The 60,948-nt window shown below is 30.2% G+C and overlaps 1 protein-coding gene across 2 annotated transcripts; it reads left to right on the top strand.

The window, feature by feature from the left end:
* Positions 1-5,192: 5,192 nt before the first annotated feature.
* LOC122848734 lies at positions 5,193-38,514 on the top strand. Of its 2 annotated transcripts, none has more exons than XM_044147018.1 (6): positions 5,193-7,002; positions 22,384-23,109; positions 23,239-27,383; positions 37,221-37,413; positions 37,496-37,685; positions 37,839-37,963. In XM_044147018.1, exons 2-6 carry the CDS (start codon positions 22,396-22,398, stop codon positions 37,850-37,852), a joined length of 5,256 nt encoding a protein of 1,751 aa, XP_044002953.1. In that variant the 5' UTR covers positions 5,193-7,002; positions 22,384-22,395; the 3' UTR covers positions 37,853-37,963. The 2 variants fall into 2 exon arrangements, with proteins under 2 accessions (XP_044002953.1, XP_044002946.1); XM_044147011.1 differs by having other exon boundaries at positions 5,194-7,002; positions 37,496-37,744; positions 37,839-38,514.
* The last annotated feature ends 22,434 nt before the right edge of the window (positions 38,515-60,948 follow it).

The raw sequence follows: 60,948 nt of genomic DNA, 5'->3' as shown, positions 1-60,948 counted from the left end.
GAACAGCGGCCATGTTTACAAGCGAAATGTTGCTTGTCGTGAGTTTGAGCCCTAAAAAATAAGCTATTAAGCTCTCTTGTCATAGAATAAATCAGCAGTCCAATTCACAGGGCAATACAATTTAGGGCTTTTTTTCACCACTTACGGCGCTTGTGAAGCTTTTGTATGTAAATCCTATATAAAAAAAATTTTTTTAAGCGACATCAGCGGCAAAAAAAAGCTCTAAATTGTAAAAAATTTGCCCTGTGAATTAGACTGCAGGGGTATAGCACTACGTGTATTTTTATGTGGGCTTATTTGCCACAAGGGACCCTAGACTGAGTCTAGTGAGTATATGTATGGTCCGCCATATTGTATTTAGATGGTAAATCGGTATATTTCTACGTTATCTGTCGCGTTTGTTTCTTACCCGCTAAATTGAATTTTCGTTTGATAATTGTAATCAATATATTCAGGTAATTGATTGATTTAAATGGATCATAAGCTATAGAAAAAAGGTCTAAGAAAAGAATGTGGCCACAAACAACTTCCTTTCCTCAGCTACCATTTTTCCCATAACTTTTTATTTATTTAAATGAACGAAAAGCTATAGAAAAAATAGTAGCTAAGGAAAAGAAGTTGCCAAATTTCAATTTATACGAAATTAATTTTGCAAAAAAAATAAACAAGCAGACAACATCCTTTCCTTAGCTATAATTTTTCCCATACCTATTTATTTATTTAAATAAATAAATGGTCATAGGAAAAATGGCAGCTAAGGAAAGGAAGTTGTCACATGTTAATTTATACGAAATTAATTTTGCCAAAGAAATAAACATGCAGGCAACATCCTTTCCTTAGCTAATATTTTTTCCATAGCTATCTATTTATTTAAATAAATAAATGGTAATCGAAAAAACGGTACCTAAGGGAAGGAAGTTGTCACATGTTAATTTATACGAAATTAATTTTGCCAAAGAAATAAACATGCAGGCAACATCCTTTCCTTAGCTAATATTTTTCCCATAGCTTTTTATTTATTTCAATTAACAAAAAGCTATGGGAAAAATATTAGCTAAGGAAAGGATGTTGCCTGTATGTTAATTTCTTTGGCAAAATTAATTTCGTATAAATTAACATGTGACAACTTCCTTTCCTTAGCTACCATTTTCCCTATAGCTTTTTGTTAATTTAAATAAATAAAAAACTATGGGAAGAATATTTGCTAAGGAAAGGATGTTGCCTGCATGTTTATTCCTTTGTCAAAATTAATTTCGTATAAATTAACATGTGACAACTTTCTTTTCTTAGCTACCATTTTTCCTATAGCTTTTTGTTAATTTAAATAAATAAAAAGCTATGGGAAAAATATTAGCTAAGAAAAGGATGTTGCCTGTATGTTTATTTCTTTGTCAAAATTAATTTCGTTTAAATTAACATGTGACAACTTCCTTTCTTTAGCTACCATTTTTTTTATAGCTTTTCATTTTTTAAATTTAATATACTTTTATATGTTTTGAAATAATCAAAAAGCTCTGGGAAAAGTGTCTAAGGGAAGGATGTTGCCACTTGTTAATCTATAAAGAATCAATTAAGCTAAAGAAATTAACAGGTTGGCAACAGTTTTTTTTTCAGCAATTTGTCAATATTTTTTTATTTATTTAATTTTAAAATTTTAAATTTTAAAATTTTATGACAAGTGTGTGATTGAAATAAAAATATAAATTATGCTTTTTTTAATATTATTTCAATTTATCTGACGAAATCTGCTTTTGAGCTGGTAATGTAGAATTGAGACCGATATTGTAGAAAATAAATGGGATTATCATTTGTTATCAAAAAAACTAGACCTTGTCTGGTGAATCGGGAGGAACTAGACTGCCAAATAAGCCCCTACCGAAATACACGTAGTGCTATACCCTTGATGGTAGCTAAGGAAAGGAAGTTGTCACATGTTAATTTATACGAAATTAATTTTGCCAAAGAAATAAACATGCAGGCAACATCCTTTCCTTAGCTAATATCTTTCCCATAGCTTTTTATTGATTCAAATAAATAAATGGTCATAGAAAAAATGGTAGCTACGGGAAGGAAGTTGTCACATGTTAATTTATACGAAATTAATTTTGCCAAAGAAATAAACATGCAGGCAACATCCTTTCCATAGCTAATATTTTTCCCATAGCTTTTTATTTATTTCAAATAATAAATGGTCATAGAAAAAATGATAGCTAAGGAAAGGAAGTTGTGACATGTTAATTTATACGAAATTAATTTTGCCAAAGTAATAAACATGCAGGCAACAACTTTTCCTTAGCTAACATTTTTTCCATAGCTTTTTATTTATTTCAATTAATAAATGGTCAGAGGAAAAATGGTAGCTAAGGAAAGGAAGTTGTCACATGTTAATTTATACGAAATTAATTTTGCCAAAGAAATAAATATGCAGGCAACATCCTTTCCTTAGCTAATATTTTTCCCATAGCTTTTTATTTATTTAAATAAATAAATGGTCATAGGAAAAATTCTGGTCTTCATGGCTATACCCCTGGAATAAATTTCCATAACAACATTTTCGAATGCCCTCACCGGCCGCAAAATGTAAACATTAAAGTTGCCCTCAGAATGTGCAGCAGTCAGGGGGTTAGCACTACATGTATTTTTATGAGCTGTAGTTTGTCACCCTAGATGTGTCGATTTCCCAGGAAAAGTCTAGTGATGGAACGCCATTTTCTATTCATATGCTAAATCTGTTTAATTCCTACGTTATCGGGTGTGGTTGGAATAAAAGATTAATTTAAATACAAAAGACGCACGTGATTAATTAATTTTATTTAGATAAATAAAAAAGTATGAAAACAATAGTGACGCAAAATTAATTTTGTAAAAATTAACATATGGCAAAAAATATAAGCCGAGAAAAAAATACATGTAGTGCTACCCCCCTGGCAGCAGTCCAATTCACAGAGCAAATTCTTTACAATTTAGGGCTTTTTTTGCCGGTGATGGCGCTTGTCAAATTTTTTGTATATAGATTTCACCAAGAAGACTAGAAAGACTTTCTAGTCTTCTTGGATTTCACATACAAGAGCTTTACAAGCGCCGCCGTGGAAGAAAAAAGCCCTAAATTGTCATGCCCTGTGAATTGGACTGCAGGGAAGGATACGTTAACAGCATGGAGTTTAACAAGGAGGGTAATCTGTGACGTCACACTGTGTATTGGCATAGGGAGCTGTTGAAGCTCACGGAATGGAGCAAGTCAGTACATTTTTTTGCCAGTGATGACGCTAGTGGGACGAGTGCCCAAAGTCACATGTTGTTTTTGTTTATATTTTTTTTTTTTTTTTTGTGTAGCTCAGTTAGAGTATTCCTTCATTATGTAAAAAAATAATACAACTACATAATACATTATTTATTTAACAAATAAAATTAAAGCAATTTATTTTAATAAAATAAACACCAAGGACAAGCAGTGTCTAAGAAAAAGATAAAGCTAAGGAATTAATGTTGCTTACCATATAATTTCTTTATAATCACATCAATTCTTTAGCTTCATCTTTTTTTTAGCTACTGTTTTCATTTGGTATTTTTTTTATGATAATGAATTACTTCAATGTTAAATAAATAATTTTTTATTAAAAAGATCATTCCAAATAAATTTTATTTCAATTAGGTACATGTGATGCAAATGTTGACATAAAAAATAATAATATAGTCCAATTGAAGTACTGAAAAAAAATATAAAAAATAGACAACTTATTGAGGATGAATATCAAAGGTGTGTTGTACAAAATTTACAAAATGTTTATGATGACATTAATGCATAAAAACCAGGAAAACCAAGTTTTTTAGATAAATTAGTTATATGCTAAATAAATAAATAAATGAATAAAGAAAAAAAGTAAAAAAAAAACACCAAAGGATTTGTATTTGTATGGTGCTGTTGGTGATGGAAAAACCATGTTGATGGATCTCTTTTAGGATTGTTGTGAGATAACTTATATCATAATTGTTTTAATAATAATATAAATAAATAATTAATAAATATCATTGTTTACAGATTGAGAAAAAAGAACATGTACTTTTTTTTATTTATGCTAGATGTACATAGTAAAATTCATCAAGTTAAAAAAACAATAAAACGTGTTAATAGTAAGTTAATAAGAAAGTTACGCAATAATTTATTAAGGTATTATGAGAGAAATAATTTTTCCGGACAAATGGTTCAACTACAAATTCCAATTTCTTCACTACAAATTAGCTAGGATGTTTTTCTATCTATCCAATATTTTAGTTTGTTTTTTGGTCAATAAATAAAAAAGTTATTTAGTATTCAATATTTTGGAGTAAAAAAAAAATTTTTTTTTCCACTTTTTTGACTTTTTTTTTTTTGGGAAACTGGTTTAGTAAAAATATATTTATATTTTTCACGATTTTTTCTCTATTTATTTTACTCGTAATTTTTTTCTGGTTGTCAACAAAAAAGTTATGCAATTTTATCATGATTATTGCTCCAAATAAAAAAATTTTTTTTTTGTGTCATTATTTTTCAACTCAAAATTAAAATTTGTTCACTACAAATTACTACAAATTCTAAGAAAGCTATTTGACCTCTTCATTACTATTTTTCTTCAATTTTCTGCGAAAGTACATTTTAACCCTTTTTTCACACCTAATTTTTGAACTACAAATTAAACTCTTTTTACTACAAATTACTACAAATTCCAACGAACGTTTTGGCCCTACTCTCATCGCTCTAAGTCAATTTTTGAAGAAAGTACCTTTTAACCCTTTTTTCACCCTTAATTTTTGAACTACAAATTAAACCCTTTTCACTACAAATTACTACAAATTAAGACCTTCAAAATGAGCCATACTACAAGTCTCTACGATAAAGTGGAGTGCCAGGTTCACGCAGCTTCTTTAGTCTATAAAAAATAGTAGGGATAAGATAGGTTCCATAACTCTGAGCTGCCAACTGCCAAGGAGTCTTTCAGTACTTGGTAGTCCCATATTGCTACCCGTGATAAATAAGATGTAACCGCAGTCCAATTCACAGGGCATTACAATTTAGGGCTTTTTTTCACCACTCACAGCGCTGTGAAGCTTTTGTATATAAAATCTATATAAAAAAAATGTTACAAGCGCCATCAGCGGCAAAAAATAGCCCTAAATTGTAAAAAATTTGCCCTGTGAATTGGACTGCTGGCCACAAAGTGCAGCAACAGTTTTAAGGTACGGTCTCCAAAGAGCGTTTGAGCGACACGTTCGATCGGTTTTTCTTTGTCTTACACGACGTTAACCTATGTACATACTCTCTTTACTTCCCTCGGCGGTTGCGGCTCTAAAGTCTAAACTGCTCTAAAAAGCGCATTGGTATAGTCTAACGTTTCTCTTCCCTATCTATACTATACCATGTTGACTTAATCATGGACTACAAAACCGGCCCTTAGCTGGTTTAAGTTTAATTCTATCTCTGTTCAATGTTCATGGTTTACATCGCTGGCACTCTTTGAGTCTTTGGCCGGTTTCTCTTTACACGAAATCACCTCGTCATTCTTGGAATTGCTTGGAAGTTGGAACGCGGCAGACTGTCGCCAGTCACGCCAGACGAAAACAACTTTGTCACTGGTCACTACAATTGCTTTTTCTTTCACCTCTTTGTTTTTCACTCAATATTATTCCATGCTTATTGCTTATGCAAAATTTACCTGTCTTGAAATATTTAAATACTCGTCTTTTTTAATAATTATTAAATTTTTATTTTCTATATAAATTATTTTTATAAATCTATATAAATTTACTAACAACATAAATATTTTTATTTTTTCCTCTTAAACGCAAAGAACATTTCTCTATTTACCATGCACAGTCATACGTAGCAAATAGCAATCGTCATTTAGTGCATGTAAATTTAACGATTATGACTGCGGCGTCTCGGGGCAAAAAAGTGCAATGACGAGTAAGCAACAAGAAAAAATGTATACATATACATGTATATGTACATACAAGTGTGGTTGATCTCGGTAATCTATTCGGTTGAAACTTGGCGGAATTCCTTGAGTGTCGGTGCATTTACACGAGGGGAGAGGAAAAGAAAAGATGTGTGACGCGCTACTCACTCAGGATTTGCGAAAGCGAACACCCTGTGTGCGGTGGTGCTTGTGTCTGATGCCACAGTCAGGCTGCCAGCAGTAGCACCAGAAACATATCAGAGTTTCACGTTTTTATATTTTTTATTACGCAACAGCAACAGCTTAATAATGATAATATTCAGAGTAAAAAAATCAAGGATTTATTATTCATATATATTTTGTAAAATTTACAAACAAAACTTTTATACATTTTGAGGTGTTTGAAAACTTTTATTTCTTGCTATTTTGAAATTTTATGAGCAATTTTATTTCAGGAAAGTTTTACAGAAGTAAAAGAGTTTGCGTTTATGTCAATTAAGTGATTTGTTTTTATTACTTATGTTTTAGTTAATTTATTTATGTGCTCGTTATAATGTGCTTTTTATAATTTGAGTTTTTTTAACAATGACGTGTGTGTGCGTGTGTGTAAATAAGTTATGAGTGGCGCGGTTCTTTACTTTTGACGTCACGTGCTCTTCTACTCTTTATTATTTATTTTTTACAATTTTTTTTTGTAATTACACAAGTATGTTCGAGAGAAAGAATAGGTAATAAATAGAGAAAAGTGAGCTTCAATGTAACAGTAAAGTAAAGCGAATGAAAGAGTAGACAAAAAAAAAATTAAGTTTATTTACTTATGACAATAGCGTGCTGTGATCAGTAATTGTATTCTATAAGAAAAAAAAAGAAAAAAATGATATTGAGGAAATTGTCAAAAGTCATCAATTCAGTTAATATTCAAATTTAAGGTGATATCTGTTATAATGTCGAAGTAAAAATTCGTGGCAAAACGGCAGGTCTACATCAGCACCAGAAGTAAACGGAAGGATATTATTTGACAATAAAACCGTGTAACATTATAGCAGAAAAAAAACATTCTGTACTTGAGGTTCGTATTTGAATTTTCATTTGTTGTTATATTACATATCAACAAAATATACACATCTAAACAGAACTGATAATACCGAGAAAAAAAAAAAAAAAAATATGAGGCGCCAGTGACATTGAACTAAGTTCAACTCGATGAAATAAGTTATTTTTTATTTTTCTTCACCCTTCGAGCATAAAAATTGTGGTTTTGCTTACTAAGTTTGCTACTCATTATTAAATTAATACTGTTTCTCATGTTTACATTTATCTACAGAACGTATACATCGCAGATAAAAAAATTAAAGAAATACGGAAAGAACCAAGATAGATACTTGGCATGCTTGCTTAGAGTAGTGGGAGAAAACGAGATTAAGTTTTTAATTCAGCTCAAAACCTAGGAGTTAAGCATCCATTAATATCCTCTTGTATCCTTTATGCTTAAAAAAAAATATTTTTGAACTTTTTTGTCCTTGTATTTTATGAAATAATTTGTTTTAGAATAGTAATGCGTATCACGAAACTCACGGGAGTAATGTTATTATATTTGATGTAAACTATTTATAAATATTTAGATTTGATCAAATGCTCGTACATGCAAACTATCTATGTCATTTGAATAGTATATTATTAACTCAGATATTTATCTCTGTAATTGTTGCATCATCCGTGTTAATGTACTCTACATCGATACAATCAGCGTCAAATTCGCATACAATTGAAAAAAAGAATTAAATCAAGTTTGACATCTGAATACAGAAAACATACCGACTTACATTCATTAAAGAGCAAGTCGTCAACAGTATGAATGAAAAAACGAGTTTGTATATATACTATAGTAAGAAGCCGCTGTCCCTCTTTTAATAATCTCTTTCCTTTATTTTAAAACTATTCCGTACTCATTGGTGCAGGCGCAGTGTTTCAATGTCAATGAGAAAAACATCAAGATTGAAGAATTTCGGTGTTTTCCTATTAATGTTCTTATACTCCATTATTAGTCGACTGAATAAACCCTCGAAAGTATCTATCTATCTCATTTTAACTTAGGCAGTCACACTGTATTAAAAAACTAAACAGAAGACTCGTTTTGCGCTGATGAAGTAACAAGTGAACGGCGTAGGATACGCCGTGTTGCCATGACGACAGGTGAAACATGGATCTCGTACCTAATTTAGCATTCTCTCTAAAACTACAGCTTTTTCGTCATCTACGTATTATCATATGTTATACCTATACCCTGTAATGATAAACAAAATATAAACCTTTACCTAAAAACGCCTTAATTTTTTTTCCTATTTATTCATACCTTTAGTTATCAAGATTTAAAATATATAGAAAGATGTCAAATCTAGGAGTGTACAGCGGCTGCTCAGTTCGCTGTATACAAGAAAGAAAACATGAAGAAACATTTTTTTATTAATTAACAATTAAGATAAGCTGAAACTCCGATTGTTAATTAATAGAAAAACTATAGATAAAGACTTAATAAAGATGAAATTTAATGATAATAAAAATAATAATTATTATAATAAATACTTCAATAGGAAAAAGGTAATGTACGGAGAGAAATCTGCAGCAAAAAATGCTGTAGAGACTCAAGTATTTACAGTAAAATTTGGTAGTTGTGTGGGAAGCCCAACAGGATTGACTAAAATTTCCTACTACAGTACAGTAATAATTAATTGAAACGAAAAAAAAAAAAAAATGAAATAAGAGCTCAAAATAAAAATGTCACGTGTTTATTAATTTTTAAAAAATAATAAGCATTATATAATTATCATGTGTTTCACCGCATATTTATTTAAATTCATCAATGAAATAAAAGTAATAAACTTTTTTAGAAGAGGTTAAGAACATTCTTGATTTACACTAAATATTCGTGTTATCTGGTGGGAAAAATTACTATAAACTACAGTGATATGAATTATACCCAAGAAGACTAGAAATACAGGAGGACTTACTCCCTATCTCGCCTGTATATAAAAACCGTATCGCTATATGGTCGCCGCAAAATTGAGGGGCGCTAGTAGTAACACGGTAACGTGCGCGACTTGTATCGCTTTTTTTTTACAATGCGCACAATACAAACATACTCTGACAAACACTAATAGAGCATTATACACATGATGTTTGTTAGAGTATGTTTGTATTGTGCGCATTGGAAAAAAAGCGATACAAGTCGCGCACATCGGACCCATCTTAACGGCGACTGATTTAATTTAATTCGTCCTCCTGTATTTCTAGTCTTCTTGATTATACCATTAACTCAAGACTTCAAATATTGCTGTGAAATACAGTAAAAATTTAGATGACATATAATAATTAAAGTAAGTGGGAATTAGTTGCTGAAATGACGTGGGCTTTGATGTGGATTTCTCTCCGTGTGATAAGAAATACTTTTGTATTTAACTTTTCATTCATACTGAAAAACATGGCGCGCTTATGACCCATTTTTTCGAAAAAAAAAACAGCAGTTCAATTCACAGGGCATTACAATTTAAGGCTTTTTTCCTTTACTGGCTGCACTTTTTGTATGTTTTTTGCGAAGTTTTTGTGTGTGAAATTATTTCACTGAAATCTATATAAAAAAAAATTTACAAGTGCCATCAGCTGAAAAGAAAGCCCTAAATTGTAAAAAATTTGGTTGCCTTCCTTTCATGAAATTTTTTGATGTGTAAACATCTTTAGGCGCGGGTGCCAGTAAGAGTGAAATGAAAAAACCAAAAAAAGAGCGTCATATCCTGTGACGGATGTTAGCCTGACTCCATTACTATAATAAGCGCAATGGTAGATTATGTATAGTATAATAGGTTATCCAGCGGTCGGTAACTGTTACCATGAGGCAATTTTGAATATTAATGAATTAGGAGATATCTGACATATGTCATTTATAAGTGAAAAAAATATATATTCAATGAAAATACAAAATCAATTTATTTTATATTTGGAAAAAATCTCAAGTAAATTTAAATATATATCTATTTGGACAGACATAATCAAAATTGTTTTAAAATTTACTTTTCGTTTTTTTTTTGTAAATTTTTAAACATATAACATTTTGTTTTTTGTTTCAAATCAACTATAAAACACATACTTTTTACCTTAAAAAATCTAAAAATGACATTGTATACAAAGTCTAACAGGTATAACTGAAATTTATTTACAATTTACTTTTTTTTGTAAATAGACAATGAAATTTTTTTTTTTTTTTCATAAACATTTAGTCGTTTAACCGTTCCGCTGCATATATTACTTTTTATCGATATTTTATCGATATTTTTTTAAAAATGTATACAATTTTTTTTTTTCAAAAAAAAGTCGAAATTTTTGTTTTTTTTTAAAGAAAAACTGCTAATTATTGATTGTCGCGTATTGTTAAGCACGAATATATATTTTTTTTTCGAAAATAATGAATATATCCAAGTTTATTTTACTTGGTCGCTAGGTTTTTTACTTAGCTATATTTTTAACTTAGCTATATTTTTTACTTAGCTATATTTTTTACTTAGCTATATTCTTAACTTAGCTATAAGGTTGACTTAGTTATATTCATAGCCAAACACACAATATCTACATAATTTTACCAGCTATATTTTTTACTTAGCTATATTTTTTATCATCTATATTTTTTACTTAGCTATATATTTATAGCCAAACACACAATATCTACATAATTTTACCAGCTATATTTTTGACTTAGCTATATTTTTTACTTAGCTATATATTTTTTACTTAGCTATATTTTTAACTTAGCAATATTTTTTACTTAGCTATATTTATAGCCAAACACACAATACCTACATAATTTTACCAGCTATATCTTTTACTTAGCTATATTTTTTACTTAGCTATTTTTTTTACTTAGCTATATATTTATAGCCAAACACACAATATCTACATAATTTTACCAGCTATATTTTTAACTTAGCTATATTTTTTACTTAGCTATTTTTTTTACTTAGCTTTATTTTTTAATCAGCTATATTTTTTACTTAGCTATATTTTTTACTTAGCTATATTTTTTTACTTAGCTCCATTATATTATCAATTATGAAACAATTATTATTAACATTAGAAAGATATCGATAAATCGAAATTTTAAAAAATATTATAACTCGAAAACTATTCGAGATATCGAAATTTTTTTAAAAACATTTTCTTCTCCCTGACGATCTCTATTGATTGCCATTATTAAATTTGAGAATTAATCGTTATTTCAATAACTATACGACATACAACCGATAAATAGCCGTTTTTTTCATATTTCAACTCCATTTTTAACCACTTTGCGCATTCGTAGGAATTTTTCGTAGAAACACGCCGAAGATGTTTACACATAATAAACCCGCGAGTCTAGATGGCTCACAAAATTTTTTTTTTTCACTCTGCAATTTCGCCCTGTAATACCGACTAATAGCTAAAAACAGAAACAACAACGACAAAAGTGATAAAATCCTCTATGTAATATCCCAGACTTTACAGTTTACGATAATATCTGGTACGACCAGTGTTGGGTAGGTATGAGACTCATTGTAATTTACAATGTAACTTACATGTAATTTACACCTTGTCTTGTACATGGTAAATTACACGACTTGAGCGCCTCGCCGTGGAGAGTCTGGAACTATGTATTTCGTAGCCATTTTGCAAACATATGTTTTATGTTTTCATTACTCTCGATATTTATTGTTATTTGTTGTTATTCTTATTATTATTATATTCTCTAATTAGCATAAATTTGTTCTTTGGTTATTTTAAAAAAAATTGTAAACAATGTCAGGTGTTAAAATTGTAAACAATTTTAATATAAAAATTATAAATTATTAATTTTATTCGATCTGATTATTATTTTATTTAATTCAATGTTACATGTGACTTTTAAAAATCGAAAGACTGTACTTGAGATGTATTTTATAGTTTTTTAAATAAAAATAATACTAAATGTCGTTAAATATAAATATATAAATATTTTAAATAGCTGAATAAAAATTTGGCTTAAATATAAAACCCCAAAAAAAACTCTGTGCTTAACAGATAATTAATATTTCAATAATTAACTCGAAAAATCGCCCATTTACCCAACACTGGGTACGACCTATGTGACGATAACAAACAATAACGAGCAATTACAACAGGTCAATATTTTATTTATTCCAGTATGATATAAACAGTGAACAGTTATTCAGGTTATTCTTCTGATAATTGGAAGCCAAACAAAAAAAAAATGTCATGTGCCAGTACTGCCACTACAAGAATCAGTTTTTTCCTATAAAATTATGGTCGGTATTACAGGGCGAAATTGCTTTGATTATATTTCTACAATCATAATATATATTTTGTAAACATAATATATGTTTAGTATATATTTATACGATATATACATTATATTGAATTACATTAGATTTTCATGACCATAATTTTAAGTATGATTATGGAACTGAAGTTAGCAGTAATGTTAGCAGGAAAATTCAAGAGTGCCAGGGACGAATACGGGTCAGAGGCCCCGAGCACTAAAAATTTGATAAATTGAATTAAAAACAAAATTAAACGACGTGAAAGGGGCGTAAAGTTTGTAATTAAGTCTCGATAATTCTTTAAAGTATTTAAAATAATTGGAGAAGGTAAAGTAAGGGGTTAAAAAGTAATTTTTTTTTCTTTATGATAAAGAATAGAGACTATAAAATTTTGAGTTCATATAAAGGTATAGGAGGTTGAAAACAAGTGTTAGGAATTTTTTGGGAATATTTGAAATAATCGAAAGGGGTAAGATAAAGGAGTGGAAAGTAATTTTTTTTTTCATAAATAATAGAGACTATTGTGAGGTGTGGATTCCTCACTTTACTTATTTTACATTTAATTTAATTTCAAACAATAATTTAAAAGAGAGACACGAAATTTATATTTAATATTAATAATAATGAAACAATTTATTTAACAATTAGACTATAATAATTTAACGAGACACAATAGGTGTGTTCGTTCACTTTTCACACCGAGCGTACGCACGGAGCGTTATGCAAGGAACGCTAGAGTCGTGCGATCATTTAATGAATCTTTTGTTTTTTGCAACTAAAATTTACCGACGCATTCGTTATTTTCAGTCATTGTGTTTATTTTGTTAATTTAATAATTTTTTCTAAGACGCAAGAACAAATTACCAATTATTGATGAATAAAGAGAACGAAAGAGCTAGAAAAAACAAATAACAATAAATAAATAGTAAATTTTAGTTACTAAAGTTTCTTCAAATGACCGCACGACTCTAGCGCTTCCTTGCATACGCTCCGTGCGTACGCTCGATGTGAATAGTGAACGAACACACCTAATATGTATATATTACTAGTTGTGAGGTGGCATAGCCACATCACCAATACAAATTTATAAGTATAGTTCCGACACACCGTTTGGCTTGGTGGCCGGACTAGAAGCGAAGAGAGCGGAGTCTCAAGCAACAAGACGGAGTGAGGGTTCTCGTACCCACACATAGATACATGGCTAAAACACCTCACTGACTATGTCACATGACATGTCAGTGTGGTGGGAGACATCAAATATTCTATCTCGCTACAGTACCCCCTTATTATGTTTATTTTTTGACATACAACAGGATATAATGCATATTTTATAATTCTTTTATAAAATTTTGATGAATTTGCGCCACCCCGTGAATATTTCCAGCATATTGCAGAGGTAGCATCCACCGTAATATAATTTGGTCCTCACATGGCATATATTGAATGCGCCATTGAAGTTCACATACAAGTACAGTGGTTATCATGTCACCTGGTCCTTGGCAAGAGGCAAATGACAATAGCCAACTTGATTTTCCATCTCCATTACTTAATTGACAATCCAAGACATATATATCACACATGTCCCAGTGACCATAATATTTTTTCCTGCCTCCAAATTTACCATCATGCTTGGATTTATTGAAGTGCCTATCATTATCATTTATTACATGCAAACAATTTAATTTTATTTTGCATTTAATTTTATCATCATTTATCATTTTTGTATTTACCAATTTTGATTTTATTTTATTTTTATGTTTATTTTTTGCACAATCTATTTTGTATTGTTGACCAGTATTTCTTTTTTCAATATTATTATTCATGACCTTGAAATGAATTTTCTTTTCACTGACATTTAAATTATTATTATTAATATTATTTTTACACATATTATTATCACAAATTACTTGGTGATAATTATTTATTTTATCAACACAATTGTTGTGATTTTCATGCACAATATTTAATTCATTTCCATGGTAATTATTTGTTTTTTCAGTGTATTCATTGTGATTATTATTCACAACATTTATTAATTTATTTTTATTATCAACAATCTGTGCTGGATTTTGTTGATCACAAATTATTATTTCACCATGACTGTTGTGATTTTCATGCATAACCATGATTTTATCTTTATTTTTACATACATTATCAACACTTTTATTTTCACATATGTTATCAACAAAATTCAATTTATTTTGTTGATTACAATTTATTTTATCATTTTGATTGTTGTGGTTATTCATCACAACATTGAATTTATTCTTATCTTGATTATCAACAACCATTGCTTGATTTTGTTGATCACAACTTATTTTATCACCATGATCAGCATTTTTTGAGGAATCACCCCCCTGCTGATCATTTATTTTATTCATGACTGCCGCACATACACTCTCAATACATATATTATTTATTATTTCATCAATATTTATTTGATGATAATCATTTATTTCTCCATTTTCTTGCATGTTTTTTATTATTGCATGCAACATACATTCGAGCTCCTTGTCACCATGAATTTTATGGTAATCTTCATCATATGAGCCTCTGTTCATGTTGCATCGCATGAATATTGATACATCAACATTTGATACATGCAACCACACGGTAGCACCTGAACATGCTCCTTGAATCACTGCCAGTTCTCTTATAAATGCTGTGATACATTTTACCTGTTTTATAAATTCAATTATTGTTGGATTGAATCTCTCAACATTAACCGTTCTATCTATTATTTCCATTAATTCTTCAATAATATCTATTTGATTCAATACTGCATCTCGATTTTGAACATCAGCCCTTCCAATAATTATTGGCTTACATGTTGGCCACATGTTCAATACAAATGATATTAATTTTTCCATTTTATTTTTTATATTTTACTCGAACAATTATTTCAATATTTCAATTATTATATTATCAATTATTTTAAATCACATATTATTTGAATGAAAATATTTTGTTTAATTTTCATGTATTATTTTATCATACAGTATATTTATTATTATTATTTTCTGATGAAATCAGGCGTGCCCAACGCTTGGTTGCCACGTGTATCCAGATTTTATTATTATTTTTATTTTTCTGATGAAATTTTCACAAATATGGCGTGTTCAACACTTCGTTGCCACGTATATACAAATTATTATTATTATTGATTACTCACAAGATTTGTTGAATTTTCTCCAATTTATATGCAAAAATTTTTCTCAACAATTTTTTATTTTTAATTTAATGTAATGTATTTTATGCTTTTTATCACTTTGCACATCAATACTTCTCTTCTCACTCTCGTGATTGAGATTTTAATTTTGAGCCAATTATATGTACTCACGACTGAATTTTCACAATTTTATCAATTTCTTTCTTTTATCAAATATTTATCTTTCTTTTTCTTTCTTTTTCTCACCTCGTGGTTTGAGCTGTTAGTTGGAAACCAATTATGAAATTTGGTCACAACTAAAATTTATAGTTATTAATTTATATAAATTATTACTCTTTTTTTCACCGCGTGGTTTGTGCCGCTAGTTGGGAGCCAATTGTGAAATTTGGTCACAACTAGAATTTATAGTTATTAATTTATATAAATTATTACTCTTTTTTTCACCGCGTGGTTTGTGCCGCTAGTTGGGAGCCAATTGTGAGGTGTGGATTCCTCACTTTACTTATTTTACATTTAATTTAATTTCAAACAATAATTTAAAAGAGAGACACGAAATTTATATTTAATATTAATAATAATGAAACAATTTATTTAACAATTAGACTATAATAATTTAACGAGACACAATATGTATATATTACTAGTTGTGAGGTGGCATAGCCACATCACCAATACAAATTTATAAGTATAGTTTCGATACACCGTTTGGCTTGGTGGCCGGACTAGAAGCGAAGAGAGCGGAGTCTCAAGCAGCAAGACGGAGTGAGGGTTCTCGTACCCACACATAGATACATGGCTAAAACACCTCACTGACTATGTCACATGACATGTCAGTGTGGTGGGAGACATCAAATATTCTATCTCGCTACACTATAAAATTTAGAGTTTACGAGACCTATGGCCGTGCTGCCGCACGGCTGCTTCTAATGATATGAAAACAGCCTTTAAAAAATCTCTGAACTATATGCTCAAGGCTGTTTTCTAAAAAGTATCGCTGAGGTAGTTTGCTGGTTTTATTTTATACATGTATATAAAAATCTTACTTTATTTTTTAACTTTTACGCAAAAAATTTTTCCTCAGAAAATTATATTTGGGCTGGCTTTATTAATCATACGATAGAGTTGTCAGCGGCCGCAAGTGGCTGTTCTCGTCAACCCACTGTCTATGACAAAAAAAAAATTAATGAAATTTTTTCACACAAAAAAAAAGAATTCAAAATAATTTGTGTTACCGGTATAAGACTTAGTAACCCAAGAAAAATGAAAAAAAAAAAACACTTAAATCAGAATTTGATTCTAAATAACAATACACGGAGAGAAATCCGCAGCAAATATTACTGTAGTGGTATCGTAAAAATCATAGCTGACGTCATTAAAGCGACTAATTCCCACTTATTATAATGATTATTATTATATTTCATCTAAATTTTTTACTGTAGTCTACCGGAATTTTTGGAAGTCTCGAGTTAATGGTATACTTTATGCCAGAAATTACTGTAGTGTACAGCAGGTTTTCCCACCAGATGACACGAATATTTATTGGAAATCAAGTGTGTTCCTAACCTCTTCTAAAAAAGTTTATTGTTTTTATTTTATTCATGAATTTCAATAAAAATACGGTGAAACACATGAAAATTATAAAATGGTTTATTTTTTTAAAATTAATAAACACGTTACATTTTTATTCTGATGTTTAAATAATAAGGTTTTATTTAATTTTTTGTGACGTTTTTTTGTTTTGTTTTGATTAAAATTACTGTAGTGTAGTCGGAACTTCTAGTCGATCCTGGTGGCCTCCCCACGCAACTTCTCAATTTCCAGTAGATTACAGTAAAATTTGTTTGATACTCTACAGCATTATTTGCTGCGGATTTCTCTCCGTGTAACAAATTGTAAATTTAAATTCTGGAGTAAACTATTTTTTTTTTTTACTAATCTTACGAACGAATCCTGCTTTCATTGATTCAAATGAGCTCACGACTTTCTTTTCGAGATTAAATAGAAAAACTATCCACCATTATTTATTATCCAAGGAGCCATGCAGTTGTTAATAAACAATTTTTTTTATTATTTTCCATTGAAGGACACAATTTGTTATTATGAATACAAATTAACCCATGACTTTTCTTTTAAGAATAAAAAAAAATCATTTAATAATATTTATTTTTAAAGGTGCCATCTAATTGTAAATAAACAATTGCATGACACCTCAAAAAAATTATCCTTTACAAATAATTATATTTTTATCTTTGAAGAAAAAAACGTAGGCTACAGCCTATTATCATGATTCGTACTTCAGTGAGAAAAAAATATAAGAAGTTGTTAATTAATGATTGCATGTCACCTCGAACAATTGTTATAAATTATTGATAGATATTGTTGAATAATTGAATCTTTTATTTTTGAAGAAATAACTGCAGAATTTGTACATCAATAATGATTTGAAAAAAAAAATTTGTTAGTTCAAAATTTTATTTAGCAAATTAACAATACTTTGTTATAGCTCATTTGATTTTTTTTTAAACTGAGTAAACATTTTTTCCAAACCATTTTGTTTAATACTTTTATTTATAAAAATTTTTCCATGGCATTTTTTGTTCCCATCTAATCAGCCTAAGGTCGATGGAATTAGAATGAGCTGTTATACTTATTCAATTGGAGTTTTTTTGGCGAATATTGGAGTGAAGTTGAAATTCTTTGGGAGTTCTTAGTTTAATTGTTATTAATTAAATAAAATTTAAGGGTGCAGGCAGCCTGAATGTCTTTATTTTTCAACTTATTTAAGTTTTTTTTTTTGCCATCGATAGATGATTCTTTGAAGAATTATAATATGCAAAAAAATCCCATTGGGAGTTCTTCATTTTATTATTTAATGTTTTATAAATAATCTTCAAAAACCAGAAATATGATATAATGCGATAGAGTGCATGGGGAAAAATTTAGAGTAGGAGTGCGCAATGCATCGAAATGATTAATCAGCGCATGGCAACAATTGAAAAGTTTTAATATTTTTTAATAATAAAAAGAATTCTTAAGGAATTTTTTCTGCATGCATATTATTATAATTCTCCAAAGAATTATCTATCGATTGAAGAAAAAAAAACTCAAATAAGTTGAAAAATAAAAAAGTTCAGGCTGCCTGCACCACTAAGTCTTAATCAATTGATATTAATTGAACTATTAATTCCCAAAAAAAGATAACTTTACTCCAATATTCTCCAAAAAAACTCCAAAAGAATCCATATAACAGTTTATTCTATTTCCATCAAACTTAGGCTAATTCGATATGAACCATTTTTTTTCTTTCCAATAACGTGATAATTTAGATGACTATTATATCGATCAAGCAAACTTTCACCACAGCAAAGAAAGTTTTATGCATGCACGCATCCTTTTTTTTAAAAAAATTAAATTGTTAGTTGCTTATATTTTCAATAACTTTTGAACAAATGAACATAAAAAAATATTGTAAAGCCCAAAAAATTTCCGATTAATTTCTGAAAACCACACTTCACTGAAAAAAATTTAAGGTTGTACCCATCAAAACGTTACTTGAATAAAGAAGCTTGCTTCATGCAAGAAAAATTTCTTCATGGAAGAAAGTAACTTTTTGGTGGGTAAAACCTTGAATTTTTTTCAGTGTATTTTCTAACAAATCGTTAAAAGCAATCCTTCATGGCTATTCTTTTATTAGAACATGCCTGAGACTATACTTAATATTATAAACTATTGTTGATAACTAATTAACGCGAACTTAAAGCGTTTTTTATCGAGACAATGTGGCTCTCGGTTTTTAAAAAACCAATAATTTGAGACTAAATAGAAGTCTATAATATAATTAACAAATTTTTACTAATGGAAGTAAACATTTGCTCCTCAATTATATAGTCTTTGGAATTACAAATATATCCTGCCAAAAAATAGCATCCGAGATTTGTTTTCAGTTTCCTTAATATTTCCTGCTTAAAATTTTTGTAAATTATTTTTTTGTTGATAACTAATGAATAAATAATTATAATAATTTATCTCATATATCCGATTTCGGCATTTTTTATAACGTTTAATTTGGTTCTAATACGAACTTTTTATTTATATTATTTTAGGAGATATGACCATTTTATCAAATTTATACAGTGATTTCAATACCTATACGTAATATTTGAAAATGATTTTATTTCTTTTTTCATTTAAAATAGATTAATTATTTTTGATCACACACAAAAAAAAATATAATAAAAGATTTAGTGACGTCAGGCGGGCATGCATAGTGAACGCATTAGTGAGCGCGGTAAGCGCTGTTGTTGATTTTTTAAGAAAGAGAAAAGAGAAAGAGTGAGTGAGAAACGGTGAGTTGTGTGAGTGTGTGAGTATGTAAATGGCGACCAATGAAATGCCTCGAAGCGAGGCTACTCATGTACTTTTTATTAGGGGATAGAAAGGTAAAAGTTGAAAACAAGGGGTTAGGTAAAGGGTTAAAGTAATGTTTGAATACCCCTTTTGATTATTTCAAATATTCCCAAAAAATTCCTAACACTTGTTTTTTAACTTTTTTACCTTTATATAAACTCAAAATTTTATAGTCTCTATTATTTATAACTATTTTTTCCGCCGTGTTGCGCTCGTGCCAGTATAACGCCTTAAGGAACTTATTCGACATCAGTTTATTATAAAATTCAATTATTAATCAAATAATAACTGTTAAATTTTGTTCAATAGTTCAAATCAAACTAGTTATAAGCCTTCATAAATAATCAATTAAATTTACTGTGATAATATCATTGCTTGACAGTTAAATTAAATCTTTTATTTTCTACTTGGCAACCTAGCTTCCTAATCAACACCCATATTTATCTGAATAGTGTATTGACTTGGAAATTAATTAGATTTATCTAATGTTGAGTGATTTTTCTCATAGACATATATTTATATAATTATCTAGTTTGAATAAGTGAATTGATTGTTAATTAGTGTTCAACATAACACGAGCTACTTGTTACTCTAAAGTGTGGTATTCAAATTTCAAATTCAAATAATCTCCTTGATAAATAAAACAGTGATGCGTTAGTCATAATTTATACACACATACAGTGATGTACTTTACCGACACTCATCTTATATTTCTTTGACGCATCTCTCATACATTCTACATCATAATGGATCCAGGCTCCAATAACACCAGTATTACATGTGGACGATGTAAATCTTAAAATTCTAGAGACAATATCAAATGCAGGAATACTATTTGCAACACTTACTTCCATCCTGGATGTGAAATACGTGCAATGCATGATAACTACACTATAAAATTTAATCAAATTATTAATCTATACTACATAACATTGCTATTTATCCTATACTCTTTATAAACTTTTATTTAATTGTTTTCTCGAAAACCATTATTGATAAAAGAAAACCCCCAACCGATGTCACTAGATTTTTTTGAGACGCATAATTTGAGCCTAATATGAACTCTCTATCTTAATTATAACAAAAGTTATGGCTCGCCGAAAAAAAATCAAAAAAACGGACCGAAGAATGTCATCATAGAGTTGAAATAAATTGTTTATAAAGCTTCAAAAAAGCCTTGAATTGAATTATGTTATTGTTAATGAACCATTAAATTATATTTGAGCAATAATTTAAAATAACTATGGCCCTAGCCGGAGTATTGAAAATTTTTAATTTTCAACGGGTCACGCGGGCCACACGCCCCAACGAACGTTACCATGTCTTTTTTAATTCTTGACTTTTTTGGTACTATGTCTTTTTGTATTTAAAGAATAAAATTGTTAAAAAATTAGTCTACACAAAATTGTTGACGCTTCTTTTTGTAAAAAAAAACTGTGTTCCAAAAAAAATATAGAAAGTGCCGAAAATGGGTAGGGAATCGAAGGGTGGGCATTATAAGGGTGCGAGAAAATTTTACAAGTAGAAACGAAATCAAAATAGGTTGTTTTCGGGAATATTGCGGCAGTTATTGATGAAAAAATTGTAGTAAATAATTTGGAATTTGTAGTTTAATAATTTTTCCGGAAAATTAATTTGTTCATTTAGGTATTTATAAACAAGTTTATTTTTCTTGAAAACTATTAAACTACAAATTTTAATTTTTTTACTACAAATTACAGCAGGTCTCCTTGCATTGAATAGACATTTTTATTTTGATTCTGAACAATAAATAAAAAAGTTAATTAATCTTTATTATTTTATATAATAATAAAAAAATGCATAACTTTTTTGTTTATTGTCAAAAATACAAATTTTTATATTTTTTTAATGCAGAAAGACTTACTGCAATTTGTAGTAAAAAAGTTATAATTTGTAGTTTGATAATTTTCACGAAAAATAAACTTGTTTTATAAATACCTTAATAAATTAATTAATTTTTCAAGAAAACTATTGAACTACAAATTCCAATTTTTTCACTACAAATTACTACAATTTCTGACAAAAATTTTTGACCCATATACAACGTTTTTAGTCGATTTTTGAAGGAAGTTGCTTGTAACCCTTTTTTAAAATATGATAAGACTTAGAAACTTCTGATCAAGATTTGACGAGATCTACTTGTTCAAGATGTGATCAAAATACTTGATGCCATCTTGAACAGGGAAGATTCTTTGAAAAAAATATATATTTTAGAATATTTGACTTGATGAGTTTTTGATCAAGATTTAACCCGGCTCACTTGATCAGGATGTTATCAAGATACTTGATGCTATCTTGAACAGGGAAAATTGTTTAAAAAAAAATATTTATTTTAGAATATTTGACTTAATAATTTTTTGATCAAAATTTGATCAGGATTCAATCAAGCTTTTTGAAATGAGGTAACTTGATCAATTTTTGATCAGGATCGGATATCAAATCCGTTCAGCTTGACCAGATTTTCACTTGGATCACTTTCAACCTTAGGTTCAAACGAATTTTTTTTTTTCAGAGTATTGTGGCAATGACAGACCCGCAATTGATGAACAACAATAACACCACCAACAACAACAATAACAATAACAACAACAACAACAACAACAACAACAACAACAACAACAACAACAACAACAACAACAACAACAACAACAACAACAACAACAACAACAACAACAACAACAACAACAACAACAACAACAACAACAACAACAACAACAACAACAACAACAACAACAACAACAACAACAACAACAACAACAACAACAACGATAATTTTAATAATAATTATTATAATGCAATTAAAACTTATAATAACGATGTCGAGCCCAAGTATTTGCACAAGAAGTTTAAGAAGGTGGCAACGAGTGAGGTTGTACCGATGGAAATCTCGAAGGAAAAATCACCAGTTCTTGAACAAACAACAGGTTTATCAAAAAGTGTAATTATACAACAAGATAAGCTTAGCAAAGATAATAAAAAGTCTTCCAAATGTGACGACATAACAACAGGTCTTGATTGTGAGTCGAGTGAATCAAGAAAAAGTCGTTATATTTGTCCATATTGCAAACAAGTCTGTACCAAGCCGAGTGTTCTTAAGAAGCATATTAGATCTCACACAAATGAACGTCCTTATCCATGTACATCCTGCAATGTTTCTTTTAAAACACGATCGAATCTTTACAAACATCGTAGGTCTAGGGCACATGCTTTGAAAACGACAAGCAGAGAGGTTGGAAAGGTAAATTTGATATTTTATGTATTCCACTTTCAGAAATAACCTAATCTGTTTATTAAAAAATTGTTATTCATTTCAAAGTAACTTATTTTACAACACTTATCAAAATAATATTAAAATTCTTAATTCAAGGTCTCTGAAGACTCCGATGTAAGTTTGTCCGATAGTGCAAGCAATGGAACACGCCCATTGTCTCAACCGCCTGAACTACCAGATCTAGAGATGTTGCAAATAAAAACGATAAAGACTGGAAAGATATATAAGCCAAAATTTCACACGGCGATGCAATCTATAAATAGTGAACTTGAAATCTCGGTGCCATTGAACCATTCTGCAAACAGTTTGTCTATTACAACGAATAATAAGCCAAATGCAGAACAAGTCCAAGAACATATTGATAAAATTATAACAGATAATCAAACTATTGTAGATGCTGTCGATCCTCGATTACAAAAATTGATGCAACGGCAACAGAGTTTTTTTGATACGCAAAATGCAACTGAACAACCCGTTGATCTGTCACCTAGTGACGAATCGACATCAAAGAAACGTTCTTACAATCAACATTCTGTTCAAAACCGATCTTTGGTAATACAAGATCCAGATAAATCACCAATTATTATGGATTTACTTTTGAACTGTCAAAGCCCTGAAAAAATTAATGACACTTTGATCAATGGGTTTGAAAATCTCTCTCATTCAAGTGTTGATAATTTTGATGTTCGACGTGTTTATTGCAATGAAGCTTTCTCAACATCATCTTCATTATCATCAGTACCTTCACCACCTTTGAAGTATGATTCTCAATTAGAGTTAGAAATAAATCAAAAAGATGACTCGGGATTACAAAAATTAAGTGAATATCATCACACAACTCAGCCACTTCCATCACCAGGTCCTTTACTTGGCAATACAAGATTAGTCGACGCTTACGGTCCTTCGTGTGCAAAAAAACTACGTTCAGAATCTATTTCTACCCTTCCAAGACCAAATTCTGTACAAATGTTCGGGGGTGAAGTTCGCATATTAGATAATAGTGGAGAAACTAAAACCATGAGGATCGAACCGCGACAAACAAATTCACCATCTAACGAGCACAATTCGAATAGTCAATGTGCAACTACTGAGACATCATCTATAGTCGTGAGATCAGGACTTCATTCAGGTGGTACAATAGTTCATAAACCACCAGGTACACCAGCCAGTGCTTGTATAAATTCTTCATTAACAATTTTAAACACACCAGCCATTTCAACACCAATCATACCAAATATATCAACTCTAAATATTGCACCGACAATGACCTGTTACAATTACTTACAGCCTCTTACAACTATCAATGGTTATAATCCTCTCACATTACCACAGTCTGGCTTAGCAACTATTTTTCATGGTGGTAAAATTATTCCCTATGTTCCTGGAATGCCTGGACCACATAGTCTCACAAACACAAGTACAGCTCATATATCTCCAATGCAACATAATCGAATATCTATGTGCAAAGTTATTCCTGGCATTCCAGGACTTCATATGGGATCACAACCATTGGAATTAGAAAGCTCAGTTAACGTCCAAACACAAAGTGAACTTGATATCCTAAAAATACCTACCAGTACCTTGCCATCGAGTTTGGGGAATCCTTCAAGTCCCGTAAATAAAGAATCCACGGTTGGATCTAAAACACCAAATAGTGGGTTTTTAAATCCTGAGACTTTAACCAAACCCGAAGATAAGTTTTATTCTCGAAGTTCTTCAAAACCGATTTCTCCGTCTTCCAATGTTATAGTAAACCGATATATTACAAATCAAACTAAGCTTACAATCGAAAGAGGATCAAAAATTGATGAAGGACCTAAGAATACTTCAAATGAACTTGATTTTTGTACGTCTGTGAATTCTTCTGTCAAAAGAGCTTCCCCGAGATCTATTGAGAGCAAAAAGCGAACAAATCAATCTGGCGAAATTTGTCTTCCCTCAAGTGATAATATAATAAAAATATGTGCATTAAATTCAAGGAAAAATGATGAATCTTTATATATTGATGTGATTTCTAAATCAGAAAGTGTTTCAATGGATAACCTCGTAGTTTATAATGAAACCAAAATTCACGATAGAAACAGCCATGAAAATCCGATTAATGATAATCGAGAAAATAATTCAAATTTTTTAAGACCAACATCATTACCTTTAAAACCTGGCACATTTGTACCAAAAAGACATCATGGAATAACACCAACAGCCAATACAGAAAATTTAATAACTCCAGATACACCAAGGCCAATCAAGTCTTATGGTCAACTTTTTCTGAATGGTCACGCATATACATATCTTGGGTTAAAATGCTCAACTAAAGTATTTTATTGTACTCTTAATCGTCCTCAACCTATGTATGTTCCACAACAACATGGTTTATCAATGTATTCAAATTGGAAAATCTGTCAAGAAGTATCACTAGATCTTGAGTTATCACATTATGATTCTCGACATCGCCCATCAAATTATGCAATAGCTCATAAAGCCGCCGAAAATATTTTTACTCACTCATCATATCATCCGTTCACACCATCAAGTCCTGATTCTGGTTTGGAAAGTGATCCACAAGAAAAATTACATAAAGCTACGATTTTCAATACTGGATTTGAGAGCCATGACGATTATATTTATGTTAGAGGACGAGGTAGAGGTAAATATATATGTAAAGAATGTGGGATAAGATGTAAAAAGCCTTCAATGTTAAACAAGCATAGCAGGACGCATACCGATGTAAGGCCATATACTTGTAAATATTGTATATTTAGTTTTAAAACAAAAGGAAATTTGACAAAACACATGAAGTCTAAATCTCACTACAAAAAATGTATTGAACTTGGAACTACTCCAGTACCAACATCAGTCTGTGATGAAAATATTGACAAAGATGCTATTGCCAAATTGGTTGCTGTTGGAGGAAATACTGAAGAATCGTCGGAGGAAGATGACGAAAGTGACAATGAAGAAAGTGAAGATTCTGGTACTGAAGAACAAGAAGCTGCACAAAGTCTTTTGAGACTCTCACAACCAAATACAAATCAATTGCCAGGTTTACTTCCTTCTGGTCGACCATTAACTTATCCATATGCTCGCGCTAATTCTATCATAGTTACCACTGGCAAAATACCAACAATAACGAGCCCTAGTGTTTCAACAACTTCTGCGACGTCTACAGTTATACAATCTGTTTCTCACAGATATTATTTTCCTTCAAATAAATCAATATCTAAAGAAACTCGCGATAGCGTAATTCGTTCTTCAAAACTAGAAAATTCTGATTTAGACACTAAAGTATTGGACGAAATTCTAAAGCAGCGGCAACAGCAGCTTTCCCAACCAATCGATTTGACATTAAAAATACCCGATGTTATTTCGACACCTGTAGTTTCAAGATCAAATGAATTGAAAATTGCCCCTGTTTCTAAGCCTTTTATAATTCATGCAATTACGAGAACGCAACATTATGAACGGAAGCCAAGAACTGATGGTCATATGCTCCAAGCTTATTTAACAGAAAAGCACATGATGGCGAGTAAAACAAAGCAACAATATTTTGTTGCTCCCAGTAGATGTGATGAACATTCTGTAATTTGTTCAGACAATGATTTTACCAAATCCAAAAAGTATTTTTCCGGTAGCACCTCTTCTATAACTTATACTGATTCAATTCAAATGCAAAAAATATTTCTTCAAGAGAAAGAATGTAAAAAGGCATGTGAAAAAAACATATTTGAAATGAAAACTTTGCAATCTGAACAAAATTTCATAAAAAATGAATCTCGTATCAAAAAAAAAAAACTTCATAATAGACAAGAAGTATTAGGTACAGAAAACAAAATCAAGTCGGGTTATAAACAAAGTCCTATCATTTATGAGAAACAACGAGATTGCAAGCTGTATTATGAGTCAAGCGTGAATAATTTAGAGTTCAATGATGAAAATCGAGATCAGCTTACAAAAGATATTACAAACATTGATGACAAACCATCAAACAGAAAACTCGTTGGTCATAAATCGCATGATCAGCTACAACCACTTGACATCCATTCTGAAGAATTCCGAAATACATCTGAAGATTTAAGAAGTTTTGAAAAACCAGATATTAAGCATCCTATTCAGTTGTCTAATGGTCTGAAGCACCCAGTTGCAAGAAAAATGGTCGTTGCTTCAACACCTTCAGGAGGATCTTCCAAATCACAATCTGAGTTTTTGCAACCTTCTTGCAGACCAACAACTAGTTATCCCAGGTAAATAAATTTTGAAAGTTATTTTTTCCATATATTCTTCAGTAGGACTCTTACGGGAAATTCCAGTGCACTACACTGAAAAAAAAAGTTCTACCAGATTATTTATTCAACATTACTTTTGTTAATTACCAGAAGTACAATGCAACTTCACATTGTAAACCATATCTTTTTTTCCTAAACTAATTACCTATGAGGGGAACTGAACCCTTGACCGACGAAAACCACGATATCTTAAACCTAACGACTTTCCCACCGAGCCACGGGCGCATGTACATGACGGGACGAAAATGTCTGTTCTCATAAAGCACGACATTTAAGAAGAAAAAATAAATCATATTCCAATTTAAAAAAATCAATCTTCATTCAAGATAATAAATACTTACGAAAAATATAAAACTAAATGATATAAAAAAATCTAATATAAAAAAAATTTAATAGAAAACTTATCCTTAGTCGGTATTTATTTTTTATATTATTATCATATTATTATTAATTATATTATTATTATTAATAATCTATTATTAAAGTAATACAAACATCGAAAAAGAATATTTTATTATGTCTGTCTTTTATGATATATGGAAAAAAAAAATATGAGCAAAATATTTTCCTTTTGACTTGTTAACAAAATAAACTTTAATTTGAATATGACGTAATCTTTCTTTTTAAATGTCGTGCTTTATGAGAACAGAAATTTTCGTCCCGTCATGTACATGCGCTCGTGACTCGGTGGGAAAGTCGTTAGGTTTAAGATATCGTGGTTTTCGTCGGTCAAGGGTTCGGTTCCCCTCATGGGTAATTAGTTTAGGAAAAAAAAATATGGTTTACAATGTGAAGTTGCACTGTACTTCTGGTAATTAACAAAAGTAATGTTGAATAAATAATTTTTTTATTTATTTAAATCTGTAGTAATTTACTTCTTGAATTGAATCTAATTTTGACTTGATAGAAATCTTTTTGTTCTCAATTCAAGACACAACTTGATTATTTCCAAGAAGCCTTGTTCTAAAATTTAGAACTGTTGTTTATGAAGTGATAACAAAAAGATTTTTTTTAAGAAGTATGCGTCTCAATTCAAGACCGCTTTAGCATTTATTTCAAGAAGTTTTATTATCATTACAAGGATAATTTTTCTTTTTTTAAATCTATTTTAGGTTTATTTCAAATCTAAATCTGTCATTTTTCAAGAATTTTTTTGTCTTTTAACAAGAAGTTTTCTATTCATAACAAGAACTTTTTTTCTTTTTTTAAATCTAAAAATTTCCTAGAACGAAAATTCTATTTTCAAGAAGTTTTGTTATCAAATATAGAATTTTTTTTTTACAGTGTATCATGTCAACTATCGAGATATTGATAAAACTGATAGTTAAAATTTTTTATATGTAAATAAATCCTATTGAGACTCAACACTCAGTCCTGCAAAAGCCTGACACGATAGCCAAAGCTTGATAATTTCTATTTCAAATTTATATATCTATATTTAATATTCCCAGTTAGCAGCTAGGTCTAGAATGATTCGTAGCCATAGTATGATATGATATTAGTGTATTTCATACAAGCGCCTAACTTTGGAGTAATCAATTATTTTTGAAAAAAACCAGAAACTTAGAAAAAATAACGAAGTTCCCCCGCCGGGAATCGAACCCGGGTCTCTTGCTTTCCGGGCAAACGCCTTGACCACTAGACCACAGGGCTTCTTATTTTTTCTAAGTTTCATCAAGTTAACTCCGACGTCCTTCTATGCGTCAATTCATTTTTAGTTAGCGAAAAACTCAGCAGAAAACATTTTATAACCAGGGACGAAATCGGGTCCGGGGCTCCGAGTTGAAAATTTCCTTAGATGATATTTCCCTGTTCCCGGGGGTATAAACGTAATTTTTGGAATTTTTTGAGAATATTTGAAAGTTATCAAAAAATTTCTTCATTACGTACTCTCGAAAACATAAAAATAACATTTGAAACCGGTAGCGACGAATCTTTATCTTTGAGTCAAAAAAAAAATCGAGATCGAAACAATCATGAATTTCGCGGTTTTCATCTTTTTTCTGCCTATTTTGACCGTCTTAAATATCTTCAAAATATTTATAACTTACGTTCAATTCCCGAGAACATAAAAATAATATTTGGAAATGGTAGCCACGAATTTTGCCATCAAAAAAAAAAAAAATTCATTTGCATGAAACATCCGCCGTTTTCCCTCCCTCACGCACTCCAGATCTTCGAATAATTAGTAAATACTCCCAAATAAACCCCATTGTACATGTTACAGAATAATATACAGGTTTCTGCAATATCATGAATGAAAAACCTTGGGCTTCAAAGACCCCTTATTCGTCCCGGGCTATTAAGCATATTTCTACTGAGTTTTTTGCTAACTTCGACTCCATTTAGCGCCCCACCATAATATTGATTTCACTATCTCACACGGAAAAAAAATATATAATTTATATATAAAATTATATATCACAATTATATATAAGATTGAAGCGAAAACGTGTATATAATTTATATAAAATTTATATATAACGATTATATATAATTTATATATAACAGTTTATATAAAATTATATATATATTTTATATAAATTTTATCACATTCCCCCCCCCCCCTCTCATGAATTGTTTTCATTCAAAAATTTTCTTAAATTTTAATTTAAAAAAATCAAAAACAAATCTTCCACCAGTATTCGAACCCGGGACCTTCTGGTTGGGAGGCAAGTTTTCTCAATTTTTTTACTTTGTAGTTTTAATACCGATTTTATCTTTTTTTCATAAAAATATGAACGAAGAGATGTTAAAACTAAAATTTTATATATTTGAATAAAATTCAGTAATAGAATTGTGATTAAAACAGCAAAGTAAAAAAATTTAGAATTGTCATATTCTTATGTATATTGTTATATTAATCTATCATAAGATTTGTGGCTTCGAGGTAAAGTACTCACCTCCCAACCAGAAGGGTTCGGGTTCGAATCCTGATGGAAGATTTGTTTTTGATTTTTGTATATTAAAACTTAAGAAATATTTTAAATAAAAACAATTCATGGGAAGAGGAGGAGGGAGGGGGAATGTGATAAAATTTATATAAAAAATATATATAATTTTATATAAAAAATATATATGGTTTTATATAAACTATTATATATAATCGTTATATAGAAATTTTATATAAATTATATACACGTTTTCGCTCAATCTTATAGATAATTGTTATATGTATATAATTAACGGGGCTGAAGTTAGCCGGACAGATAGCCGGGAAACGATCTGAGAGCAGGGACGAATAAGAGTCGGGGCCCCAGAGTTATTTCATTGGAAGAATTTTTTTATTTTATGTTCTGATAGTAGAGGGAGGTTATAAGATAATATAGAATTGATTTTAAGTTTTTTAACCGTGGTGATAAGGGTAGCCGAGGGGTTGGAACCAGGATTTTTCAATGTTTTTAGCTATATTTATTTATAAATTTAAAAAAAAAAAAAAACGACGTTTTTTTACATTGATAAAATTGTAAAGGAAGGTGTGTAGATTATGTGGGATTAATTTCAGATTTTTTAAGGGTGTCGAAAGGGGTGGTCGGGAGATTAGAACCGCGAATTTTCCATTTTTCAGCTTTAAAATTGTTTAAATTAAAAAAAAAAAAAAACGACATGTTTATATATTGATAGAATTGTAGAATGACGTGTGTAGATTATGTGGGGAAAATTTTAAATTTTTTGAGGGTGTCGAAAGGGGTGGTCGGGAGGTTAGAACCGCGAACTTTCTATTTTTTCACCTTCGAAATTGTTTAAATTAAAAAAAAAAAAAAACGACATGTTTATATATTGATAGAATTGAAGGATAAGGTGTGTAGATTATGTGGGAAAATTTTTGGATTTTTTGAGGGTGTCGAAAGGGGTGGTCGGGAAAGCTGGAACCGCGAATTTTCTATTTTTTTATCTTTAAAATCGTCTAAATTAAAAAAAAAAAGAAAACGACATATTTTTATATTGATAGAATCGTAAGGGAAGGTGTATAGATTATGTAGGATTAATTTCAGATTTTTTAAGGGTGTCGAAAGGGGTGGTCGAGAGGTTAGAACCGGGAATTTTCCATTTTTCAGCTTCAAAATTGTTTAAATTAAAAAAAAAAAAAAACGACATGTTCATGTATTGATAGAATTGTTAGGGAAGGTGTGTAGATTATGTGGGGAAAATTTTGGATTTTTGGAGGGTGTCGAAAGGGGTGGTCGGGAGGTTAGAACCGCGAATTTTCTATTTTTTCAACTTTAAAATTGTTTAAATTAAAAAAAAAAAAAAACGACATGTTTATATATTAATAGAATTGTAGGATAAGGTGTGTAGATTATGTGGGGAAAATTTTAGATTCTTTGAGGGTGTCGAAAAGGGTGGTCGGGAGGTTAAACCGCGAGTTTTCCATTTTTTTAACTTTAAAATTGTCTAAATTAAAAAAAAAAGAAAACGACATGTTTATATATTGATAGAATTGTGAGGGAAGGTGTATAGGTTATGTGGGATTAATTTCAGATTTTTTAAGGGTGTCGAAAGGGGTGGTCGGGAGGTTAAACCGCGAATTTTCCATTTTTTTAACTTTATAATTGTCTTAAAGAAAAAAAAAAAAAAACGACATGTTTATATATTGATAGAATTGTTAGGGAAGGTGTGTAGATTATGTGGGAAAAATTTTGGATTTTCGCGGTTTTAACCTCCCGGCCACCCCTTTCGACACCCTCAAAAAATCCAAAATTTTTCCCACATAATCTACACACCTTCCCTAACAATTCTATCAATATATAAACATGTCGTTTTTTTTTTTTTTACTTTTAGACAATTTTAAAGTTAAAGTTAAAAATAAAAAAATTAATTAAAAAAGGGTTAATAAAAAAAAAAAAAATTATTTATATACGTAGACTAAAAACACATGAAAAGCACATAATTTTGAGCTATATTACGTATCGATCGGTTAATTATTAAAAAAGTTGTGCTGACTTAAATTTAAGCTGGCACAACACTGCATAAAAAATAAAAAAATTAATTAAAAAAGGGTTAATAAAAAAATATTTATATATTTATATACATAGAATAAAAACACATAAAAAGCACATAATTTTGAGCCATATTACGTGTCAATCGGTTGATTATTAAAAAAGTTGTGCTGACTTGAGTTAAAGCTGGCACAACATTGCATCAAAAATAAAAAAATTAATTAAAAAAGGGTTAATAAAAAAAAATATATATATTTATATACATAGAATAAAAACACATAAAAAGCACATAATTTTGAGCCATATTACGTGTCGATCGGTTAATTATTGAAAAAGTTGTGCTGACTTAAGTTTAAGCTGGCACAACATTGCATAAAAAAAAATATATAAGAGCACAAAAATCGCGAGTTGCACTCAAAAATAACACAAAAAGAGCATAAAATTCCAGTGCTATTTATAATCGTTTGTGCTCATATTGGTTTGCTAACTTTTGGGACGTAAACTCAGACAACTTTCGACTGGACTAAATGGAAAATTCGCGGTTTAACCTCCCGACCACCCCTTTCGACACCCTTAAAAAATCTGAAATTAATCCCACATAATCTACACACCTTCCCTAACAATTCTATCAATATATAAACATGTCGTTTTCTTTTTTTTTTAATTTAGACAATTTTAAAGATAAAAAAATAGAAAATTCGCGGTTCCAGCCGTTCCGACCACCCTTTTCGACACCCTCAAAAAATCTGAAATTAATCCCACATAATCTACACACCTTCCTTTACAATTTTATCAATGTAAAAACACGTCGTTTTTTTTTTTTTTAAATTTATAAATAAATATAGCTAAAAACATTGAAAAATCCTGGTTCCAACCCCTCGGCCACCCTTATCACCACGGTTAAAAAACTTAAAATCAATTCTATATTATCTTATAACCTCACTCTACTATCAGAACATAAAATAAAAAAATTCTTCCAATGAAATAACTAAGGGGCCCCGACTCCTATTCGTCCCTGCTCTCAGATCGTTTCCCGGCTATCTGTCCGGCTAACTTCAGCCCCGTTATAATTATTATATGTAATTATATATATAAATTATATATTTTTTTTCCGTGCGGGTATGTTTTATGAATACCACACGAAGCTATGAAGCTTCTATAATAATTAAGCTAGATTATTCGAGTTAGGCTCAAATTGAAGATCTCGACGAGCGCTAGAGCCTCTGATAAAATTAAACTTTCTTTAAAATTAACTAAGAGATTTTTTTTTTAAGTCTTAATGGATTCCCCGTCAAAAAATCTACAACTAGAGTCATAGTTGAAATTTTTTCAATAATAAGTTTTTTTATAATAACGGAGTGAGTAGTTTATAAAATAAAAAGAACCACAAAGAAATCATTCAATGAGTTTCTTTGGCTATACAACCTGTAGGAAATTTTCTAACAAATTTTTTGATTATAATATGGGATTTTTTAGTTAGTTATTTAAACAATAATTTTTTTTTTTCCATCATTTTTTTTTTCTGCCCTGTGCATGTGCACTCGTGACTGTAGAGCATAATACCCTCTCATTTTTACCATTGAATTTTTTTTTTTAGGATGGTAGACGGTAACACTCAACAATTCTAGGAACCAACTTGGTTTATTTATTTTTTATTTATCCTGTTTTTTTAAAGTTTGAGGTTCAAGTTCATAAATAAATTCAATATAATGAATAATTGTAGTATGATGAATAAAAATTATAATTTCGGTGTTGACGCGTCTTCCCAGAGAATGTAACCGTTACTTAATTTTACGGAGGCTAGGAGCCGAAAAGCTCAGCCGCAGTATTGGATTTATCCCCAAAAAAAAAAAACGTTCATAACTTTTGAACTAATTGTCGTAAAGACTTCGGATTTGGCTTAAAAGACGCGGATTTAGAAATTCTATCGCCCCTAATAAAAAAAAACATTATCTATTCGGCCATTTTTTTTTTTTTTTTTTTCACGAAAAATACTACACGGAGAAAAATAATTTGTAAACTTAACAAAAAAAAATGTAAAAATTACATTTTTTTTTTTGTGATTGGGGAATCCGTAACATAAAATGTGTAAAAACTACAAAAAAAATATGTAATCAGATCGAAGCCGGAATTCACATTATTAAAATGTAAAATTTACATTTTTTTTCACTAAACATCAGGCTTATTGAAAAAAAATGTAAAAGTTACATTTTTTTTGGTAAATAAGGGATTCTGCAAAAAAAAATGTAAAAATTACAATTAAAAATTGTTTTCATCGCAGAGATACAGTTTGCATAAAAAAAATGTAAAATTAACATTTTTTTTTATTAAATGACATGCTTAGTAAAAAAAAAATGCAAAATGTAAATTTTTTATTTGTAAATGGAGAGACTGTAATTGTTTTTTTTTTTTTTTTTTTTGTTTGATACGTGTCCTGACCGGGATTTGAACCTACGACTCAAGGAAAAGCAGTAGCTAAGGAAAAGATGTAGCTAAGGAATTAATGTGACTAAGGAATTATTTCCATGAAACATAATTCTTTGGCAACCTCAATTCCTCAGCTACATCTTTTCCTTAGCTACTGCTTTTTCTTGGACATTTTTTATTTATTTTATAAATAAAATACATGTAAATTTATTTGAGATACAAATATCCCAGGAAAAAACTGATAGCCCCTAAGAAAGATGTAGCAAAAATTAATGTGACTGAATTATTTCCATGAAACATAATTCTTTGGCAACCAATTCCTTAGCTACACATAACTACTACTTTTCTGAACATTTTATTTATTTTATAAATAAAATACATGTAAATTTATTTTTTGAAAATATAAATGTCCAAGGAAAAGCAGTAGCTACCCTAGCGAAAATGGCGACACTGATCCGACAGTCAGTTTGTGCACTGATCTCATACAAAACCGACACAAAACCGACACACGACTATAAGAATTTCTGAGTCATAAAAATAAATAATAAGAAGCATTTAAAAAATAAAATATTATGTCTAAAAATTTCTAAATAATATTCTTATAATTAAAGACACATTAAAATTTTTTTTAAATAATTTTTTATTGAAAAAACTCAATTCATGTTTATGTATTAAAAGTGAGGTTAGCTGTCAGAATCATCTATACACGACTGTGAGATTTTACAATTCTCACACAATTCCGACACACGACTGTGAGAATTGTAAATCCGACACAAATCCGACAGACGTACGATCGTACGACAGTATAATTTTATTTTGTTGTTTTTCAATAGATAAAATCATTTTATTGATAAAAATTTTTGTTCAATAATGAAGTTATAATATTTCAATAATTATAGGCATATTAGATATTTTTTTTTTTTAATAAGATTTGACAAAAAAAATAATTGGAATCGTCTGTGAGATTTTACAATTCTCACACAATTCCGACACAATTCCGACACAAATCCGACAGACGTATGACAGTATATTTTTATTTTGTATTTTTCAATATAAAAAACCATTTTATTGATAAAAATTTATGTTCAATAATAAAGTTATAATATTTTAATAACTTTAGTCATATTAGATAAAAAATTCGAGTGGGAAACACATGGGAACCTGATTAAATGTATTATTTTCAAAAAAAAAGTATTTGATAAAAACCTTCCTCAACCTCATAAAAAAACCAAAAAATAATAATTTTCTAATAAAATAATCAATTTTAAAAAAATCTAATATGTCTATAATTATTAAAATATTATAACTTCATTATTGAACAAAAATTTTTATCAATAAAATGATTTTATCTATTGAAAAATAACAAAAAATAAAGTATATAATCATTTGTAATCGAAAAGATGAAGTCATTACATATATGATGATTCTGACAGTTAACCTCATTTTTAATACATAAACAGAATTGAGTTTTTTCAATAAAAAAATTATTTAAAAAAAATTCTAATGTGTCTTAAATTATAAGAATATTATTTAGAAATTTTTGGACATAATATTTTATTTTTTAAATGCTTCTTATTATTTATTTTTGTGACTCAGAAATTCTTATAGTCGTGTGTCGGTTTTGTATGAGATCAGTGCACAAACCGACTGTCGGCATTTTCGCTAGGGTAAGGAAAAGCTGTAGCTCAGGAATTGAGGTTGCCAAAGAATTATGTTTCATGGAAATAATTCCTTAGTCACATTAATTCCTTAGCTACTGCTTTTCCTTGGACATTTTTCATTTATTTTATAAATAAAATACATGTAAATTTATTTTTTAAAAATACAACCCTCCAAGGAAAAGCAGTAGCTAAGGAATTAATGTGACTAAGGAATTATTTCAATGAAACAGTAGCTAAGGAAAAGATTGAGCTAAGGCATTAAGGTTGCCAAAGAATTATGTTTCAAGGAAATAATGTTGCTTAAAATATAATCCTTTGGCAACCTCAATTCCTTAGCTACATCTTTTCCTCAGCTACATCTTTTCCTCAGCTACTGCTTTTCCTTGGACATTTTTATTTATTAATAATAAGATAATATGTATTTTGTTTATTAAATAAATAAAATATCCAAGGAAAATCAGTAGTTAAAGAAAAGATGAATGACTTTCTCACGCACAAACTAATATTTCACGGTAACGTCCCAACTTTAAGGTCCCTCCCTTTCGCCGAAGTTAATTTCTTAATTTGCAATAGGAAACACGTTTGTTACCAACATTTCAAATATATACTTTTGAAGCTTGAAATTGGAATATTTTTTCACTCGAGGTTTAGTAGGGTTTTAATGTTTAGTTTTTCGATTTTACTTTAATTTTTTCATTGTATTCTCTAATTCGTTTCCTTTTTGTCACCTTACTATTTAATCAGAAGAGTTCAATTATTTTTAATAGTTGCAGTGAAAATGAGGATGGAAAATGTATCTGCAATGTCTGCAACAAAGAATTCAGCAAGATCAGTCAACTGAAACTCCACATGAACATTCATTACTTTGAGCGTCCATACAAATGTGAAAATTGTTCGGTTTCATTCCGAGCAAAAGGACATCTTGCAAAGCATGAACGCTCATCCTCACATATGAACAAAGTAAATAAATTCGACAAATATCATAAACATCTATGAAAAACATAAAGCACTATACTTTACAACATTTTTAATGCTTCATCAGGTAACCATGACGTCAACATTTGGTACCGCAACTTCGAGCAATCCAAGACCTTTTCAATGCACCGACTGTAATGTTGCATTCAGGATACATGGGCACCTTGCCAAACATCTAAGAAGTAAAATGCATATCATGAAACTTGAATGCTTGTGTAAATTACCATTTGGGACATATGCAGAGATGGAAAGATCGGGTATGAATATGAACGAAATTGACACCACAGATTGTATTCAAAGTACTGCTAGTCTACAGGTCGTTATTCTTTCGTTTTTGAGAAATATTACAGATAAGTTATATTAAAGCTTTAAGATTTATAAAAAGTAATAATCGATGGTTTTTATTATAGATAATGGCGCATAAACTTTATGAACATGATCCAAGTAATATGGGTCAATGGGATCCTGACATGATGCCACAAGGAACGAGTGGTGGTGACACTTCTTCAGATGAAAGCGAATCAATCCTTTCTCATCAATATCAAAAATTAGCTGACTCAGAGACAGCACATGCATATCACGACACAGTAACCTTAACTCATACGAATGAGTCGAAAGAAGAAGAAATTGAAGAAATCAAGTCCAATTCGAATATTAATTCTACATTGTCTAATAAGTGCCAAATATGTCTAAGATTATTGAAAACTTTCGATGAGTGTCAAGCACACTGTCTGCTTGAACACAACGGTGAAGGATATATAGAAAAAGAAGCTGAATCAATCAATTATGGTAATGGTCATGACGAAAACATGCAGAAACGTATTTTTTATGCTAGACAAACTTGAGAGGACCAAAGTCGATGAAGGAAACACGATGTATAGTGCCAAAGTTTTCCCTACATTTTTTAAACTACTTTACAATAATTTTTTTTTGAATTATTATTTTAGTGCACAGAATAAAGTTTGAAAAATCTATTTTTATGAAATTTGTTATCTGTACAAAGAATGAATAAACTAATTAAATCTTAAATAATCCATGCAATTAAAGTATAATGAAATAAATGGTCACACATTTAATATTAAAAATGGAAACTTGTTAAAATGTATAACATTAATGGTAGTTTTTATTGTAATATCGAGTCAACATAATGGTTTTTTTCGAGTACCATTCTGTTCTTTAGGTTAATTCTAAATTTTTGTTTAATTTACTGCTTGGTCCATCCAGGCCATGATGCTTGGGTTGACTCCCAGTTTCTACCGCAGATCCTTCTGAGCGTATATACCGCATCATAACGGCCCTGTTCCGAACTCTTTCAGTTATTTTCGGACAGTTATTTTCATACGCCTCGACCATTGCGTTCCGCAAAAATGTCGCCGTGCTTTCGATTTTACTCGGAGTGTTAAACCTCGCCGGGAAAAACTCAATTCTTTTCTCCAGCTCAACTTCAAACTATTCAAACTGAATGTATCGGTGGTCCGAAACGTCAGGTCTGCCCCGATTGTTGATGTCGTCGTTGCCTCATGCGACATGGTGCGCATTGACATCCCCAGCCAGTACCAGATTCCACTGTCTATTTTTGCAGTCCTCTACGAGGGCTACAACTTCGTTAGAGGGTCAGATGAATCGTGAGGCATGTAGACAAACGCTACCTCAACGTTTTACCTTCTCCTGATCCAGTCGCAATTTCCACTGCTACTAGATCCCTCCCATAATGCTCTCTTAAGGAGGTTATGCACAAATTCATTGCGGCTGTTGCGGGGCGCTTCTGACGTCACAAACAAAACTGAAATCGGGCTACACTGTAAAAAAATAAAGTAAAAGCGCCTGCGCCCCGTATACAATATATGGGATTGCGGGTATGTGTGTGTGTTTGAACATGCCATACGTTGCCACATCTAATTTTTGTAAAGTTTATAATTAATTTCTCATTAATTGACCGATCAACATATGAAAATTTTTCGCGCAATTAATAAAACTCGGTTTCTAGTATATGTGTGATTTTTTTCAAGACTTTTTCATCATTTTTTCTATCCGAAAAAAATTGTTGAAATCTCCGTAAGAGCCAATGTTAAATATTATTTTCAATAATTAATTACAAAAAATTTAACCGATCAACATAAGAAAATAATTATACCGTTGTATTCAGAAGGAAAAGATCTACTTGTGTACAAAATTTCAGAACATTCTCATTATATTTTTAAAAAAAAGAGTAATTTCTGCATAACCTCCTTAAGAGAAAGGCATTCACGACCCTAACTAGAACGCATGCCCTAGGCCTAAAAACAGTAATATCATAAAATAGTTGTCCCCTAGCTTAACCAAGTCCCCTGACGCTACCCTTGAATGCCCAAGGTTCTTGAATCAGTGGGACTTTGGTATGTTTGGTAACTATCTCATGCTTAAGCAACGCCGTAGCCTGTGAGCTACGGTGCAGGTTAATTTGAAGGAAAGGGATACTTACTACCATTAGGTCGCCTTCTCCCCTTTTGTCGTCGCAGTCAGGCCCTCCGCGGTCTTTTTGCCCAGCACCATGGAAGATGTCCATAGAAAGGCCCGAGTGGAAAAATTTTCAGGATGCCCTATTTGACCTCAAACCCTGATCAGAAACGGATCAGGATTCCTTATTCTGGGAACCTGACTCATTCCTGACCCGAACCTGGTCAGGACACCTTACGATTTCCTTAAGTCAGGTAACCTTATCCAATTCTGTTCAGGAAAAGAACAGGAAACCTTGACGTATCCTGAATAAGGTTTCCTGAACAGATTCTGACCAGGATATTATCAGGAAAAATTTATCAAATAAATTAATTTTTTTTATTCAGTTTTCCTGTTCAGGAAAGGACCAGGAAACCTGAACGTATCCTGAATAAGGTTTCCTGAACAGATTCTAACCAGGATATCATCAGGAAAAATTTATCAAATAAATTAGTTTTGTTTATTCAGTTTTCCTGTTCAGAAAAGGAACAGAAAACCTGAATTATTATTATAATAAATATTTATTTATTATTATAATTTTAATTCTAAAACAAAATGACAAGGGACAATTTAACAAATTGTTATATTTTATTTTTACGTTAAATTAACGTCGCAAATTCTAATTTAAGTTTTTTTTAGCTGATGTAATTTATGAAAGCAAAAAATCACATCAGATCATCGATAGACGGCATGGCCGCGCGTGTTAAGGCCCGTAGTTGTAATCTGAAAGTTCCGAGTTCGCGTCCCGCTAGTGGTCAGGTAATTTAAGTTATGTTAGGTATATAAAATCTTATCATTCAACCTGTTTCATCATTAACATTGCTATAGTAAATTAGTTAGCCGATTTACAAAACATCAAATAATAAAAATTAATTTTTTTTTAGAATTACTTGATCCGTTTCAGATCAGGAATCCTGTTCCATTCCTGATCAGGTATCCTGGTCAGGTTTCCTGATCCGATTCTGATCAGAATCCTAAAAAAAAGCGTTACATTCTGATCCGTTCCTGAACAGGATTCCTGGTTATATTCTAGTCAGGAATCCTGATCCATTCCTGTTCAGGTATCCTGGCTCTAACCCTACAATCTGGCCAGGTTTCCGATCCGGTTCTGATCAGAATCCTAAAAAAGAGCGTTACATTCTGATCCGTTCCTGAACAGGATTCCTGATCCGGTTCTGATCAGAACCTTAACTAAATTTCCACTCGGGGGTCTCATACTCAGCTTGTTCAGCTGTTCCACCTCAGCTTCCGGTGGTCCGAGAACGAGACGCCAGCCTTTTGGCCTCTTCCTTGTTCTCTTTATATTTCACCCATCCGCTGGTGTGTAGCCCCGGATTTTGTCTGGCGATTCTCGTCAGTATTGTACCGACGTCCTTGACCAGTTTATCCTGAATATGCGCCATTACTCTGACCATCTTTGTGAGGTCTTTCTGATCGATGACCAAAAGTTTGCCCCCTCCCTTCTCTAGCTTTTCCACGTTCGCCCTGAGCCATTTTTCGGACTAGGTATTCACGCAAGCTACTCTGATCCCTCCCCGGTGAGACTTGGAATCTCGGGACAAAATCGCCAGACGCTATTTCGTCCATCCTTTCCAGAAGTTCCTCGGCTTTTTTTTACATAATAAATGTCAAAGTTGACAATTTTTATACACAAGAATAGGGTGAAACAATTTTTTTTTTCTTAAACAGCATATAGTAGATTCATTGTTGACTCGAAAGCTTATTTTTTTCTTTCAAATTGTAACTAAGAAAAAAACAAATATAATTTGAAAAAATAAAGTATGTTTGCCACGGATTTTAAAAGTTATTCAAGTTTTAAAAAAAAAAATATTTGCTCGCGGCGAGTGATGCACACAGTCATGACACACACACAAGCATATAAGTGCAGTGCTACTATGCACAGACACACTCAAAAGCCAATTTCGAGGCAGAAGTGCAACAAAATTTCGGGTACCCGGACATAAAATTTAGCGTTACGATATACGGGCCCCTCGAATTACAAATATTGGTTCGACTACGACTTTTACAACCAACCTTAATTCATTGCTACTGATAAAGATAATATAAAATTTACAAGTTTCGTTTGATATTATTATTTCCAATCATTGTTATATTCAATATCAATTTATTATTAGAATTTTTTGTTTTTTCAACTTGATTTTGAATGGGTTACTCAAATATATATTTTTTTAGGGAATTTTAATTTCCTATTGTTTTCGCTTTTTATCTGGACCCCCCCCCCCCAACCATGGTAGACCCCCCCGAAAATTTTCTAAGTTCCTTAATCTAAATACGATAAATATAGGGAACATCATTAAATATAAAGGAAAATATAGAAAAATCACTGAATATAAAGAAAAAAGCGCTAAATATGGGAAAATATCAGTAAATATCAAAGAAAACTCACTGAATATAAAGGAAAATACGATAAATATGGAAATTATCAGTAAATATGAAAGAAAAATCACTGAATATAAAAAAAAAACGATATATATGGAAAAATATTAGTAAATATAAAGGAAAATGTAGAAAAAAATATATCAATATCAAAGAAAAATCAGTAAATATAAGAAAAATTACGATAAATATAGGAACATATCAATTAAGTTCTCCCTCCCTCTCACCATAAAAAAAAACTGATAAATATGATAAATATATATAGAAAAACTACTAAATATATATATGATTTCAATTATGTTACCCCCTCTTAATATGCGAATGGAAATCTAAGAGATATTATCAAATAAATCACAAAAAAAAATTAAAAATGAAATGACAAGTTTGAAAAAAAACAGAAGAAAATAATACAATATATGTGATTTAAGATAAAATAATGTGGAGAATAATCAGAATCCATTTCAGTTAAATCAAAAACAACATATAATAACCAAAAATTAATGACTTAAAAAAAACAAAATTAATGCAACAACATCACATCATCAATAGAAAAAAAAAAAACATCTATCATTTTTAACCAATTTGAGAACAGATACAACGAAATTTTTGAAATCATAAGCCAATAAAATCGAAATGGGTAAAAGAAAACAAGAAGGGAACAATCCAAAAATGAAGAAAAAAAAATAAAACTGAGTGATAAAAACACAACAAAAAATACATTGATGAATAAGAAAATTGAAAAAATAACAGATTGAAAATTAAACACAATATGGTAAGTCAAAAATTAGAAATGAATATAATTTACATAAAAAATTAAATTAAAAATTCAATACAGTGATACAATTCGAGCACGAATTATAAATAAAAGTGAAATAAAGGAATGGGAAAACGAACGAGGAACTGGTAAAAAATTTACGATAGATATATGTGATGAGAGTGACAAAATAAGATGTATTTTTTTTTTGGAGAAGCTGCAAATAAAGATCATGGATTTATTGAGGCACCGTTATCAATAAAATGTATAAAACGAAAAGGAAAATTATTAACATATGATAAATTATTAAATATTCAAGTTGAACAAAAAATATATGATCACTGAAGGATTAGTGAGAAAAGTTAATCAACAAAAGATAATAAACAGAGGCTAATATAAAATTCGAAGACGATGAGAAAAATGAAAATATAATAAAGATTAATTCCGAATTGAAAAAATACAAGAAATCATCTACCAAATAATTCATGTGCAGGTAAAATTATTTTAGCAAAAAAAAAAAAAAAAAATTTTCAATGCTGATAATGTTATTATATAGATATCACCGCAGTCATAATAGCAATAAATGAAGTAGAATTTATATATGCAATGAGAGGACGGTTATTAAAAAAAAGAACAATAACATCAGCAGACGACAGTGATTATGAAGTAAAATAAAATTTGAATAAAAAAAATTTAATAAACCAAGTAAAGATACTAAATTTACTAAAGAAAATATGGAAGGAACAAACAAAATAATGAATAATTTTCAGTTGTAACAGTAATCATTGTAACAATAGAGAATAAAATAAATTTGTAATCACGAATTTCAATAAAGAAATTAAAATTCCCCCCGCAGGGAACAGCTTCAGCAACTGTTTCATCATTTTTTTTTTATTAAAATTTGTTCATTTATATTAATTTATTGTTTTTATTATTAATAATTAATTATAATGGCAAGATTTCGATATCCAACACAGAGCGTTTTTTTGTCGGTTTCTTATAGGAAACTTTCTCACGATTACGGGAAAAATACGGAAAAAATTCATATGAATGCGCAAAGTGGTTAAAAATAGAGTTGAAATATGGAAAAAACGGCTATTCATGAATGACGTATCGTATAATTATTAATATAAAGATTAATTCCAAAATTTAATAATGACTATAAGTAAAACTCGTCGAGGAGAAAAAAATATCCCAATAAAAATTTCGATATCTCGAATAGTTTTCGAGTTATAATATTTTTAAAATTTCGATACATCGATTTTTTTTTCACAATTCAATAATGGCAATCGATAAATCTCATCAAGTAGAAAAAAAGTTCGAATAAAATTTTTTGATATCTTGACTAGTTTTCGAGTTATCGATATTTTTCTGGTATTGGTGGTAATTTGTTTCATAATTGATAATATAATGGAGCTAAGTAAAATATTTTGGCTGGTAAAAATATGTTTGTTTGGCTATAATTAAAGCTAAGTAAAATACCTAATAGATAATTAAAAAATTTGGCTAGTAAAATTATGTAGGTATTGTATGTTTGGATATAATTGAGACTAAGTAAAAGATCAAGCAGCTAAGTAAAAAATCTCCAATAAAAAATTTGAAAAAAAAAAGTTGTATACAAAGCGAGATTGTATGCTGCTACGCATATTCGATGTTCCCACCACATTTACATGTCGTATGACGTAGTCAATGTGGTGGCCTTTTATAAGTTTGTGTACAGTAATAGAAAAATTACTTTTTCTGATCCGGGCACGAAGCTAAACGGTGCGACTGAAACTAACTTATTAAATTTGTATTGGTGACGTGGCTTTGCCACATCACACCTCATTTAAAATATATCTTGTATAATATTCAAAAATATATCACGTAGTCTAAATATTTAATAAACAGTTAATTAATGTTGATTCTGGAAATCTGAAATCGCAACAGATTTTTTTTTTTTTATCTCATGTTTAAATGAAATAATTATCTGCATTGTCAATTTTTTTTTGTGTGGTTTTTTTGAAATATTTACTGTCAAAGTTTTTGATATAAATTTTTAGTATTTCGTCTGTTGCGTTTAAAAAATAAATAACTTTAAAATTAAAAAATTTCGCGAGAAGCGCAGAACACAGACATGAACACAAGGTGAATACTGAATACGGTGTAATCTTCGCTTGCTAGTGTGTAGCCACGCACACAGATACTACTAAAGAACTTGGTTTTTTCATCAGTGGCGCCACATAAAATTTTAAGACACGGAAATAAAAAATAGCGTTATTCATATACGGGCCCTTCGTGGCATAAATATTGATTCGGTGATGCGACTGGGAATCAACCTTAACATCAAATAAAAATTGTGTTTTTATTTAAATATATTTGAGTAAATTATTCAAATAATAATAAAAGTAAAGTGTAATAAAACCACACTTTACAACAAGATCATAAAAATATCGATAGCTTGAAAACTATTTGAGATATCGGAATATTTATTGGGCTTTTTTCTTCCCTTGACGAGTTTTATCGAATGCCCCCCGAGTAGAAACTTGTTCAGGATAGCCTGAACACTGATCCAGGCCTGATCAGGATATCGTAAGGCTATCCCTATTCGAGTAACTCTATCACATCCTGATCAAGCCTGGATCAGGCACCTACATCTTTTCCTTAATAGGGAGAGCCTGATCCAGTCCGGATCAGGACTTGATCAAGATAAAAGTATTAAATTTATTGAATTTTTAAATAATTTAATAATTTTTAATAGGCTACCCCTATTAAAGATAGAGTAGGAATGGCCTGATCAGGATAGCATCAGGCTATCTGTATTTTATCCTTAATAGAGTAGCTTGATCCATTCTGGATCAAATCTTGATCAAGAAAAAATTATTGAATTTATTTTTTTTTCAAATAATTTTTTCTTGATCAAGATTTGATCCAGAATATTTACTCTATTAAGGATAGAGTAAAGCTAGCTGGATCCAAAATGGATAAAGAAAAAAGTATCAAATTTGCGTCTTTGAATTTTACAAATTGCCTGATCAGGATAGCATCAGGCTATCTGTATTTTATCCTTAATAGAGTAGCCTGATCCATTCTGGATCAAATCTTGATCAAGAAAAAATTATTGCATTTATTTTTTCAAATAATTTTCTTGATCCAGTCTTGATCCAGAATGGATCAGGCCTCTAATAGAATAAGTAAGGCTAGCTGGATCCAAAATGGATAAAGAAAAAAGTATCAAATTTGCGTCTTTGAATTTTACAAATTGCCTGATCAGGATAGCATCAGGCTATCTGTATTTTATTCTTAATAGAGTAGCCTGATCCATTCTGGATCAAATCTTGATCAAGAAAAAATTATTGAATTTATTTTTTTTTCAAATAATTTTTTCTTGATCCAGTCTTGTTCCAGAATGGATCAGGCTATCCCTATTAAGGATAAAATAGAGATGGCCTGATGCTATCCTGACCAGGCAATTTGTAGAACCTATGAGGACAATAAGTTAGTACGAATTATCGAATGCCTCAATGGCCGAGCGTGTCAAGTACTAGCGTTGTAATCCCGTGTCGAAGGGTTCGAACCCCGGTCGTAGCAAACATTAGTTAGGTAAATTATCAATTAGGTCAGTTTGTAATAATAAAGTTTATCTGTATTCTGTTAAGCGTTAGATTTCAAATTAAAAAAAAAAATAAATTTGAAATTATTAATTTTTTTTTTGAATAAATCATGTATCCTGATCCAGTTTCGATCCGGAATCTGGATCCATTATGGATCATGTATCTTTACCACAGCCTGATCAGGTATCCTGATCCATTCTGGATCCGAACCTTACGAAAAAGCGTTACATCCTGATCAGGTTCGGATCCAGTATCTGGATCCATTATGGATCATATATCTTTACTACAGCTTGATCAAGTATCCTGATCCATTCTGGATCCAAACCTTACGAAAAAGCGTTACATCCTGATCAGGTTCGGATCCAGATTGGATTTGAAATCAGGCAAGCCTGATCAGGGCTTGATCTGAACCTGACCTGAATTTCTACTCGGGCCGTTATCAAAATTGAAAAAAGATACTGTTTGTTGGGGCGTGCGGCCCGCGTTACCGTTGAAAAGTAAAAATTTTCAATACTCCGGCTAGGACCGTGTTAAATTTCATCTGTTAAATGATTTTTGAAAGTAACAATACAATAATAGTACATTTTTTTTTATTTTTCTCAATATCAATTTTTTTGTTTTTTTTTTCCTTCCAGTTAAGGCAAGCTATAACTTTTGTTAGAATCAACGGAATGACTTCAAATTAGGCTAAAAAAACGTGGTTTTCAAAACTCTATCGCCCCTCAAGGGGTTTATCCTGATAGTCAATTTTTTTCTATTTTTGAAACAAAAAAGACAAAAATATTTTAAAAATTCTATTTTGTACTATTTTATGAAAACTATAACTTTTTTTGAAAAAAATTTCAACTAAAACCCTGGTAGAAAAATTTCGTCGGCCCGACGTTGGCCTGACTTATTGGCCCGACTTTACATGTATATAAGCATAACTGAGAAAAAAGTTTCCGTAGATCAAGAAAGAGTTCACTTGATTTAAGTGGCACAAATAAAAACCGAATAAAAAAAAAAATTTTTTTATATAAAAATATTTTCACTAAATTCAAGTATATTGATTCTTCAATATCAAGAAACTATACTTGCGTTAAAAACTTTAAGGATTTAAAACAAAAATGGAATTTCCTTTTTTAGAAAAATAAACTGTTAAATAAAAATATTTTCACTAAATTCAAGTGTATTGATTCTTTAATATCAAGAAACTATACTTGCGTTGAACACTTTGAGGATTTAAAACAAAAATGGAATTTCCTCTTCTAAAAAAATAAACTATTGAATAAAGTAGAAGTTTGTTCATTGTCGAAGATTATTACTTCTGATTAGATTATATGTCCTTTCTAGACGTGAAAAGATTTTGAGTGTCTGTCCTTAAATTCTTAGATAAAAAAAACTTTGGTTTTTTTGGAAAGGGTTATATACTTAATTTCAAAAATTTCATTGCTGAGAGTTTTTTTTTATTTTCTTTCAATTTCTTCAACTCCTTCAATTAAAAAAATTTTTAAGCATATCGTAAAAATATTTGCTTGTAAATGTAAAAAAAAATTTTCATAACGAAAGAGCCTACACTTAATTCAAGTGGAAGTTTTTGATTTTCAACAATTATACTCTTGTGTTGAATTGAAAATTTTTGAAATATGTTTCAAAGTTTTTAACAAAAAAAAAAGGATTTTTTATTTTCACTGAATATGTGTGTTACTTTTTCACTGAAGTATGTGAGTGTTTTTTTTTTTGTTTCTATATGTCCTAACCGAGATCCGAACCTACATCGACCTAAACCTCTCTAAACCTATTGTCCTAAAGCCAGTGCGTTATCCACTGAACCATCGCGCGTATACATGAAAGTGAAATTTTCATCCTTATTAATAAAAAAAATTAAGAAATGAATAAAATTAAAAAATTAAAATCAACCAAAAATTAAGATAATTGTAGAGAATGACTGTAAAAGTAATTTGGACGACAGATTGATATATTAGGAATTTTTTCACTAGAAAAATTTACCAATGCCTCTTTTATTGATTATAAAAATGAAATCTATTTATTAACTGATAAGAAAGCCATTGGCAAATATTTCTAATGGAAGAATGTTGAGGATTATTATAAATATAATAAGAAAAAGCTAGCTATGGGAAAAATATTAGCCAAGAAAAGGATGTTGCCTGCATGTTTATTTGTTTGGCAAAATTAATTTCGTATAAATTAACATGTGGCAACTTCCTTCCCTTAGCTACCAGTTTTCTTATGACCATTTATTAATTGAAATTAATAATTCGAATAACATTTATAATAATCCTCAACATTCTTCCATTAGAAATATTTGCCAATGGCTTTCTTATCAGTTAATAAATAAATTTCATTTTTATAATCAATAAAAGAGGCATTGGTAAATTTTTCTAGTGAAAAAACTCCTAATATATCAATCTGTCGTCCAAATTAATTTTTTTTTACATTTACAAGCAAATATTTTTACAATATGCTTAAAAATTTTTTTAATTGAAGGAATTGAAGAAATTGAAAGAAAATAAAAAAAAACTCTCAGCAATGGAATTTTTGAAATTAAGTATATAACCCTTTCCAAAAAAACCAAAGTTTTTTTTATCTAAGAATTTAAGGACAGACACTCAAAATCTTTTCACGTCTAGAAAGCACATATAATCTAATCAGAGGTAACAATCTTCGACAATGAACAAACTTCTACTTTATTCAATAGTTTATTTTTTCAGAAGAGGAAATTCCATTTTTGTTTTAAATCCTCAAAGTGTTCAACGCAAGTATAGTTTCTTGATATTAAAGAATCAATACACTTGAATTTAGTGAAAATATTTTTATTTAACAGTTTATTGTTCTAAAAAAGGAAATTCCATTTTTGTTTTAAATCCTCAAAGTTTTTAACGCAAGTATAGTTTCTTGATATTGAAGAATCAATATACTTGAATTTAGTGAAAATATTTTTATTTAAAAAAATTTTTTTTTTTATTCGGTTTTTATTTGTGCCACTTAAATCAAGTGAACTCTTTCTTGATCTACGGAAACTTTTTTTTCAGTGTATATGCTTATACAGGTTAAGCCGGGCGGCGCTCACAAATTTCTACCAGGGAAGTTGTAGAACTTTACCACACATGCTTTTTAAATCCTAAACGAAGTATCTATGATGATTTTGTCAAAAGTTAGAGCATTTTTCAAAAATTACTAGAAAACTAGGCAACTCAGGTAGGATCCCACAAGGGTGAACGGCCGTGCCAGGCTTATTACAAGCTTGTGTTTCCTAGCCTTGGTGGACTAGAATGTGCCTAGCTTGGCACAGAGAATTTTTCCAGTCATTGCACAAGACTTGTTAATCTAGGCTTGTAACAAGCCTGTGTCGATTGTTATTTCCAAGCCTCACACAAGGTTAAAAATTCCAAGCTCGTGTCAAGCTTGTATTTACAGTCATTGCACAAGACTTGTTATTCCAGGCTTGTACCAAGCCTGTAACAATCGTTAATTCCAAGCCTTACACAAGGTTAAAAATTCCAAGCTCGTATCAAGCCTGTATTTACAGTCATTGCACAAGATTTGCTAGTCCAGGCTTGTACCAAGCCTGTGTCAATCGGTAATTCCAAGCCTTAAACAAGGTTGAAATTTCTAAGATTGTGTCGAGCCTGTATTTACAGTCATTGCACAAGACTTGTTAGTCCAGGCTTGTAACAAGCATGTGTCAATCGTTAATTGCAAGCCTCACACAAGGTTAAAAATTCCAAGCTCGTGTCAAGCCTGTATTTACAGTCATTGCACAAGTCTTGTTAGTCCAGGCTTGTACCAAGCCTGTGTTAATCGTTAGTTCCAAGCCTCACACAAGATAGAGGACTGTGTGTTTAGTCTCAATAGAATTCATTTATATAAAAAATTTTGACGACCACTTTTATCAATACCCCGATGGTCGACATGATAGCGCATTGGACTTCCACGTGAGAGGCCCCGGATTGATCCTGCGTCGCGTCCCTAGTTTTTCGTTTAATTATTATCGTTTAATAGAATTGTCTGAATTAAAAAATAACAATGTCGGAATTATTAAATTAACAATAATAATAGATTAACCATAATAATTTATCCGAAGTCTTTACGACAATTAGTTTAGAAGTTATGAACGTTTTTTTTTTTTTGGGGGATAAATCCAATACTGCGGCTGAGCCTTTCGGCTCCTAGCTTCCGTAAAGAAAAAAATTAATGTATCGAAATTTATAAATTTTCACATATCAATAACTATTCAAGATATCGAAATTTTCATTTTGACTTTTTTCAACTCGACGAGTTTTATCGATTACCATCATTAGAGTTTAGAAATAATTGTCAATAAATAGCCGTATTTTCCATTTTTCAACTCTATTTTTGACCACTTTGCGCATGCGCGGAAATTTTTTTCGTATTTTCCCCGTAATTGTGGGAAAATTTCCTATAAGAAATCAACAAAAAAAAGTCCTGTCTCGGATATCGGAATATCCCCATTATAATAAACATTGAAATAAGTCTCTGATTTTGGACTTATCATAAAGCTTCAAATATTGCGCATAATTGGTAAGTTATACCTTCATTTAATACAAAAAGAAACAAATGATGTCTCTCTTTCATGAAGAATAGAGAACAGGAGGACGAACTTGAATGGGGCTATCGAGCCAAAAACGCTACAAAAACCTACAAGTTGGTAGCTACAAAGTCGTATGAAACGGTATCTTTGCATGTGTAGATGCAATCTTTATGTTTATTCATCATTGTTGATAATATCAATATGGGAAGTTGATGTTTTTTCATTAAACAATATATTTAATAACTTTAAAGCTACATCAATTAATAATAATAAACATTGATAAACAACAACACACTCAGCAGCTGTCATCTGGGTGGTCCAGGAGCACTTTTCGCCCTCTTTATCTAATTTTTAAAACTAATTCACCAGTTGATTTTTATACACATTTTTAGCTTACGGAGTTCGTCCTCCTGTTATCTATTCTTCATACTCTCTTTTAAGGTACAACCAGGGAAAATTAAAAATAATGTCGATTTTACGAATTTTATAGACTAGATAATTGAAATAACGATACACCTTTTTATTTAATCGGATTTTTGGTTCCTATATGTTTCTTTGATTAATTAACTGTTAATGATGCTCTTTTTTTCAAGGTTAAACATAAGATCATGTTCGAGTGCAACTTACATCCCAATGAAATAGTTTAAAAAATGGTGTCATATGTATTTATCAAAAACTAACAGATAATACTAGAGAAAATTACGAACAAACATCTCCTAAATTTGATATAGATTCCTATATTTAATTTTGATTAATAGAGGATAATAATTTTTTTGTCTTTGTCTAAATACTTGAGTGGAAGTGAGAAACAATTCTCTCTCTCTAATATCTTGTTCTTTTCGCACTCATGAATATATAATGTTTCTAACAAACATCCGCCAGATGTCTCTAATTTTGCCCTGGTTGTACCTGGCTGTACAAAGTGGCGTCAGTTAGGCCCGGTTTTATAGTCCATAGTTAAGTTAACATGGTATAGTATAGTATAGGGAAGAGAAACGTTAGATTATACTAAAAAACTGTAACTATGGACTACAAAACCGGCCCTTATATAGTTCGAATAGTAAAATGTAGAGGCGCTTTTAATGTATGATACATGACGTATGATATCGATGATGTATGATACCATTGTATGATACAGATATATCATACAATGGTATCCCAACACTGCTAGAGAGGTCTTCTTGATTTCCAGTTTTCTAGATGGCAACGTTGAAACGCATCACTTACCATGTTTACATCACAATCGAACAATAAGTAAAATAACAGAGGAAGATAAACAAATGTTTACTGACTCATTTCTTATACGTTGGAAACTGTTAAAAGAAAAAAATTATTATCTCAGTGAGCGTGTTAATTATGATATTTATTCTGATTCGTCAATTAAATACGGACATAGGGTTACCCTATACGGACAGGATATGTATGACGCTATAGATTCGATTATGAATGAAATAGCTAATGCCAATAAAGTTCTAACTGAAAAATCGAACATACACTCTGAAAAAAAACGAATAACAACAATGCTTCTCTACTTGATGATCATAAGGAGGAACAAACTGCTCTTCACATCAACAATAATCAAAAAGACATAACATCACCAAAAAAAAAGTTGGTTGATTTTATCAATTCTAAAAAAATATTCAAATTAGGTGTGTGAAAGTCAGTATTGTTTTTAAATATTGCATTATTGAAATTGATTTATTCCAGTAATTTAATTTATTCATCTTTTGATAAAAGATTGATAAAATAAACTCATGTAACAATAAAAATAAAGACGAAAATTACACTGAAATTTATGATTACGATGATGATGATGAATCTGAAGAAAAACAAATTATAAGTAAAACTTCTGCAAATAAAATAAGAGTAACTTACGATGTTTCCTTAGAAGAAAAAAAAAAGTTCTAGAAATCGCACGAAAAAACCCGCATTGGTCTATGAATTTGTTAAAAAAGAATAGTGGATGTAAACGGATTATAGATCGTGATCAACTGATAATATGGAAGAGACCTAGAAAAAAGAGGATCCGAACGTGAAATACATTATTCAATGAATGAATGGTAGGGTTACCATATGCGAAATTTAATCAGGACATGTCCTGATTTGAGAACAGATGTCCTCATCAATTGTGAAAATGTCCTTTTTTGATAAAATGTCCTGATTTGACGTAAATGTTCTGATTGGGCAATTTTTTTTTTTCATTTAATTATTTTTTTGGGAATTCCCAACAATGCGAAGCGAAAAAAATTAACTCAACGGAGCATGGTGGTGGTTGAAAAAGTTATTAGATTACTTTCACTCAACGACTTTAGATGGCAGACTTATACAAGTCTTATATTCTTTCTTTGTTTATATATTTTGTCTACGTTTATTGACTGAAAAAAAAATAATAACAAAAAAACTCTCGTCATTGCACGTGTTTATTATCGAATGTTATTATCTGTTCGGGTGCATTTGATAATTGAGAAATAACAAAAAAATAATAAAATATTGTTTAATAAAAAAACATTAATATTGTAGGAAACAAAAATTTTGAATAATTTTCAAATTCAAAAATTTTTTAGAAATCTAAACAAAATTATGATGCATTTTTTAAGCAAAGTTGTGAAAAAAATTGTAGATTTTCTTGTTTCAAATGATTGTGAAGAAAGCTGCTCCGAAATTATAAAAACAGCAGAACTTTTTTGCTATACCAGGATATAATGCCCATTGTAAAAAAGTATTTTCAATAATAAACGCACAGTCAATGAGTTGAGTGGAAGAAACGAAATTTCTTGTATAAAATATAAAACACTCAATAATTGCATAATATAATTTTGAAAATTATTCATGTACTGATTTTGAAAAAATTAATACAATATAATTTATAAAACTTTGATAGAATATAATGTATTCAACTATTAGGGAGGGGGGGGGAGTGCTGGACAAAATGAAATGTCCTGATTTGGCGTTTGGTACACCTAATAAATGGGTTTATGAAAAATGCCTCGAATATCGAAGTAAAGACAAAAAAATTACGAATCAAAAAATTTTGGAATGGGGACTTCACTGAGAGAATGAAAACTTGAAATATTATTTAAAATAACTTTATAATCAGGGGTAACACCGCTAACGTCTACCACTTAATATTCTCGTGATAGTATGTAAACTTAACAGGGAAACAACGAAGAATTCACGGGATAGTACATTGAACAGATGAGTTTATTTCTTGAGTACAATGTCGTAGTTTTCACGGGGTATCCCGTGAAAATTTCTACGTGTCACGTTAAATTCAAAAACGAATTTTTGTTTTGATCCTATAAACAAAGTGACTTTCACGGGATGCACCGTTGATTATTGTACTTTATTCCGTTTATTCCGTTTTTCTTGAAATTTGAGTAACTTTCACGGGGTATCCCGTGAAAATTTCTACGTGTCACGTTAAATTAAAAAACGAGAAAAAAAAAATTCAACACGATGGTAATTCATATTGATGTCTATATATCTGTGTATATTCAAGGATGACATATTAGTTGACAAGAATTTTTTCCTAACCGGGTTCGAACCTACAACTACCTAACTACTAAACCTAAGACCTAACGCGCGAGACCATTTTTACAAGCTGTACGTTTTTAAAATTTAGTTCCCATAAACATGCCAGATTATTTTTACGTGAAGACCACGTGAAAATAAAAAAAATAAACAAAGAAAAGAAGAAACTCGAAAACTACGTGGTTATCCCGTGAAATTAAATCATGAAAATAAAAAAAAATAAAAAACAAGGGGGAACTTGAAAACTACGTGGTTATCCCGTGAAAATAAATCATAACATTTTTGTTTTGTAATTTGATTTATTTTCACGTGGTTACCCCGTCATGTTTGTCCTCAGACATTTAAATTTATTTGAAAAAATTGCATTAAATTTAATTGTTAAACAAATAAAAAAAAAATCAAGAAAAAGCAGTAGTTGAGGAAAAGATGTTGCTAAGGAATTAATGTTGCTTACCACATAATTTTTTTGGCTACATTATTTCCTTACCTACTGCTTTTATTAGCCATTTTTAGTTATTCAATAAGAAAAATACATGTCATTTGTTTTTCAAAAATGAAAAAGTCCAAGGAAAAGCAGTAGCTAAGGAAAAGATGTAGCTAAGGAATTAAGGTTGCCAAAGAATTATATTTTAAGCAACATTATTTCCTTGAAACATAATTCTTTGGCAACCTCAATTCCTTAGCTACATCTTTTCCTTGGACATTTGTATTTTTAAAAAATAAATTTACATGTATTATATTCATAAAATAAATAAAAATGTCCAAGGAAAGGAGTAGCTAAGGATAAGATGTAGCTAAGGAATTAAGGTTGCCAAAGAATTATATTTTAAGCAACATCATTTCCTTGAAACACAATACTTTGGCAACCTTAATTCCTTAGCTACATCTTTTCCTTAGCTACTGCTTTTCTTTGGACATTTGTATTTTTAAAAAATATATTTACATGTATTTTATTCATAAATCAAATAAAAATGTCCAAGGAAAAGCAGTAGCTAAGGAAAAGATGTAGCTAAGGAATTAAGGTTGTCAAAGAATTATATTTTAAGCAACATTATTTCCTTGAAACATAATCCTTTTGGCAACCTCAATTCCTTAGCTACATCTTTTCCTTAGCTACTGCTTTTCCTTGGTATTTTATTTATTTGTTTAACAATTAAAATTAATGCAATTTTTTTCAAATAAATTTAAATGTCTGAGGACAAACATGACGGGGTAATCTCGTGAAAATAAATCAAATTACAAAACAAAAATGTTTTGATTTATTTTCACGGGATAACCACGTAGTTTTCGAGTTCCCCCTTTTTTGTTTATTTTTTTTCATTTTTATCCAGCGATGCCAGACGTACAGATATATCTGTATTTATACAGGAAATCCGAAGTCTGTACAGAATACAGATTCTGTACGCTATTTATACAGAATTATTTGTCTTATGTTCGAATTTTCTGTATTTTCCATTACTGCCACTTAATGTCGATAAAAAAGGAGTTTGGGTTGTTGGTGGTCCCGAGTTTTGAGGCGAGTCTTTCATGAAAGCGAATTACGTGTATATTAAACTTGCCCTAAGCTTTTTTTTCTTTCAAGATGGTAGTTGTGGTTATGTCTACCATATTTGTTTTCACACAATAACTGGCAGTTTGATATATTTTTGTTTGAAAATGTTTTCAGTGATATATCATCAGTGTGTATTTATAATATTCACAAAACAAATATATATTATTACTGTTTAAAAACAATATAATTTAAAAACAAGTGTCATATGTACAAGTTTCATGTGTCAAGTACAAGTGTCACATGTGAGATATTAACTTTATAAACACATAAATAGTAAATTATATTTTTGTCAAAGGTATTTTTGTAAAATTTATATACAAATACACTAAAAACAGTATTACTATGTATATTTTTTTACAGATTTTTATAACTTCAAATGATTGAAATGACGGATGAAGAGTCGTCTTCTAATGAGGCTCAGGCAAATGTACCATCAAAAAATATCAGGAAGTCAAAAACACCATTACCAAGACGTCAACAAGCATATACAAAGAAGTGGGAAGAGGTTGGAGAATTCAAATCGTGGATTAGTAGTAGTAAACAGGGAAAATTGTTTTATCACTGTAAAGTGTGCAATAAAGATTTTAAAACTACTGGAGGAAAAAAAGATGCCATAAAGCATGCACAAACTCTATTACATCTTGAGTCTCTTTTATTAAATACGTCTCAACCATCAGTTTCAAAAATATTCCAACAAACTACTACTCTTTCAACTCAAGCAAAAGAAGCTGAAATAAAAGTAGCAGCATTTGCAGTTCAACAAAATCTTCCATTCAGTGTAATTGGTCCAATGGTTAATCTAATGAAAAACATCTTGCCAGATAGCCAAATTGTTAAAAATATTACATGTGATCATACGAAGTGTACATCAATAGTTAAAAACGTTACTGGACAATTTGGTTTTGAAAAATTAGTATCAAATTTAAAAACAATAAAATTTTCACTACTTGTTGATGAATCAACTGACGTAAGTTCAGTTAAACATCTTGCATTAGTTGTAAGATTTATTGATGAAGAAATTGAAGTAAAAGATCAATTTCTTGCTTTATTACCATGTCACGATGCCACAGCAGAAGGTCTTTATGCTGCAGTTAGTTGTTTTTTTGATAAACATCAAATACCTTGGAAAAGAAATGATAGGATATGCATCTGATGGGGCAGCTAATGTTTCTGGATGTAACAAATCCCTTGGGGTACTTTTACAACGTAATAGTGATTTGAAAATATTCAGGCAGAAATGTATTTGCCATTCTTGGGACAAGTGTGCGAGTGAAGCATGTCAAGCATTATCCAATACTGCTGAAAATCTAGTTCGAAATGTTCATCACTATTTTGCACACAGCTACAAGCGTAAGCATAGATTAGAGCTTGTCCAAAAGATGGTTGATGTTGAAGAGCATAAATTAATTATGTATGCTGCAACACGTTGGTTGTCTCTTCATCTTGTTGTGATGCGATACATTGAACAATGGGACGCATTAAAAATATTTTTTAAAGCAGAATCAACAATAGGTGATGACCCTCCAGCAGCAACAACAATTTTACATCAATTAAATAATCCAGAAGTCATCATGACATTCGATTTTTTAGATGCTGTTTTACCATATTTTACGACTTTAAATCGTGAAATGGAATCAGAAAAAATAAAAATTCATTTAATTTATGATAGAGTCTACGAGGTATACACCAACTTACTCTCTGCATTTATCAAAAAAGATTATTTAAAAAAATGTATTTCTTTGGATCAAGTTCGTTTTCGTGACCCACACAATCAAGTTGAAGTTGAAAAAATTTATCTTGGTGGAAAACTTGAGAGTCAAATTGCTGAGAAAAAATGTCTATTGAATGGAACTCAACTCAATGAATGTCGATTAAGGTGTCACCGATTTTACCAGGCAGCTTGCAGTGGAATACTTAAAAGATTTAATTTTGCTGATGATGACACAAATATTATTAAAAAAATATCTATAATTGATTCAATTAAAGTCATGAATAGTCAAAATTCATCAATTGTGTCACTCGCAAAGTGTTTTCCAAATCTTGCACCACCTGATTTGATGAATAAACTTGATAGAGAATGGCGCCAATTAATGAATCATACATTTTTACCTGATACTCCTACTGAGTGTCTTGAATTTTGGCGTATGATTTCTAATATGAAACTGGGTGATGGTACAAAACGTTATCCTTCATTGTCAAGTTTTATATTTGACTTGTTAGTTCTTCCTCATTCAACTGCAACAGTTGAAAGACTCTTTTCGTTTTTAAATTTATGCAAAACTGATACGCGCAATCGTATGGAAAATGAAACATTAACAGGAATAATTCATACTAAATGCTTGTTGAATGGGAAACCTGTGAGTGAATTAAAAATACCAAAGACTTTGTTTTTAAAACATAACTCGTCAATGTATACTAAAAAACAAGAACAAGCTAAAGAAACAGTACCTGTTGACTATGCAATAGCTATGTTTTCATGAGTATTATTTATTTTATATATATTATAACGAAGTTATTTATTACATATATATATATATATATTAGACCTGTCCAAAAAAAAAGAATTTTTTTTTTTGTACCCTCCTGAGGTCTAAATTTGTTCTTTATGATGACACAAAAAAAAAAATGAAAAAAATTTTTTTTTAGGATTTTTTTTGAGCCTGCTCATCGGGTTTTTGTATTTCCCATTTGATTAACACGCGCGCGTATGGCTGTATATCTTTGACTTTGCATAACTCAGTCAGTTTTAATCCTAGAGAGTTGATATTAGTCTCATTTTTTAGCTCATAAAAATACCTTTAAATTGTCACTGTACATTTTTTTGTACTGTTAATAGTTTTGTTTTAAGAAAACCTCAAAAATCATGACTTTATAGGTATATGCAATTTAACTTGTAAACGTATTTTATTATTATTATTAGTAAGGTAAGTATTATTATTCGAAAGTATAAAATTGTTGAGCTTGATAAAGAAAAAAATTTTTATGTTAAATAAAATATGTTTAGCTGTTAAATTGCAAATCATGATTTTCAAGCTTTTTTTGAGACGAAAAAAAAAAAACAGTACAAAAAAAATGTACAGTGATAATTTGAAGGTATTTTCATAAGCTACAAAATGAGACTAATATCAACTAGGATAAAACTGACTGAGTTATGAAAGTCAAAAAACAACCGCGCGTGTTAATCAAATGGGAAATAAAAACGATGAGCAAATCAAAAATCTAATAAAAATTTTTATTTTTGTGTCATCATAAAGAACAAATTTAGACCTCAGGAGGGTACAAAAAAAAAAATTCTTTTTTTTTGGACAGGTCTAATATATATATTTAATAAAATATATATTTAGTTTTTTACTTTTAAAGTACTAAATAATTTATTATATTATTTTATATGATATAAATTGAAAGTTTTTACTTTTGAGATAAGTACTCAATAATTAAATAAAAATTTGAATAATAAATAAATAAATTGTTATCATGAATTTTTTATGTTTACCTCCTTTTAAACCATGAGCGACATCTAAACTATACTATATATGTATAGTTACTTTTAGTTGCTCATCCAAGCGTCAACTTCAGCGCCCGTACAGAAAAAATACAGACATTTACTCACTCTCGTCCAGATACACCTTTCAGGCAGTGTGGCAACGCTGTTTTTATGATTTAATTTCACGGGATAACCACGTAGTTTTCGAGTTTCTCCTTTTCTTTGTTTATTCTTCTTTATTTTCACGTGATCTTCACGTGAAAAATAATCTGTCATGTATAAAAATTCCATGTGTTCTATCGTGGAATTAAATCAATCCCACAAATTCCACGTGCATCCGTGAATATTACCGTGTATTACTCATTTTTTCGTGGGTTACAACGTGAATATACCGTTGTCTACCGGAATGATTCACGAAAATTCTATTGATATATACGGTAAACACCGTATCTGGCAAGACCCTGGAATATTCACGGGGTTGTTCTGTAAAGTTGAAATCACGTATAACTCACATTAAAAATACTGAATAATCACGGGAATTTTCAGGTCAATTTATTAATTTTTAAAGAAGTTATCACGAGTTGTATGTTTAAAAAAATGTATTTTTTCAAAAAAAAAAAATTTCGTTTTTATTTTTTATCTTATAAACTAATTATCATAAAAAAAAAGTTATTTGAATAAAAATGTATATTTTTCAATTTTATAGATGACTGTATTTTTTATTTTTTTTATTTTTCAATTTTAATTTTCAACTTAAACAACGTCGCTTTTTCTTGTCTTCGAGCGCGGAGCGTGTTACTGTATCCGGACCCTCAATTGTATACAAGTGTTTCGTCGCCATATTGCAGATCCGAAAAAATGATAATTTCTGAACAGATCCTTGCACTTGCAGATATCCCCACTTTTAATAATCCCTCTATATTTTTTCCCTTTCTTCGTTCGACTTGGAAGCGCAATAACGAATTTCCGAATAAAGTTTCTGTTGCGCTTCCAATTTCACGCAAGTCAGAAGAACTTCCTTAAAATTTTTGAAATTCGGCTTCGAGTTAAACTTCAAATGAGGGGAGAAAAAGAATCTGCGCCTCCTTTTTCTAATCGACCAGAGATATTTTTATCGATATTTTCGAGCGCAATTTCTTGATTAACCCCCCAGGGAAAAATTATCAGATCAAATCCATCAAG

This window comes from Aphidius gifuensis, linkage group LG1, assembly GCF_014905175.1.
Source record: "Aphidius gifuensis isolate YNYX2018 linkage group LG1, ASM1490517v1, whole genome shotgun sequence".
NCBI classification, from domain to species: domain Eukaryota; kingdom Metazoa; phylum Arthropoda; class Insecta; order Hymenoptera; family Braconidae; genus Aphidius; species Aphidius gifuensis.
Note: the sequence above shows the minus strand (reverse complement) of the source record. Positions and strands in the feature narration are given on the sequence as shown.

Bases quoted from the DNA above. Each gene is read 5' to 3' on its own strand.
- LOC122848734 (XM_044147011.1), top strand. From the start codon at position 22,396: ATGACAGACCCGCAATTGATGAACAACAATAACACCACCAACAACAAC. The intron at 23,110-23,238 runs GTAAATTTGATA...TCTTAATTCAAG, and splicing joins CAAGCAGAGAGGTTGGAAAG to GTCTCTGAAGACTCCGATGT. The intron at 37,414-37,495 runs GTAAATAAATTC...ATGCTTCATCAG, and splicing joins CATCCTCACATATGAACAAA to GTAACCATGACGTCAACATT.